Source organism: Metarhizium acridum (genome assembly GCF_019434415.1).
Source record: "Metarhizium acridum strain ARSEF 324 chromosome Unknown scaffold_141, whole genome shotgun sequence".
Taxonomy (NCBI): domain Eukaryota; kingdom Fungi; phylum Ascomycota; class Sordariomycetes; order Hypocreales; family Clavicipitaceae; genus Metarhizium; species Metarhizium acridum.
In genome coordinates this window covers 160,916-218,689 of record NW_027094020.1, presented here as the reverse complement: position 1 = coordinate 218,689, position 57,774 = coordinate 160,916, and the positions used below count along the sequence as shown (strand labels likewise).

Below are 57,774 nucleotides of genomic sequence, written 5' to 3'. Positions count from 1 at the left end.
AAAAAGCTTTATACTATAAACTAAGAAAACTTACTTACGCGAAATCTTAGTATAATAAGTAATAAAGAAAGCTTTACGTTAATAAATAATATTAGTTTAAATAAAGATTAAAAATTTAAAATCTAATTAATACTTAATAACTTTTAAGAATATTAAATACCCTTACTAAAAAGTAAACCTTTACTAGAATAAATCTAAGAAAAAGAGAATTATTTAACTAAAAAAGATAAACTTAAAATTAAATATAAACTTCTTAATTAAACCTTTTATTATAATAATAATTATTATACGTACCTTAATAATAAGTAAGGTAATAAATAGTTTCTACGAGAATAAAAGAGAAGAAGAATAACCCTTATAATACAATTAAAATTATAATAAATTAATTTAAAGATATTAAATAAGAAGTTATATTATACTAAGAATAATATATATATTATTTAAGTTATAATCTTATAATATAAGAAGAAAGGGAATTATATAACTATAAGTAACTCGCTTAGCTTAAGTTTAATTAATATAAATAATAAATTAAGCAATTACTAAGAAAGCTCTAATAATACGTTAAAGAATAATTACTAATAATAACGCTTAAAGATATACGTTAAATAATAAGAGAAGAGAAATAATAAATTAGGAAATAATAGCTATTATTATAATTAAAACTAATTCCTTAATAAAAATCTAATAGATCTTTATATACTATAAATATTAATAGTATAAAATACCTTATAATTAATATAATTATAATAAAATAAAAGATTTAGGTAATAATTAATAGTAAAGTATAAGAAAATTTTATCTTATTAAATCTTATTAATAAATTATAATTACCTTAAACACTTAAAGATAAGCTTTATTAACTTATAATTATAAAAGAAATTATAATAAAGTATAGCTAAAAAGTAATTAATATAAAAGTAATATAACTTCTTATTAATATATAAGATATAAAATATTAAGTTACATTAAATATTATAATAATCTTAAAATATAATATTATATTAAGAATACTTTAATTATAAGTAAGTAATTTATAAGTTAATTAAAGAACTAGTTAACTTTAATAGAATTTACTAGAATATAATTATAAAGCTAAAAGTAGCCTATAAAGGGTATCTTATTTAAACTATAATAAGCCTTTAGAAATATATATAATTATTAAAGAGTTAAAAGCTAAGATAATAGAGATTTTTAAGAAATACTTAAAGTATAGTAAGCTATTTAATAAAGAGTTAAAAATAAAACTATTAAAGTATTTACGCTAAAACTATAAGATTAAACTTTAGCTTAATATTAAATTAACGTTTAATAAGATTTATTCTTAAAACCTTAAGTAAAATAAGGCGCTTAAAAAGTATTTAAAGGATATATTATAAAAGGGATATATAAGACTATTAAAGTCTTTAATAAGATACTTAATCTTATAAGTATTAAAGAAGAATAGGAAACTATAATTATATATTAATTACTAACACTTAAATAAAATTATAATTAAGAATTAATATTTATTACTACTTATAATAAAAATTAAAGATAAAGTTAAAAAAGCTAAATAGTTTATTATACTTAACTTAAAAGAAGCTTATAACCTTATATAAATAAAAGAAAGCTATAAGTAAATAATAGTATTTTAAACTAGTAAAGAATACTATAAATATCTAGTAATACCTTTTAGGCTTACTAATATACTAGTAACCTTTTAAAGAATAATTAATATAATCTTACGAAAATAACTAAGAGTATTTATAGTTATATATCTTAATAATATTTTTATTTATTTAAATACCCTTAAGAAATATAAATAACATATATATAAGGTACTATAAACTTTATAAGATAATAAACTTTTAATTAAAGCCTTAAAATACTAGTTTTATTAGAATACTATATACTTTTTAAGGTATATACTTATATATAAAGAAATATAAATAAGCTTAAATAAAATTAAAACTATTAAGAAATAGCTTATATTAAAGAATTTAAAAGAAGTTAAAGAATTTATAATATTTATAAACTTTTATTATAAGTTCTTAAGTAAATATAAAGATATTTTATAATCTCTTATAAACCTAATAAAGAAAGAAGTTAGCTTTTAATAGAATAAATTAAAAGCTATAGCATTTTAAAAGATAAAAAATTTAATTACGTTAAAACTTATATTAAAAGCATTTAATTAAAATAAACCTTATAAGCTTAAAATAAACGCCTTAAACTTTATATTAAATAAATAGCTTAAATAATAAGATAATTAAGGAAGATTATACTTAATTATATTCTTCTTAAAGAAACTTTATAAATTTAAACTTAATTATAGAATTTATAATAAAGAACTTATAGCTATTATTAAGTGCTTTAGAGAATAAAGATATTATCTTATAAAAGTAAAGTATTAAATTAAGGTTTATATCAATTATAAGAATCTTATATTATTCTTAACTATAAAGAATTTAAATAAATAATAAATTAAATAATATAAAACCCTTATAAATTATAACTTTAAAATTATATACTATAAAGAATTTAAAAATAAAAGAGTAAATACACTTAATTAAAGAGAAAATTTAAAATTAAATAAGTAAGTAAGTAATATACCCTTATTACATGCTATTAAGAATAAGAACCTTATATTAGGCACCTAAGAAATTAATATAATATAATAAGTTAAGCTAAATAAAATATAAATATATTAGATTATATTATATATTAAGAATAATAGCTATTTAAATAATTAGGAAATAAAAACGCATTTATTTAAGAAAAGTAAGACCTTCTTATATAATAAATAATAGTATATTTTTAATACACTTTAAGAATAGCTTATTAAGGAAATATATAAGTATTTATTACACGAATATTAGAGTATAAGAAAAACGATTAATAGGTTAAAAAGATTATATAACTTTTTAGAAAGTAAAAAAATAATATAAGAAGTTATTAAGAAATATAATACGTGTAATAAAGTAAAATTAATATAATACGTATTATATAAAGAATTATAACTAATATTACTACTTAAAAGAGTATAATAAACTATTATAATAGACTTTATTATTAAACTATTAAAGTTAAAAGAACCTATAATAAAAGTAACTTATAATAGTATTTTAATTATTATAAATAAACTTATAAAATACGCCTATTATATTTTATATAAGAAATTAAGTAATACTAAGAACTTAGCGTATATATTCTTTAAAATAGTTATTATATAATACGAATTATTAATAAAGCTTATATTAAATTATAATAAATTATTTACCTTAAACTTTTAGAAATACCTTATAAAAACTATAAAGATTAAATAAAGCTTATTAATAGTATTTTACTTATAATTAAATAAATAAATAAAAATCTTAAACTAAATACTTAAATAATATTTATAAAGCTATATTAACTATTAATAGAATAATTAAGTAAAATAGCTATTATTAGTATAATAGGCTTATAATAGCTTTAAGATTAATAATATAAAAATGTTATTATTTAAGGTAAATTATAAATTTAGCCCTATTATTAAAATATATATAATATAAAATATAAACGCGCTAATAGCTATAATGTATATAGTAATTATAATAAAAATATAAAAACACTTATAATAAAAATAAATATTTTTATAGAATTAAATAAAATACTACGCGAATAAAAAGAGATTACTAGTATTAATTTTAAAGAAGAGATATAAAGTATACCTTATTTATAAAACATTAAAATTAAGTAATCTAATAATAAACTTAATTAAAAGAAGATTAAATTATTTCTTATTAAACGAAAAATCTTAAATATTAACTATAAACTATTATTATTAAATAAAATAAGAATTCACTTTATATTTTATATATTATTATTAAAAAAAGCATTAAATAAATCTATAATTACTATAAATATTATAATAAAAGATACTAATAAATATAAAGTTAAACGAATACTTAAAGTATAAGAAAATATAAAAAATTATTATTACTTTATTAAATAAAAAGAATATTTAAACTTTAAAAACACTTAAAAATTAGCTAAAAATCTTATAAATTACTTAACGTTACTTAAATAGTTTTATTCTTAAAAAACGTATTTTAATTAATCTCTTAAGTATTATTTAATAACTTAATATTAAATTTAATATTTAAGAAATAAATTAAAATAAAATTTAAATTCTTAAAAGAAGTAAAAAGAACTCTTATAATCTTTTAAAGCTATTTTACTTTCTTACGTTTTATATGTTTTAACTCTTTAATATTATTAATATTACGTGTAATTACACGTATTATTTTCTTAAACTATAATTTCTTTTATTTTTATAAATATAAGACCTTTTAATTTTTAGTTAAGATACGCTTTTTAGCTTCTTTAAGCTCTCTCTTAAGCTTATAATATTAATTTATAATACTATAAAGCTATTAAAGAGTTACTCTTATAATATTATAATTTCTTTACTTATTTACTATACACTTTATATAATAACTTAAATTAAAAATAAAGGCTTTATATTAAGAAAGTTTTATATAAGTATAATAAGTATAAGCCTTTATAAAAAATTAAGATAAATTATTAATTATTATAAAAAGAAGATTATTTTAATAAAGAGAAGAAGTAAATAAAGCTTTAAACCGCTATTTTAAGATATAATTAATTAATATAATAATATATAATAATAAAAGAAAGAAAATATATAATACTTAAGCTAGCTTATTTTAATAGCCTTAAGAATAAAACTAATAAAGAAGAGATATAATATTATAAATAATATTATATAAGATATAAGATAAAACTATATTAGCTAAGATAAGTATAACCTATAGGTATAAGAAGAAGGTAAAGATATGTAACTAACTACGTAACCTAAGAGGTAATTAAAGAGATTAATATTTAAATATATTAATTAAGAAGAATTAAACTAATTAAACCTTAAGTTAATTAATTAAGGTTTAAAGAAATTAATAGTTAAGCTAATTAATCTAGAATTATAATAGAGAGATAAACGAGTACTTAAGGAAAAGGTATTCCTATAATTAAATAATTTAAATCTCTATTAATTAATTTAAGTAATAGTCTTACTATTAAGAGTTATACTTTTAATAGCTTTATTATAATACTACTTAAAAGCTACTTTATAGTATTTAACCTAACTTACTTTCTAAGAAATAAACCTATTATGCCTTAGAACCTAAGCTACGATTATATTAATATTATAAATAACACTATATAAGATACGAGATAAGACCGCACTAGCTAGGATAGGTATAACTCGTAGATATAAGAAGAAGGTAAGAGCACGTAACTAGCTACGTAACTTAAGAGGCGATTAAAGAGGTTAATATTTAAATATATTAATTAAAGAGAATTAAATTAATTAAACCTTAAGTTAATTAATTAAGGTTTAAAGAGATTAATAGTTAAGCTAATTAATTTAAGACTATAATAAAAAGATAAATAAGTACTTAAAGAGAAGGTATTTCTATAGCTAAATAATTTAAATCTTTATTAATTAATTTAAGTAATAGTTTTACTATTAAGAGTTATACTTTTAATAGCTTTATTATAATACTACTTAAAAGTTACTTTATAGTATTTAACTTAACTTACTTTTTAAGAAATAAACCTATTATACCTTAAAACCTAAGCTACTATTATATTTTAATTAATTTTATTTAATAAGTTACCTTAAAACTTTAAGTAATAATAACTTTTAAGATATTTACTTTAAGCGAAAAAACTATTAACCTTAAAGAGATAATAAAGTACCTTTATAATAAAATTATTAAGCTTAAAAAGTAAAATTAATAGCTTTTTAATTAATAAAATAATCTCTATAAAAAACTTAAGGTATAAGAAGAGAAACTTATAATAGTTTAAAATCTTATACCTATATTCTTTATTAATAATAATAATATATTAAAATTTCTTAAGCTTAAATTATATAATAATTATAAGAGTAATATAAGAAACTTTCTTATATAAGCTTAAGCTTACTTATAAGTTAATAAAAAAATTTATATAATACTTAAGTTATAAATTCTTTATATTAATAACCTTTTAACTAAGAAAGTAATAAAATAATAAAAGCTAACCCTTTACATATAATTTAAGTATAACGTTAAAGTTAAAGTAAAAGTTATTTATATTTTCTTTAATTATAAAACCTTTAAAGAATAACTTCTTATTATATTTAAAAATCCTAATAAGTATAAGAAAGTTATATAATAACTTACTTAACTTAAGTAAATTAAATTTATAGCTTATTATATTAAGAAGTTTAAACGTATTATAATAAAACTTAATTAAAATATTAAACCTAAAATAAAAGTCTTTTATTAAGAACTTAAAGAAAAAGTAAAGAATAATATTTATTAAGAAGATTATTTTAAGTTATTTAATAACTTTATTAAAATAATTATTAAGGTAAATAATTATTTATATAAGTAATATTACGAAAAAAGTTATAAAAAATTTAGATTATATATTAGATTTAATAAATCTAATAATAGTAAGCTATATTAAATATTAATAGTATACGGGTATTATACTAGACTTATAGAACTTAACGCTATAAATAAGAAAAGGGGGAAGACTTATTATAATTATAGTAAGATTAAATACTTTATAAATAAATATAAAGCTTTAAAGAAGCTATAAAAGCTAATTCTTAAAGGTAAAAAGCTTTATACTATAAATTAAAAAGACTTACTTACGTGAAATCTTAGTATAATAAGTAATAAAGAAAGCCTTACATTAATAAATAATATTAGTTTAAATAAAGATTAAAAATTTAAAATCTAACTAGTATTTAATAACTTTTAAGAATACTAAATACCTTTACTAAAAAGTAAACCTTTATTAGAATAAATTTAAAAAGAAGAGAATTATTTAATTAAGAAAGATAAACCTAAAATTAAATATAAACTCCTTAATTAAATCTTTTATTATAATAATAATTATTACACGCACTTTAATAGTAAGTAAGGTAGTAAATAGTTTTTATAAGAATAAAAGGGAAGAAGAATAACCCTTATAATATAACTAAAATTATAATAAACTAATTTAAAGATATTAAATAAGAAGTTATATTATACTAAGAATAACGTATATATTACTTAAGCTATAACCTTATAATATAAGAAGAAAGAGAACTATATAACTATAAGTAACTCGTTTAACTTAAGTTTAATTAATATAAATAATAGATTAAGTAATTACTAAAAAAGCTTTAATAATACGTTAAAGGATAATTACTAATAATAACGCTTAAAGATACGCGTTAAATAATAAGAGAAGAGAAATAATAAATTTAGAAATAATAGCTATTATTATAATTAAAACCGATTTCTTAATAAAGATTTAATAAGTCTTTATATACTATAAATATTAATAGTATAATATATCTTATAATTAATATAATTATAATAGAATAAAAGATTTAAGTAATAATTAATAGTAGAGTGTAACGGTGGCTTAGGTTCTAAGGCATAGTAGGTCTGTTTCTTAGAAAGTAAGTTAGGTTAAATGCTATAAAGTAGCTTTTTAAGTAGTATTATAATAAGGCTGTTAAGAGTATAACTTTTAATAGTAAGACTATTACTTAAATTAATTAATAAAGATTTAAATTATTTAACTATAGGAATACCTTCTTTTTAAGTACTTGTTTATCTTTTTATTATAGTCCTAGATTAATTAGCTTAATTATTAATCTCTTTAAACCTTAATTAACTAGCTTAAGGTTTAATTAGTTTAATTCTTCTTAATTAATATATTTAAATATTAACCTCTTTAATTACCTCTTAGGTTACGTAGCTAATTATGTACTTTTACCTTCTTCTTATACCTATAGGTTATACTTATTCTAGCTAGTATAATTCTATCTTATATCTTATATAGTGTTATTTATAATATTATACCTCTTCTTTATTAGTCTTATTCTTAAGGCTATTAAAATAAGCTAGTTTAAGTGTTATACGTTTTCTTTCTTTTATTATTATATGCTATTATATTAATTAACCGTGTCTTAAAATAGCGGTTTAAAGCTTTATTTACTTCTTTTCTTTATTAGAATAATCTTCTTTTTATAATAATTAATAATTTATTTTTATCTCTTATAAAGGCTTATACTTATTACGCTTATATAGGATTTTTTTAATGTAAAGCCTTTATTTCTAATTTAAGTTATTATATAAAGTATATAGTAGATAAGTAAGGGAATTATAATATTATAAGGGTAATCTCTTAATAGCTTTATAGTATTATAAATTAATATTATAAGCTTAAAAGGGAGCTTAAAGAAGCTAAGAAGTATGCCTTAACTAAGAATTAAAAGGTCTTATATTTATGAAAATAAAAGAAATTATAGTTTAAGAAAATAATATATACGATTACGTGTAGTATTAATAACGTTAAAGAGTTAAAACGTGTAAAACGTAAGAAAGTAAAATAGCTTTAAAAGACTATAAGAGTTCTTTTTACTTCTTTTAAGAATTTAAATCCTATTTTAGTTTATTTCTTAAATATTAAATTTAATATTAAGTTATTAAGTGGTACTTAAAAGATTAATTAAAATGCGTTTCTTAGAAATAAAACTATTTAAGTAATATTAAGTAATTCATAAGATTTTTAATTAATTTCTAAGTGTTTTTAGAGTTTAAATATCCCTTTTATTTAATAAAATAATAATAATTCTTTATATCTTCTTATACTTTAAGTATTCGTTTAACTTTATATTTATTAATATCTTTTATTATAATATTTATAATAATTATAAATTTATTTAATGCTTTCTTTAATAATAATATATAAAATATAAAATAGATTCTTATTTTATTTAATAATAATAATTTATAATTAATATTTAAGATTTTTCGTTTAATAAGAAATAATTTAATCTTCTTTTAATTAAGTTTATTATTAAATTACTTAGTTTTAATATTTTTATAAATAAGGTATACTTTATATCTCTCCTTTAAGATTAGCGCTAGTAATCTCTTTTTATTCGCGTAATATTTTATTTAGTTCTATAAAAATATCTATTTCTATTATAAGTATTTTTATATTTTTATTATAGTTACTATATGCGTTATAACTATTAGCGCGTTTATATTTTATATTATATATATTTTAATAATAGGGTTAAATTCGTAATTTACCCTAAATAGTAATATCTTTATATTATTAATCTTAGAGCTATTATAAGCCTATTATACTAGTAGTAGCTATTTTACTTAACTATTCTATTAGTAGTTAATATAGCTTTACAGATATTATTTAAGTATTTAATTTAAGATTTCTATTTATTTATTTAATTATAAGTAGAATGCTATTAATAAGCTTTATTTAATCTTTATAGTTTTTATAAGGCATTTTTAAAAGTTTAAGGTAAATAATTTATTATAATTTAATATAAGCTTTATTAATAATTCGTATTATATAATAATTATTTTAAAGAATATATACGCTAAGTTCTTAGTATTACTTAATTCCTTATATAGAATATAATAAGCGTATTTTATAAGTTTATTTATAATAACTAGAATACTATTATAAGTTACTCCTATTATAGGTTCTTTTAACTTTAATAGTTTAATAATAAAGTTTATTATAATAGTTTATTATACTCTTTTAAGTAGTAATATTAGTTATAATTCTTTATATAATACGTGTTACGTTAGTTTTACTTTATTATACGTGTTATATTTCTTAATAACTTCTTATATTATTTTTTTACTTTTTAAAAAGTTATATAATCTTTTTAGCCTATTAATTATTTTCCTTATACCCTAATATTCGTGTAATAGGTACTCGTATATTTTCTTAATAAGCTATTCTTAAAGTGTACTAGAAATATACTATTATTTATTATATAAGAAGATTTTACCTTTCTTAAATAAATACGTTTTTATTTCTTAATTATTTAAATAGCTATTATTATTAATATATAATATAATTTAATATATTTATATTTTATTTAGCTTAACTTACTATATTATATTAATTTCTTAGGTGTTTAATATAAGGTTTTTATTTTTAATAGCGTGTAATAGGGGTGTATTACTTACTTACTTATTTGATTTTAAGTTCTCTCTTTAATTAAGCGCGTTTACTCTTTTATTTTTAAATTCTTTATAGTATATAATCTTAAAGTTATAATTTATAAGGGTTTTATATTATTTAATCTATTGTTTATTTAAATTCTTTATAGTTAAGAATAATATAAGATTCTTATAGTTAGTATAAACCTTAATTTAATGCTTTACTTTTATAAGATAGTATCTTTATTCTTTAAAGCACTTAATAATAGCTATAAGTTCTTTATTATAGATTCTATAATTAAGTTTAAATTCGTAGAGTTTCTTTAAGAAGAATATAATTAGGTATAATCTTTCTTAATTATCTTATTATTTAAGCTATTCGCCTAATATAAAGTTTAAGGCGTTTATTTTAAGCTTATAAGGTTTATTTTAATTAAGTGCTTTTAATATAGGTTTTAACGTAATTAAATCTTTTATCTTTTAAAATGCTATAGCTTTTAGTTTATTTTATTAAAAGTTAACTTCTTTTTTTATTAGGTTTATAAGAGATTATAAAATATCTTTATATTCGCTTAAAAACTTATAATAAAAGTTTATAAATATTATAAATTCTTTAACTTCTTTTAGATTCTTTAATATAAGCTATTTCTTAATAGTTTTAATCTTATTTAAGCTTATTTATATTTCTTTATATATAAGTATATACCCTAAAAAGTATATAGTATTTTAATAGAATTAATATTTTAAGGCTTTAATTAAGAGTTTATTATTTTATAAAGTTTATAGTACCTTATATATATGTTATTTATATTTCTTAAGGGTATTTAAGTAAATAAGAATATTATTAAGGTATATAATTATAAATACTTTTAGTTGTTTTTATAAGATTATATTAATTATTCTTTAAAAGGTTATTAATGCGTTAATAAGCCTAAAAGGTATTATTAGATATTTATAGTATTCTTTATTAGTTTAAAATGCTATTATTTACTTATAGCCTTCTTTTATTTATACAAGGTTATAAGCTTCTTTTAAGTTAAGTGTAGTAAACTGTTTAGCTTTTCTAACTTTATCTCTAATTTCTATTATAAGCGGTAATAGGTATTAATTCTTAATTATAATCTTATTTAAGTATTAGTAATTAATATATAATTATAGTTTTTTATTCTTCTTTAATACTTATAGGATTAAGTATTCTATTAAGAACTTTAATAGTCTTATATATCTCTTTTATAGTATATTCTTTAAATACTCCTTAAGTGCTTTATTTTACTTAAGGTTTTAAGAAAAAATTTTATTAAACGTTAATTTAATACTAAGCTAGAGTTTAATCTTATAGTTTTAGCGTAAATACTTTAATAGTTTTATTTTTAGCTCTTTACTAAATAGCTTACTATACTTTAAGTATTTCTTAGAAATCTCTATTATTTTTGCTTTTAGCTCTCTAGTAATTACATATATTTCTAAAGGCTTATTATAGTTTAAATAAGGTACTCTTTATAGGCTACTCTTAGCTTTATAATTGTATTTTAGTAAATTCTATTAAAGTTAACTAGTTCTTTAATTAACTTATAAATTACTTACTTATAACTAGGGTATTCTTAATATAATATTATATTTTAAGATTATTATAATATTTAATATAACCTAGTATTTTATACCTTATATATTAATAAGAAGTTACGCTACTTTTATATTAACTACTTCTTAGCTATACTTTATTATAGTTTCTTTTATAATTATAAGTTAGTAAGGCTTATCTTTAAGTGTTTAAGGTAATTATAATCTATTAATAAGATTTAATAAGATAAAATTTCCTTATACTCTACTATTAATTATTACTTAGATCTTTTATTCTATTATAATTATATTAATTATAAGGTATATTATACTATTAATATTTATAGTATATAAAGACCTATTAGATCTCTATTAAGGAATTAGTTTTAATTATAATAATAGCTATTATTTTTTAATTTATTAATCCTATTCTTATATTATTCTTTAGCGCGTTATTTTAAGCGTTATTATTAGCGGTTATCTTTTAACGTATTATTAAAGCTTTCTTAGTAATTACTTAACCTATTATTTATATTAATTAAACTTAAGTTAAGCGAGTTACTTATAGTTATATAATTCCCTTTCTTCTTATATTATAGGGTTATAGCTTAGGTAATATTACGTTATTCTTAGTATAGTATAACTTTTTATTTAATATTTTTAAATTAGTTTATTATAGTTTTAGTTATATTATAAGGGTTATTCTTCTTCTCTTTTATTCTTATAAAAACTATTTACTACCTTACTTATTATTAAGGTATATATAGTAATTATTATTATAATAAAAGGTTTAATTAAGAAGTTTATATTTAATTTTAGGTTCGTTTTTCTTAATTAAATAATTCTCTTTTTCTTAGATTTATTCTAGTATAGGTTTACTTTTTAATAAGGGTATTTAGTATTTTTAAAAGTTATTAGGTATTAATTAGGTTTTAAATTTCTAATCTTTATTTAAACTAATATTATTTATTAATGTAAAGCTTTCTTTATTACTTATTATATTAAGATTTCGCGTAAATAAGTCTTTTTAGTTTATAGTATAAAGCTTCTTACCTTTAAGAATTAGCTTTTATAGCTTTTTTAAGGCTTTACATTTATTTATAAAGTATTTAGTCTTATTATAATTATAATAAGTCTTTCCCCTTTTCTTATTTATAGCGTTAAGTTTTATAGGTCTAGTATAATACCTATATACTATTAATATTTAATATAGCTTATTACTATTAGGTTTATTAAATCTAGTATATAATTTAAATTTCCTATAACTTTTTTTATAACGTTACTTATATAAACGGTTATTTACCTTAATAATTATTTTAATAAAGTTATTAAATAACTTAGAATAATCTTCTTAATAAATATTATTCTTTACTTCTTCTTTAAGTTCTTAATAGAAAACTTTTATTTTAAGTTTAATATTTTAATTAAGTTTTACTATAATACGTTTAAACTTTCTAGTATAATAAGCTATAAATTTAATTTACTTAAGTTAAGTAAGTTATTATATAGCTTTCTTATACTTATTAGAATTTCTAAATGTAATAAAAAGTTATTCTTTAAAGGTTTTATAATTAAAGAAGATATAAATAACTTTTACTTTAACTTTAGCGTTATACTTAAGATATATATAAAGGGTTAGCTTTTATTATTCTATTACTTTTTTAATTAAGAGATTATTAATATAAAGAATTTATAACTTAAGTATTATATAGATTTTTTCGTTAACTTATAGGTAAGCTTAAGCTTATATAAGAAAGTTTCTTATATTATCTTTATAATTATTATATAATTTAAGCTTAAGGAATTTTAATATATTATTATTATTAATAAAGAATATAGGTATAAGGTTTTAAATTACTATAAGTTTCTCTTCTTATACCTTAAGTTTTTTATAGAGATTATTCTATTAGTTAAAAAGCTATTAATTTTACTTCTTAAGCTTAATAATCTTATTATAAAGATACTTTATTATCTCCTTAAAGTTAATAGTCTTTTGGCTTAAAATAAATATCTTAAAAGTTATTACTACTTAAAGTTTTAAGGTAACTTATTAAATAAAATTAATTAAAATATAATAATAACTTAAGTTTTAAGGTATAATAGGTTTATTTCTTAAAAAGTAAGTTAAGTTAAATGCTATAAAGTAGCTTTTTAAGTAATATTATAATAAGGCTATTAAGAGTATAACTCTTAATAATAAGACTATTACTTAAATTAATTAATAGAGATTTAAATTATTTAATTATAAGAATACCTTCTTTTTAAGTACTTATTTATCTCTGTATTATAATTTTAAATTAATTAGCTTAACTATTAATCTCTTTAAACCTTAATTAATTAGCTTAAGGTTTAATTAGTTTAATTCTTCTTAATTAATATATTTAAATATTAACCTCTTTAATCGCCTCTTAAGTTACGTAGCTAGTTATATGCCTTTACCTTCTTCTTATACCTACGAGTTATACCTATCCTAGCCGGTACGGTCCCGTCCCGTGTCTTGTGTAGTGTTATTCGTAACATAGAGTATAAGAAAATTTTATCTTACTAAATCTTATTAATAAATTATAATTACCTTAAACACCTAAAAATAAGCCTTATTAACTTATAACTATAAAAGAAATTACAGTAAAGTATAGCTAAGAAGTAATTAATATAAAAGTAATATAACTTCTTATTAATATATAAGGTATAAAATATTAAGTTATATTAAATATTATAATAATCTTGAAATATAATATTATATTAAGAATACCTTAATTATAAGCGAGTAATTTATAAGTTAATTAAAGAACTAATTAACTTTAATAAAATTTACTAGAATATAATTATAAAGCTAAAAGTAACTTATAAAGAGTACCTTATTTAAACTATAATAAGCCTTTAAAAATATATGTAATTACTAAAAAGTTAAAAGCTAAGATAATAAAGATTTTTAAGAAATACTTAAAGTATAGTAAGCTATTTAATAAAGAGCTAAAAATAAAACTATTAAAGTATTTACGTTAAGATTATAAGATTAAACTTTAGCCTAGTATTAAATTAACATTTAATAAGATTTATTCTTAAAACCTTAAGTAAGATAAGACACTTAAGAAGTATTTAAAGAATATATTATAAAAGAGATATATAAGACTATTAAAGTTCTTAATAAAATACTTAATTCTATAAGTATTAAAGAAGAATAAGAAATTATAATTATATATTAATTACTAACACTTAAATAAGATTATAATTAAGAATTAATACCTATTATTACTTATAATAGAAATTAAAGATAAAGTTAAAAAAGCTAAATAATTTACTATACTTAACTTAAAAGGAGCCTATAACCTTATATAAATAAAAGAAGGCTACAAGTAAATAATAGTATTTTAAACTAATAAAGAATACTATAAATATCTAGTAATGCCTTTTAAGCTTATTAACGTATTAATAACCTTTTAAAGAATAATTAATATAATCTTATAGAAATAATTAAAAGTATTTATAATTATATACCTTAATAATATTCTTATTTATTTAAATACCCTTAAGAAATATAAATAATATATATATAAGGTATTATAAACTTTATAGAATAATAAACTCTTAATTAAAGCCTTAAAATACTAGTTCTATTAGAATATTATACACTTTTTAAGGTATATACTTATATATAAAGAAATATAAATAAGCTTAAATAAAATTAAAACTATTAAGAAATAGCTTATATTAAAGAATCTAAAAGAAGTTAAAGAATTTATAATATTTATAAACTTTTACTATAAGTTCTTAAGCGAATATAAAGATATTTTATAACCTTTTATAAACCTAATAAAGAAAGAAGTTAGCTTTTAATAGAATAAACTAAAAGTTATAATATTTTAAAAGATAAAAGATTTAATTACGTTAAAACTTATATTAAAAGTACTTAATTAAAATAAACCTTATAAGCTTAAAATAAACGCCTTAAACTTTATATTAAGTAAATAGCTTAAATAATAAGATAATTAAGAAAGATTACATTTAATTATATTCTTCTTAAAGAAACTTTATAAACCTAAACTTAATTATAAAATTTATAATAAAGAACTTATAACTATTATTAAGTGCTTTAAAGAATAAAGATATTATCTTATAAAAGTAAAGTATTAAATTAAGGTTTATATTAATTATAAGAATCTTATATTATTTTTAATTATAAAGGATTTAAATAAATAATAGATTAAATAATATAAAACCCTTATAAATTATAACTTTAAAATTATATATTATAAAGAATTTAAAAATAAAAGAATAAACGCACTTAATTAAAGAGAGAATTTAAAATTAAATAAGTAAGTAAGTAATATACTCTTATTACGCGCTATTAAGAATAAAAACCTTATATTAGGTACCTAAGAAATTAATATAATATAATAAGTTAAGCTAAATAAAATATAAATATATTAAATTATATTATATATTAAGAATAATAGTTATTTAAATAATTAAAAAACGAAAACGCATTTATTAAAGAAAGGTAAAACCTTCTTATATAATAAACGGTAATATATTTTTAATATACTTTAAGAATAGCTTATTAAGGAAATATATAAGTACCTATTATATAAATATTAAGGTGTAAAGAAAATAATTAATAGGCTAAGAAGATTATATAACTTCTTAAAAAGTAAAAAAATAATATAAGAAGTTATTAAGAAATGTAATACGTGTAATAAAGTAAAATTAACGTAATACGTATTATATAAAGAATTATAATTAATATTATTACCTAAAAGAGTATAATAAACTATTATAATAAACTTTATTATTAAACTATTAAAGTTAAAAGAACCTATAATAAGAGTAGCTTATAATAGTATTTTAATTATTATAAATAAACTTACGAAATACGCCTATTACATTCTATATAAGAAATTAAGTAATACTAAGAACTTAGCGTATATATTCTTTGAAATAGTTATTATATAGTATAAATTACTAATAAAGCTTATATTAAATTATAATAAATTATTTACCTTAAACTTTTAAAAATACCTTATAAAAACTATAAAGATTAAATAAAGCTTATTAATAGTATTTTACTTATAATTAAATAAATAAATAAAAATCTTAAATTAAATACTTGAATAATATTTATAAAGCTATATTAACTATTAATAAAATAATTAAATAGAATAGCTACTATTAGTATAATAAGCTTATAATAGCTTTAAGATTAATAATATAAAGATATTATTATTTAAAGTAAATTACAGATTTAACTCTATTATTAAGATATATATAATATAAAATATGAACGCGCTAATAGCTATAACGTATATAGTAATTATAATAGAAATATAAAAACACTTATAATAAGAATAAATATTTTTATAAAATCAAATAAAATACTATACGAATAAGAAGAGATTATTAGTATTAATTTTAAAGAAAAGATATAAAGTATACCTTATTCGTAAAAACATTAAAATTAAGTAATCTAATAATAAACTTAATTAAAAGAAGATTAAATTATTTCTTATTAAATGAAAAATCTTAAATATTAACTATAAACTATTATTATTAAATAAAATAAGAATTTACCTTATATTTTATATATTATTACTAGAGAAAGTATTAAATAAATTTATAATTATTATAAATATTATAATAAAAGATACTAATAAATATAAAGTTAAATAAATACTTAAAGTATAAGAAAATATAAAAAATTATTATTACCTTATTAAATAAAAAGAATATTTAAACTTTAAAAACACTTAAAAACTAGCTAAAAATCTTATAAATTACTTAATATTACTTAAATAGTTTTATTTTTAAGAAACGTATTTTAATTAATCTCTTAAGTATTATTTAATAACTTAATATTAAATTTAATATTTAAGAAATAAACTAAAATAGAATTTAAATTCTTAAAAGAAGTAAAAAGAACTCTTATAATCTTTTAAAGCTATTTTACTTTCTTATATTTTATACGTTTTAACTCTTTAACGTTATTAATATTACGTGTAATTACACGTATTATTTTCTTAAATTATAATTTCTTTTATTTTTATAAACGTAAAACCTTTTAATTCTTAGTTAAAGTATACTTTTTAGCTTCTTTAAGCTCTCTCTTAAGCTTATAATATTAATTTATAATACTATAAAGCTATTAAGAGGTTACCCTTATAATATTATAATTCCCTTACTTATTTACTATACACTTTATATAATAACTTAAATTAAAAATAAAGGCTTTATATTAAGAAAGTTCTATATAAGTATAATAAGTATAAGCCTTTATAAAGAATAAAGATAAATTATTAATTATTATAAAAAAAAAGGTTATTTTAATAAAGAGAAGAAGTAAATAAAGCTTTTAACCGCTATTTTAAGATATAATTAATTAATATAATAGTATATAATAATAAAAGAAAGAAAACGTATAATACTTAAGCTAGCTTATTTTAATAGCCTTAAGAATAAAACTAATAAAGAAGAGGTATAATATTATAAATAATATTATATAAGATATAAGATAAAACTATACTAGCTAAGATAGGTATAACTTATAAGTATAAGAAGAAGGTAAGAGCATGTAATTAGCTACGTAATTTAAGAGGCAATTAAAGAGGTTAATATTTAAATATATTAACTAGAGAGAATTAAATTAATTAAACCTTAAGCTAATTAATTAAGGTTTAAAGAAATTAATAGTTAAGTTTATTAATTTAAAACTATAATAAAGAGATAAATAAGTACTTAAGAAGAAGGTATTCTTATAATTAAATAATTTAAATCTCTATTAATTAATTTAAGTAATAGTCTTACTATTAAGAGTTATACTCTTAACAGCCTTATTATAATACTACTTAAAAGCTACTTTATAGCATTTAACCTAACTTACTTTCTAAGAAACAGACCTACTATGCCTTAGAACCTAAGCTACCGTTACATTATAATTATGCAACTAGTATTAAATTAAAGGGCTTTTTAAGGGCTATCAATTAGTTATAAGCTTATAAATTTTAGTTAAGTATTCGTAGAGATATTAGGAAATAGAAATTATAGCGTTTTTTATTAAAGTAGGGTAAAACGCTATAGCGTTTCACCCTAGTTAACTTACCCTACTAAATACCGCAGCTATTATCTTTATAATTAATAGGTGGAATTAAGTGGGGTTAATATTTTCAGATAGCTAAAGTTATAAGCTTTAAAATGATACTACTCTTATTTTTAAACTCCTTTTTTTCATAAAGTTATAATAGTTTTAATATATAGAATAAAAAAAACTTAAGAATAAAGTTTTTAATATTTATATTAATCTTTATATATATAGAATTAATTATATTAAATATATATTTAAGCTTATAAAATACTTTATAATATATAAATTAATAATATATATAATTTTACTTTAATATAAATAATATATATTAATTAAATTAAAAAATATATATAATTATATATAAAATAATTTATATAAATTTTATTAAATATATATTAGATAAAGTTATACGTTTTATATTAATAAGCTATTAAGATAACTTATATAAAATATAAAAATACTTATTACTTATTTTTATAGATTTATTTTAATTAAATAAAATATAAATAAAAACTAAAAATATTTTAAAATATTATTTACATATAATTAAGGTAAAAAAAAAATATTTTAAATTTTTATGTTAATTACATATATTATATATATATAAATAACATTTAAAAAGCATTTATTTCTTATTAAATACTTAAAATAAACCAAGTTAATATCTTTATTTTTAGAATTCTTTAAACTTTAATATCTTACTTATTAATTAACTTATAAAGGATATTTTTATAGCATTATAATAAGCTAAAATTATAGTATTTTTTGGTTATTTTTATAAGCTTATAGGTCTACTTTTAAAGCCCTTATAATTACATATTACACTACAAATGTAGTTGTAGTGTAGTTAAACTACACTAAAACTACAAAAACTACACTACACTAAAAACTACACTAAAAAACTACATGTAGTGTAGTTTTTTTGTCAATACTCTGCCTATAGCTATACGCGACTAAATGTGTAATATTAGGCTTATTTAAATAACCTATATTACGATTATTTAATTAAAGCTACTATTAAAGCTATTAAAAGAGCGTCTTTTAGTTTATACCTTATTATAGCGATAAATTATAAAGGTAGGTAATAGCTTTCTAGATTTTAAGCTATAATTTAATAGAAAGGTTAGCTATTAGCTATATTATATAAGCTTTTAACCCTAAAACACTTTTAGACCTTTTAATAGGGCCGTTTTAAGCGGGTATATACGGTAATATAAGCTTATTAATAATACCTTTATAATTAATTTAGGCCTTATAGGCTATTTAAAGGCTTTTATCGTTATCTTAATAGATTTAATAGATGCCTAGTTAATACTACCTTTAAATTTAAGCCTTAAATAATTAAAGGGCTAATAATAGGGTATCTTAAGTGGTATTTTTAAGCTTAAAAACCATTAAAAGGCCTAAGAATTTATCTTTAACTATTAAAGCTATTAACTTATTATTATAGTTAAGCTTAAATTAAAAGATATTAATATAAATCCTTTAAAAGGGTCTTAGGCTTATTATTTAAGGGCTTTTATAAGAGATAACCCTTTTAATCTTAGCCTTAAAATAGGCTTTACATTTAATTTATATAAGGCCTTAAATCTTTAACCTAATAATCTATTAGACTAAATATTTAAGGCTATTTACGTTTAAGTAGCCTAGCTATTAGTGTTAAAGGTTAGTAGAGGCTGTTTTTTAGGGTTAAGATAGCGTTAAATTAAATTAAAAGCTTTTAATTTAATAAATTTCATTAAATTTAATAATAGGCTACTTAAAGCGACGCCTTATATAAAAGATAACCTTATTATCCTTTAATATAGCTTTTATAACTAGGTTTTAATTATAGCTCTTTTTTAAAAAGCTATTTAATAAGGCTATATTTATGTAAAAGGTTAAAATAAAGGCTACTTACTTTAGCTAAAAGAGCTTTATTTATATTTATAAAGAGACCTTTTTATAGCCTTTAATTTAAAGCTTTATATCGCTTATAAAGGCTTCTTTAAGCTATTAAAGGACTTAATAGTTAGTAAATTAATTAAAGTTATTATAAATATATGTGTTTAACCTAGAATCTAGGATAAAAGAGTCCCTTAAAGGGTAAATATTCTTATAGATTAATTAAATAAATAACGCGACTACTTACTTCACGTAATTTAACCTATACTCTCGTTAATTATAGCCTTTTTTATTAATTTAAGCGTTTTTAGTGTTTTTAGCGTTTTTAAGCCCTTTAAGCTACCCTTATTTTTTAACCTTTTAAACCCTCTAATATCTAGATCTTTATAAGCTTTATTATTCATTAATTTCCTAGGCTTTTATGTTACGAACGTTACTGCACGAGACGCGGGAAGCTAGGCCGCACTGGTAAGGGTAGGCACAGCTGTTAACTAACAAGGACATTAAGTCACGTGATAGCTTATTGGATTATATAGATGATTTAACGAGACGGGATTATTAGGATTATTAGGTGATCTAAATAATCCGGGTCTATAATAGAGAGATAAACGGATACTTAAGGAGGAGGTATTCCTATAGTTAAATAGTTTAGATCTTTATTAATTAATTTAAGTAATAGTCTTACTATTAAGAGTTATACTCTTAATAGCCTTATTATAATATTACTTAAAAAGCTACTTTATAGTATTTAACCTAACTTACTTTCTAAGAAATAAACCTATTATACCTTAAAACCTAAGCTACTATTATATTTTAATTAATTCTATTTAATAAGTTACCTTAAAACTTTAAGTAGTAATAACTTCTAAGATATTTACTTTAAGCGGAAAGACTATTAACCCTAAGAAGATAATAAAGTACCTTTATAATAAGATTACTAAGCTTAAGAAGTAGAATTAATAGCTTCTTAACCGGTAGAATAATCTCTATAAGAAACTTAAGGCACGAGAAAAGAAACTTATAGCAGTTTAAAATCTTACACCTATATCCTCTATTAATAATAATAATATACTAAAATTCCCTAAGCTTAAATCATATAATAGTTATAAGGGTAATATAAGAAACTTTCTTATATAAGCCTAAGCTTACCTATAAGTTAACGAAAAAATCTATATAACACTTAAGTTATAGATTCTTTATATTAATAACCTCTTAACTAGAAAAGTAATAGAATAGTAAGAGCTAACCCTTTACGCATATCTTAAGTATAGCGCTAAAGCTAGAGTAAAAGTTATTTATATCTTCTTTAATTATAAAACCTTTAAGAAATAACTTCTCGTTACATTTAAAAATCCTAATAAGTATAAGAAAGCTACACGATAACTTACTTAACTTAAGTAGACCGGATTTACAGCTTATTACGCTAGGGAATTTAAACGTATTATAATAAAACTTAACTAGAATACTAAACCTAAAATAAAAGTCTTTTATTAAGGACTTAAAGAAGAAGTGAAGAATAATATTTATTAAGAAGATTATCCTAAGTTATTTAATAACTTTATTAAAATAGTTATTAAGGCAAATAACCGTTTATACAAGTAACGTTACGAAAAAAGTCACAGGAAATTTAAATTATATACTAGGTTTAATAAACCTAATAATAGTAAGCCACGCTAAACATTAATAGTATACGAGTACCACGCTAGACCTATGGAACTTAATACCGCAAATAAGGAAAAGAGAAAGACTTATTATAATTATAGTAAGGCTAGATACTTTATAAATAAATGTAAAGCCTTAAAGAAGCTATAAAAGCTAATTCCTAAAGGCAGAAAGCTTTATACTATAAACTAAGAAAACTTACTCACGCGAAATCTTAGTGTAGTAAGTAATAAAGGAAGCCTTACGTTAATAAATAACATTAATTTAAATGAAAATTAGAAATTTAAAACCTAACTAATATCTAATAACTTTTAGGAATACTAAACACCCTTACTAAAAAGTGAACCTTTACTAGAACGAATCTAGGAAGAAGAGAATTATTTAACTAAGAAAAATAAACCTAAAATTAAATATAAACTCCTTAATTAAACCTTCTATTATAATAATAATTACTACACGCACCTTAATAGTAAGTAAGGTAGCGGATAGTTTTTATAAGAATGAAAGGGAAGGAGAATAACCCTTATAATATAACTGAAATTATAATAAACTAATTTAAAGATATTAAACGGGAAGTTCTACTATACTAAGAATAACGTATACACTACCTAAGCTATAACCCTATAATGTAAGGAGAAAGGGAACTATATAACTATAAGTAACTCGCTTAGCTTAAGTTTAATTAATATAAATAATAGATTAAGCGATTACTAAGAAAGCTCTAATAATGTATTAAAAGACAACTACTAATAATAGTGCCTAGAATAACGCGTTAGAGAATAATATAAGAATAGGATTAATAAATTAAGAAACGATAGCTATTATTACAATTAAAACTAATTCCTTAACGGAGATCTAATAGGTCTTTATATACTATAAATATTAATAGTATAATACACCTTATAATTAATATAAGTATAATAGGATAAAAGATCTAGGTAATAATTAATAGCAAAGTATAAGGAAATTTTATCTTACTAAATCTTATTAATAGATTATAATTACCTTAAACACCTAAAGATAAGCCTTACTAACTTATAATTATAGAAGGAACTACGGTAAAGTATAGCTAAAAAGTAGTTAATATAAAAGTAGCGTAACTTCTCGTTAATATATAAGGTATAAAACACTAGGTTATATTAGATATTATAATAATCTTAAAACACGATATTATATTAGGGATACCCTAGTTATAAGCGAGTAATCTACGAGTTAATTAAAGAACCAGCTAACTTTAATAGGATTTACTAGGATACGGTTATAAAGTAAAGAGCGGCCTATAAAGAGCACCTTATTTAGACTATAATAGGCCTCTAGAAATATATGTAATTACTAGAGAGCTAAAAGCTAAAATAATAAAGATTCCTAAGAAATACTTATAGTATAGTAAGCTATTTAGCGGAGAGCTAAAAATAGGACTACTAAAGCATTTACGCTAGGACTATAAGATTAGACTCTAGCCTAGTATTAAATTAACGTTTAATAAAATTTATTCTTAAAACCCTAAGTAGGATGAGGCACTTAAGGAGTATTTAGAGAATATACTATAAAAGGGATATATATAACTATTAGAGTCCCTAGTAGAATACCTAATTCTATAGGTATTAAAGAAGAACGGGAAACTATAATTATACATTAATTACTAACACTTAAATAAGATTATAATTAAGAATTAATACCCGTTACCGCTTATAACGGAAATTAAAGATAAAGTTAAAAAAGCTAAATAGTTTACTATACTTAACTTAAAAGGAGCCTATAACCTTATACGAATAAAAGAAGGCTACAAGTAAATAATAGCATTTTAAACTAGTAGAGGACACTATAAATATCTAGTAATACCTTTTAGGCTTACTAACGTACTAGTAACCTTTTAAAGAATAATTAATATAATCTTACGAAAATAACTAAGAGTATTTATAGTTATATACCTTAATAATATTCTTATTTACTTAAATACCCTTAAGGAATATAAGCGACATGTATATAAGGTACTATAAACTCTATAAGATAATAAACTCTTAATTAAAGCCTTAAAATACTAATTCCACTAGAATACTATACACTTTCTAAGGTATATACTTACATATAAAGAAATACAAATAAGCCTAAATAAGATTAAAACTATTAAGAAATAGCTTACATTAAAGAATCTAAAAGAAGTTAAAGGATTTATAGTATTTATAAACTTTTACTGTAAGTTCTTAAGCGGATATAAAGACATTTTATAACCTCTTATAAACCTAATAAAGAAAGAAGTTAACTTTTAATAGAATAAATTAAAAGCTATAGTATTCTAGAAAATAAAAAATTTAGTTACGTTAAAACCTATATTAAAAGCACTTAATTAAGATAAACCTTATAAGCTTAAAACGAACGCCTTAAACTTTATATTAGGCGAATAGCTTAAATAATAAGATAATTAAGGAAGATTATACCTAGTTATATTCTTCTTAAAGAAACTCTACGAACCTAAACTTAATTATAGGATCCACGATAAAGAACTTATAGCTATTATTAAGTGCTTTAAAGAATAAAGACACTATCTTATAAGAGTAAAGTACTAAATTAAAGTCTATATTAACTATGAGAATCTTATATCGTTCTTAACTATAAAGGATTTAAATAAATAATAGATTAAATAGTATAAAACCCTTATAAATTATAACTTTAAAATTATATACTATAAAGGATTTAAAAACGAAAGAGTAAACGCGCTTAGCTAAAGAGAGAACTTAAAATCGAATAAGTAAGTGAGTAATACACCCTTACTACGCGCTATTAAGAATAAGAACCTTATACTAGGTACCTAAGAAATTAATATAACCTGGTAAGTTAAGCTAAATAAAATATAAATGTAATGGATCGTATTATATATTAAGAATAATAGCTACCTAAATAATTAGAATAATAGCTACCTAAATAATTAGGAAATAAAAACGCATTTATTTAAGAAAGGTAAAACCTTCTTATATAATAAACGGTAATATATTCCTAGTATACTTTAAGAATAGCTTATTAAGGAAATACACGAGCACCTATTACACGGATATTAGGGTGTAAGGAAAACGATTAGTAGGCTAAGAAGATTATATAACTTCTTAGAAAGTAGAAAAATAGTATAAGAAGTTATTAAGAAATATAACACGTGTAATAAAGTAAAATTAGCGCGACACGTACTATATAAAGAATTACAACTAATACTACTACCTAAAAGAGTATAGTAAACTATTATAATAGACTTTATCGTTAAACTATTAAAGTTAAAAGAACCTATAATAGGAGTAGCTTATAATAGCATTCTAGTTATTATAGGTAAACTTATAAAATACACCTATTATATTTCATATAAGAAATTAAGTAATACTAAGGACTTAGCGTATATATTCTTTAAAATAGTTATTATATAATATGAATTACTAATAAAGCTTATATTAAATCGCGATAAATTATTCACCTTAAACTTTTAAAAATACCTTATAAAAACTATAAAGATTAAATAAAGTTTATTAATAGTATTCCACTTACAATTAAATGGATAGATAGAAATCTTAAACCAAATACTTAAATAATATTTGTAAAGCTATATTAACTACTAATAGAATAATTAGGTAAAATAGCTACTACTAGTATAATAGGCTTATAATAGCTCTAAGATTAATAATATAAAGATATTATCGTTTAGGGTAAACTATAGATTTAACCCTATTATTAAGACACACGTAGTATAAAATGTAAACGTATTAGCAGCTATAGCGTATATAGTAATAATAATAGAAATATAAAAATACTTGTAATAGAAATAAATATTTTTATAAAACTAAATGAAATACTACGCGAATAAAAAGAGATTACTAGCGCTAATCCTAGAGGAGGGATATAAAGTATATCTTATTCGTAAAAACATTAAAACTAAACGACCTAATAATAAACTTAACTAAAAGAAGATTAAACCATTTCTTATTAAACGGAAAATCTTAAATACTAATTATAAACTATTATTACTAGATAAAATAAGAATCTATTCTATATTTCATATATTACTATTAAAGAAAGCATTAAATAAATCTATAATCGCTATAAATATTATAACAGAAGATACTAATAAATATAAAGTTAAACGAATACTTAAAGCATAAAAAGATATAAAGAATTATTATTATCTCGTTAAATAAAAGGGATATTTAAACTCTAAAAACACCTAAAAACCAGCTAAAAATCTTATGAATTACTTAACGTTACTTAAATAGTTTTATTCCTAAGAAATACATTCTAATTAATCTCCTAAGTACCGTTTAACGACTTAATACTAAATTTAGCATTTAAGGAATAAACTAAAGTAAGATCTAGATTCTTAAAAGGAGTAAGAAGGACTCTTATAGCCTTTTAAAGCTATTTCGCTTCCTTACGTTCCACACGTTCTAACTCTTTAACGTTATTAATACTACGCGTAACTACACGTATTATTTTCTTAAACTATAATTTCTTTTATTTTCATAAGTAATATACCTTAACGCTCGCCTTTTTAAGTTCTTTCTTAGTAGCTTTTAACTTAAACTTAGCTTTCTAGTATTAGGTACTAATATAACGTAACTACTATAAGGTAAGAGGATTTATATTATAGTAAGATCTATTTAAACGAATACACTTATAATAATAGGACGAGTCTACGTTAAACGCCTTATAATTCTAGAGGCCTTAATCTTAGTAAAAGAAATAAGCGGGTATATTAATTAGATTCCTAATTATTAACTTAAGAAGGGCGTTTCGCTCGTTTATCTTACGAGAAGGTTTATAGGATTAAACGAAAGGTCTTAAGACACGATTAGCTAATATAATAATACACGAGGAGAATAAAGAAGGGAAAATTACCTAAGCCCTTAACCGGCCTATTTTAATAGCCTTAAGAATAAGACTAATAAAGGAGAGGTATTATATTATAAACGTTACTATACGAGACGCGGGAAGCTAGGCCGCATTAGTAAGGGTAAGTATAGCTGCTAACTAATAAGGACATTAAGTCACGTGATAGCTTATTAGATTATATAGATAATCTAATAAGATAAGATTATTAGGATTATTAAGCAATTCAAATAATCTAGGTCTATAATAGAGAGATAAACGAATACTTAAGGAGAAGGTATTCCTATAGTTAAATAGTTTAAATCTCTATTAATTAATCTAAGTAATAGTCTTACTATTAAGAGTTATACTCTTAATGGCCTTATTATAATACTACTTAAAAAGCTACTTTATAGCATTCAACCTAACTTACTTCCTAAGAAATAGACCTACTATGCCTTAGAACCTAAGCCACCGTTACATTTTAATACTTATAAAAAGCGTTTATAAGCTTCTTTAATTAATGCTCGTAAAAAGCATTTATTAGCTTCTTTAATTTAGTGCTATTAAGGCCTAGATTACCCTAGCGCTTATAAAAGGCCTTTATCTTATAGAGAATCTTATTAATAAGGGCCTTTATTTTAAAGAATACCTTATTATTATTATTAAAGTTAGCCTAAAAACGCGATACCTTTTATTTCTAGGTTTTTTTACTTCTTTTAATTAATTTAATTAAAAGCCTATTAATAAGCTTAATTAACTTTCACCTTAATAAATAGGTCTAATAGCTTCTATTAAATTTAAGCTTTAATTTTAGCGTTAAGCTTTTATATTAGATCTCTAAGAGGCTTATTTAGGTATAAACACTTATAATAGTAGTGTTTTTATTTATAAAGGCACTTTAAAGCTATCTTTAACCTTTTATTTCTAGGTTAGCTAAGTGCTTATAATGCATTTAAAGTCTCTAATAATAATAGGCTTTCTTAGAAGGTTAAGAATAAAAAACCGCTCTTACCTTTTATAGCCTTTTAATACTAGTAATACTATTTATATAGATTACTAATTTAAAAGCTATTTAAGATCTTATTTATTTAACCTTTCTTATTAAGATTTAAGAGATTTAAAATATAATTATTCTAGTAGCTTAAAAATATAAAGCTAATTAAGGCTATTATAGCTATAAAATCTAGGGTTAATTAAAGCTCTTTTATATTAAGTAGGTTAATTTAACGAGCTTTTACTAGTACCTTCTATTAGCTTATAATTTAAGCCTTAATTTTCGTACGATTAATACCCTTTAATACTAATTTATATTTCAATAAAATCTCTCTTTTATATTCCTATAATATAAGTTATAGCCGAGCTTATAGTAGCTTTAATTACCTTAAAACGCTATCTTTAATAGCTATTATATTGTAATAACTATTAATAGTCTTTATAATAAATTACTAAGTAACTAAAAGGGCCTTTTAATACCTTTAATAAGCTTAAATATTAACCTAATAGTTATTTATAAGGAATTTAAGTCTCTTAAATTAAACCTTATTAAGGTTTATAATTATTATAGCCTTAAGGTTAATATTATTAGGTTAGGGTTTTTTTAAAGGGATAATAGCTACTTTATTAGGCTATTAAGGGTTAATTAAATGCTAAATACCTTAATTAATAGCGTACTTTTTAATAATAAAAATCTATTAAAACTAGCTTTTTAAACCTATTAGGGTTACTAATAAAGAACCTTTAATATTTATAGTTAAGTTAGTTAAGTCTTTTATTAAAGACCTTAAATGTATTATAATTTAACGTTAAAATATCTTAAATTTAGTGGTAAACCGAGCTTATAATTATCACGTTAACAGCTATAAAAGTAAATTAAATAGTGGAATTATCCTTAATTAAAGCTATTTAAGTACGAAAAATAAGCCCTTATTTATAGATATTAAGGTTATTTAATAGGTTACCTAAAAAGTAATTAATTTAAGGGGTTTTATAGTATCCAGCTATTAAAGGTTCGGCTTTAATAGGGTGGTAGCGTGAGCCTTCTTTTAAGGCTTTTCGTACAATCGGAAAGCAGCTATTTAAGGCGTTTTGGGGCTTATCGGGGTCCCCGATGAATAGCAGCCATTTTCCATTGAAAGGGGCCTTTGGCGTTGACATTATGACTGGACCATTTATTACGACCAACACCTGGACTGTGGCATGTGACTGTACAGACGGTGGGCAGCAGGAGGCTCTGGTTTTTGACTCAGTAACTCAATAATTTATTAACTAGCCCTCTCATGAACCAAGTGATGACCGGTGTGTCTAACAGGTTGCCGAAATAGTGTATAAGCGACAATCGTTGTATGCAATCGACAGGCATCAACTGAGCCTTCTGGAGTAGAGCCTTCGATATTTCAAGACTCGAGTACTCAAGTGCTGCGATTCCCCCGCTTGGGGCATGTCTACCCACTCCTACACAACCTTGAAAAGGCCTGGCTGGTTTCGTTCCCCCGTTCCCTCCAACTCGGCAGCAAATTGGCACGGCATCGTCCGAAACCGACGCGCGGCATATCAAATTGTCCACTCCGTTGCTTTCCCAATATGCAGATAATCAACTCATTCGAAGCGGGCAAAAGGATCAATGGCAAAATCCACATTTACGTCAAAGTCATTGTCCAGCAAGACGGGAGTTACTACATGGGCAAATGGGACCATCGAAAGCATCTACCAGCTGAGTTTTCTCAGCTACAAGACGTCAAACTAATACCGACAAAAGACAGAGGCCCGGTCCCAAAGCCTACCTGGACGATTGCCCACCCTCAAAGCGACACTTTCTCGAAAACGCCCGCATTGGAAGATTACTTGGATCCAGAGCTCAAAGCAAGGACGGAGCACGAGATTGAAGTGTGCGAGCGTCTAAGGCAGCATCCGCACCCCAACTTGGCTCTTTACCACGGCTGCCTTATCACGCAGGGAAGAGTTTCAGGGCTCATCTTTAACAAGTACGAATGCAATTTACTTGAAAAGGTTAATCCCTAACGTCTATTAAAACGAGACTTTATCTCCAGTGGTTGACCTCTTGTCCGGGATTATATGAAAGGCTGGGTTACGTCCCTGCGCAGCGCACTTGGACATTTGCACTCATTCGGTCTCGTGCACAATGATGTGACGCCCGCAAATATCATAATGAACGCTGGCGGCTCACCGGTAATCATTGATTTCGGTAGCGCATGTTGTCGAGGAGAGCTAATGAAAACTACCAAACGTACCAGAGGGTGGCATAATGAGAGTGTAACTCATGCAGTCATACAAGACGATCTTGATGCCCTTGCCGAGTTGGAAACTTGGCTGTTTGGGTCTTCGGTCGATTTCAGGTTCGATGGATGATACTTGCGAGAGTAGTCATAGTTCAATATTGTTTAGACATGTGCTTGTGATAGTTTATGGCGTCGCATGTTAGGCTAATGACTCATGAGTTCTTGCGAGGGCACATTGCTGAGATGCTCTGCAAAATCAGTACATTATCATACCAACGGACACTTCAGCCGTCCAGTGCTACTAGGCGAGCTCAAACTAAATATGACAGAAATGTTATTTTGCGAATACTTTCATCGGCGACATAGGCCTGTCTCGTCATGGGTTCCTGCTCTCTGCTTTCATGGATAATCCATCGCCTATGCTACGATTGCCCCAGGTCCCTGAGCAATACCTGTCCCCCTTCATTCAAATTGGGATAATTTTCAAGCGTGAAGAAATCGCTAAAGAAGCGGAGCGCCTCTGTGCATTCCGGCGAATATTTCCGTAGCAATGTCTTCCATTCCCTGTCCTCCTCTCCCGAGCTAATTCCTGTGCGGGCGAATTCCCACCAAACCCTCAAGCTGCACTCAGCGTCTCGCCCGGAATGCGCTTCGTGATGATTAAATGACGTCCATCGTCATCGTTCCAGTCCTCGACAACCGCGGGCAGGGGGGCGGTGGTTTGTTCTTTTGGAAAATGAATGTTTGCAGCCTCGAAACTGGGAGGACTGTCAGACTGTTGTTTGAGGACCAGTTTCGATCCTAGTGACCGTGCTCCGCGATCACTGGCTCCGTAAAAGAGCTTCACATGGCTTTTATAGCTGCAAGATTTTTGTAATTTAGAAGTCTAGCTGCACGCTACACAAGGCAGTTTGGCAGCCATGCTGATAAAATAATTACAAAACTTTATTACTTGTAATATAATTGATAATATTATATGAAATAAACGTTTCTTAATTACATCTCTTAGGCTTTATATAATCAAGGAAAGAGTTAAGCTTTAATTATTATATCATAATTGCCTTTACGTCAACTACCCAACTTCGTGTTTCGTCTTACACTCTGTGACACGTAAAGCATAATACTCTGTCAGGTAGCAGATAGCAGTAACATCCCCCACTTGGTTTGTTGCGACGAGCAAAATAATGTGTGGTGGTATAAAGCGAACTCGTATCGCTAACGGCTATGATGGCAGAATAAAGTTTGCGGTGCCTCGCATCGCCACTGCTACGTACGACCGTGAGGGCAAATAAACGCCATCAGGATGGGGATGTTGTCCGCAAGAAGTGTCCTGACCATGGGTAGTCCGCGACTACTGGACGGGATATTTAGGATGTCTCGCCGAAGATGGCAAAATCTGTGTCGCTGTTGGCATTGTAGAACAGTGGACTGTATTGAACTCTAGGGGCTGCACCCCATGAGTGACAATCCACGAGGAGAGGTATAAGGCTGGAACTCTACATCAAGGCGGCTGGAAGAGGGTCAACGAAATAAAATTGCCTTCTATGGATCGCTGATAGCCTTATCATATGCTGTTATGATGGCACGGGGTCTATAAAGTTGGTCTGGGTCTCCTGCAGGGGTTTCAAAGCTCATCCTCTCATCTTCGTCAAGTGGGAATAGGATCTTTCTAATCCTCGGACACAGTCGCTTGACGACATTCAAAGTTTCTGGGAATTCGCCTATTATCCCTTTAAATTTAGTATTTAAAATATAACATTATTAAATAATTTTTATTTAGCTTATTTTTTGTTAAATAAATGAATAAGTTAAGTAATATAATATTATAATTTATTCTTACTTTAAAGAGATATAAATAATATGACCTATTATTCAGGGGATATTATTGCTTAAATAAGTAATTTCTTTGAATTTCGGGTTTCCTTAAACCCGACACCACGTATACTCCGTGGAAGTCCAACGGATTGCGCTGGCAAAGCATGGCTGACTCAGCGATGACGCGGCATTCGCAGCAAGAGGCATCTCAATTCCGGCCTACAAGTCCCAAACCACACGTCTCAGATGCTCTGCATATCCAATTCCGACCCAACTTCATGTCTTGAATAACGGTTATGTCCATACCCCATTTGACAGGCTTGTTCAACACGATACAAGACCGGAATTTAATCGCTGTGGCGCTCAAATCCACCAACGGCGCCCAGTCGGGGTTTGGCTGTCAATCACAGCAACAGCTTCACACCAATGGCATCTACAATCATTGGAAAAGCTTCCGCCGACGGTATTTCTGCCGGATACGGCCGTTCATGTACTAACTGTTCTCGGGCAAAATGCAGATGCATCCTGCGGTCCAGGGGTGGTAGCTGTGAAAGATGCCATCGGCTTGGGAAAGATTGCCACCAGATTGAAACGACGAGGAAGCGGGTAGCCAAGAAAACGGCATCTTCACGTACTGCGCAACTCGAAGAGAAGATTGAAGACCTGGTTTCAATGCTGAGAGCTACCCATGATTCTCGGACACACACTAACCACTCGTATACCCCATTGTCCAACACACCGTCACAACCTTTTGCCAGTCGATTGGACTCGTTGGCGGCTGCCGCTACAGCGGATCCAACTCGGTCACAAGCACAGGGAAAGGCCAGTTTGTGCGCGGCTCACGAGTGCATCGCATCGGACCTGTCGCCTAGCCGGAATACATCAACCCTCAATGACGCAGATAGGCGGCCAGAACCAACCCCAGAGGAAGCCGAGGCTTATTTCGCCAAGTTTAGACAGTGGCTGGAGGCGTCGCCATTCATGCACATACCTATGGAGATGACGGCAGCAGCACTGCGAAGAGAAAGGCCATTTCTGTGGATGTGTATTATGAACTTGACATCCATGTCGATACCACAGCAGCGTATACTAAGGGAAAAGATTCGGCGAGAAGTTGCCGATAGATTAGTCTTTGAAGGCGATCGAAGCATGGACATTCTACAAGGCCTGGTTGCCTTTTTAACGTGGTAAGTCCAACTCGATTCAGTTCTAGGCTGTTGATTGTAGCTGTAGGCGGCTCCGTCTAACTGAGCCGGTAACAGGGCAACGATGAATGCGGGGCCGGGAATGAAGCCATTTTTAATATTGTATGCGACTTTGGCACAGTCAATTGTATTTGACATGGGACTTACCAGATCCCCTGCCGAAGAGCAACAGTCCACCATGTACTTCAAGACATGGAGTGCCCGTCCCCCGCCACCGCCCAGAGTGCGGACCATGGAGGAGCGCAGAGTCGTTCTCGGCCTCTGGCTGGCAATATCAATGTAAGTTGAGGGACCTCTTTGCAGTGACTGAGTTTCGTGCTCATGACGGCATAGCACCACGTCATTTATCGGGAAAATGGAGACGCTTGCTTGGACAGCTCATATGGACGATTCTCTAGCAGTCCTGGAACACGAGAATGAGTATCCATCAGATGCCGTTCTCGCCACCATGGTCAAGATCCAACTTGTTGGAGAAGAAGCCCAAAGGTTGATGCGCAGCAAAATAAACGAGTGCAGCCAAAATCCAACGTACATTTTGAAACCGGGCTTGGTATCACGGTTAAACGATATCCGCAGCCAGCTACCAGATGGCCTGGCCAACAATCGTACGTTCACCTCTCAGCACCCCTTTCCTGTCAATCTCGCAGCCCATTACACAGCAGTAGTTAATGCAAGGAAAACTTTCAATAGGCCATATTCTTCTGCTTCTTCACTGCACAGAAAGCCTCGTCCACTCTATTGGCTTGTTCACCGAGCAAGGCATCCCCGAGCCAGTTCGCATTAACAGCATGTACTCCTGTACCAAACACGCAAAGGCATTCTACGACATTTTTTTTGCCATCCCAGCCGCCGAGGTTGCTGGACTACCGTTTGCTGCGTATGTGGAAATGTCCCATATGCAGGCTAATCTCTACAGGCTGACTACTGTTGAGGACAAGGCTTGGGACAAGGACATTCTGAAAGTTACAGCCGACTTACTGTCTCTCCTGGACAAGACAATTGAGCTATTTTACAGGGTGGATGAGGTGTACCCGATCAGAACAGATGACCATGATGGCACACTCTTTACCAAGGGAGCCAAGACTCTGCGAAACTTGCGAGCCTCGTGGGAACCAATCTTGGCACCGTACCTCCGGGACGTGGCGTTGCCTACGCCCAAGAGCCAAGGTCAGGCGGTCAGCACGGCGATCAACGCCATGGACGAAGCAGGTACGCATGAGGGCTTGATTGTTGACGGCGTAGCTGACCCAAGCACCGTGCTGGACTTGAGCGATATGACCTGGATGTCAGATATATTTGGGCCATGGGACTACTAAAGTTATGAACGATTTCTAGACTATATGATACCACGAATAAGAACGAAAGAGACATGTCATGATTTACTTGATACGGTTCCTTGAATAATTCGTCATTTTGCAATGTCCGCCATGGTCCGGAACGTGATCTTTTGTGTCCGTATGACAGTGGGGGCCAGCTTGTCGCCGTGGGCAAAGCTACGATCCATCTCACTTGCATGCAGCCTTCCATGGAAACATGAAATAGTTGCTACATCCCCATAGAGGAAACCATACACTTCAATTTGGGTCTCGGAAGGATTCCGTCGCGAAGCGTTCGACTCGGCGTGGTATATCCCACCTATATCCACAACCACCTCGTCTCGATCCCGGCCCAAGGCCCTTGCCGACTCTTTCAAAAAGAAATAACCAAGGGCCGCTGGCCTCACAATAACTAATCTGAATGGCAACTCATGCCCTACAGGAACTCGTTCCTTCTCATTTGTCCATTGCGGAATACCTGGACGAAAAATTCCGACTATCCGCCTTGCCGCCGCTGGAGTTTGACCTCGGGCACGATGAAAAGCCCAGGAGCAGTGCCCGACGGACGTGGACATGTTCGGAGTAGAGAAGGAAGACTTGGAGGTGGAGTACGTCTATGGATGGAAGTTATTCAGTCTGATGATGGCGGTAACGCTGGCGACATGACTGGTGTTGCTGGACATGTCCATCATCGTCACAGTGTGCGGGTTCCGGGGGAGGGTTGCACAATGGAAGCCGCGGGTAAACTTTGACAGGCCATCCCGCGAATCACTACGTATTTTCGTTCGCTAGCCGACGTCGGGTGGTACGGCGCTGCGTGCCAGTCTTACACCGGAGGCGACGTGACAAGTGCGTCGCTTCAACCGCTTTCGGGCAAATTTTACACCTACTTCAAGACAAAGGTAACAGATATCGTCAAGACGATTTCGTAAATCGCGGGGGGACAAACTAACAGTTTTTGCAAGTGGACATTTCTCGCTTTCCTGCTGTTTTGTTCCAACTAGGGTCCCTGATATGCGGCATCGCCAGCTTCTCAACCATGTTCATCCTCGGCGGAGCGGTTGCCGGCCTGGGGAGCGCCGGTCTCGAAAACGGCGCAACTACAATCATTACAGCCGCTGCGCCGCTCGAGAAGCGGCCGGCGCTCATGGGCATGGTCATGGGCGGATGTCAAATCGGGCTTGTGGCCGGGCCGCTCGCGGCGGTGCCTTGACCGAGTACAAGAGCTGGCGATGGTGCAAGTTCCCATATCCCACACCAACACACCCTTCTCAACTTCAAAGGGATTGGCAAGACAACGCCAAGGCTTCTACATCAACTTCCCCGTCGGCGGTCTTGCCGCACTCGTCATCAGCCTCGTCGCCATTCCGGACCGTCGCATCCGCATCCCCGGGGGCGCATGGGCAATTGTCAGGCACAAGTTTGACCTCCCGGGCTTTGCGCTCTTCGCCCCCCTGCGCAATCATGGTCTTGCTCGCTCTCGAATACGGCGGCAATGCATACCCACGCAGCTCGGCCACGGTCATCGGCCTGCTGATGGGCGGCGTGGCCACCCTTGGTGTGTTCTCGTGCTGGGAGAGGCGGGCGGGCGACGATGCCATGATGCCGCTGACCATTATCCGCAGGCGGGAGATCTGGACGGCGTGCCTGATCATGGTTTTCCTGTCTGCTGCCTTGTTCGGAGCGAGCTATTGCCTGCCGATTTACTTCCAGAGCATAAAGGCCGCGAGTCCGTTCCAGAGCGGGCTGTACATCCTGCCGAGTATTTTGACGCAGCTCGTGTTTGCCGTGGCTTCTGGTTTTCTGGGTCCGTTTTCCCAATCGACTCTGCTTTCCTACGAGCTGCTTGACTTTTTCCATCAGACACGAGCGGCTAATGAGGGCGCGCCCAAGGCAGAAAATAGGATACTACCTCCCCTTTGCCGTCGCTTCGGCCGTCATTGTCAGCATTGGCAGCGGCCTGCTCGCCACGCTCGACCTCTTCACCCCGACTGCGACGTGGGTAGGATACCAGATCTTTGTAGGTGCCGGACGCGGACTGGGCATGCAAATTGCACTTGTGGCGATTCAGGCCAACACGCCTCCGCCGTTGGTTGCCATGGCCACTGCCACCATGGTGTTTTGCCAAACGTTTAGCGGAGCCATGTTTATCGCCGTCGCCAATACCATCTTTAACGGCACGCTGAAAAAGCAGATGACGAGCACGATCCCTTCCATGAGTGCGGAGGAGAGTGTCAAGGCTAGCGCGACAGGTGTGCGCAATGTTGTCGGGCCAGAGTTCTTGCCTGCTGCGCACAGGTCGTATGCCATGGCCTTCCAGTCGGTGTTTTATCTTGCTGTCGGATGGCCGTTTGCATGTTTGTCGTGGCGTGGGGGATTGGGTGGAGGGATATAAGAAGGAAGAAGGATTTGGTTGAGGGTCGTGCGAGATGTATTTGGGGCAGGGTTTTGTGTAAGTGTTAGGGTTAGGGTTACGGAGAAGGCATTCCGGCCGAGTGGCAGAGAATATCTCTCATGGCCTCGGCCGTCTTTCATTTTCTAGACTGCAGTGATGTTGGGTGCTATTTTTGTACAAACTAAATATTCGTGTATAAAAGTATAGAGGGCGTGCTCTTTGTGAACTAGCGCGCGTGTAGTAAAAATAAAATAAAGTCGAACCATGGAGGCCCGGTGCCTGCTCCAGCTAGCCAAAACTCAGTCGGGACAACTTCAAATGTCAACGCCCTCGACTCACCAAACTTCACACCCCAACCAACATTGTTACATCTTCACCACCACGTGCTTTCCCCTGACTAATCGTCCGGACAGCCGTCTCCTGTGGTCCGCTATGAACAGGCCCAGAAACCGCCAACCGCGTCCGCCGCGCCAGGACAAACAAAATGCAACCCGTCCTGGTCCTACATCGCGAGGCTCCCCCGCCACGCCCCAACAGGCGGCGGGCACCGTCCCTACCGTCCAGCAAGTCATCCCAGGAGCTTCCGTCTTCATCATACTGAAAGAAGACCAGCCCACTGGCAAAGAAACCGCCGGCGTCGTCAGCCAGCTCCTCACTCGAGGCAACCACCCACGCGGCATTAAAGTGCGCCTGAGAAACGGCCAAGTCGGACGAGTTCAGCGCATGGACACCGCGTCAGCGGCAACGCCTGTGGTTCCTGAGTACTCCTCCAGACCGCATGCGCCGTCGCGCTTCACTCACCGATATACAGATGTCCGAAACGACGTCGACTTTCCCTCTGAACCTCCGCCCAGGAGCCTCGCAGATTTCCTCCCACCTCTACCGTCCGCCAGTCAGGCTGCTCCAGATATGAGCCATGGTTCAGATGCCGTGGTGAGCTACGTGGCCGTCAACTGCCCGTTTTGCGATTTATTTACGGGAGACGAAGCAGCCGTCACTCATCACATTGACCGCGAGCACTTGAGCTGAGCGAGAGCCGGCGCCTGTTTTCCTCGCCAGCCCTGCTCCTTTAGCGTTGGGTATCCCGGCTCCTGCTGGAGCGTTTAAAAATCTCTTGGCAGCTTGATAAGCACAAGCACCGGGGGGAGGAACCAACATGGCACAGATCTACGAAAAATCACGGGGGTGGACACCCGCAAACCTAACAATCAACTCATGCCTCCCAATGTAGGAGGTGGCAGCAATCTCGCCCATTGGTTGACAGGTGTCAACGTTACCGTATAACCTTGAATTGCCAAGTGCCGGGATGATTTTGCTTGGTTTGGTTTGTATCCCCGGCGCCGGGCTAGCAGGATACTATATACAAAACCAAGACTTGTTGACTTTCCCCTTCGTGAAGGTCGACGTTTTGGCATAGGATGTTGCTATTCCCACAATTGGCAGTTGATCCTTGGCGCTCTAGAGCCGAATGCTCAAGTATAGTGGGAGGCAAAAGGTATCTAGCCAGTCGAGGTACCTTGCTATCACGCTCTATGATACATTATGCTACAGTATCCTAGCGTATACTTGTTGCTAGGGCAAATACACCCTGCCATAGACTGTATTATCAAACATCTATAATTTTAGGCTGTGAGGGAACCCGTTGGTCTGTTGCAATCGGCATGGAGCTCTCGAGGGAGCTACCAGTTGACAATGTCTTGGATCTTCCTACTATGTCAATTCATCCAGAAGATGTGGACATCAGGTCGAGTTTCCTTTCATGGCAAGTCATTATCCCGGCTGCTTCATCAATAAGATAAAAGGGCGAGATATGCCACATTTCAAGAAAGGAGCAGCCTCCAACTCAGCGGTCCGACACTTTCGCTTCAAAGCTGCTGGCTTGTTACATCTGCTAGGATACCGTCGCCCCTTATCAAAAGCCATCTTTCACCGATGCGGCCATCACGGGTAGCCCTACTGCTCAACATGCTTCACAGTCTTGCAATCTCAAGCCTTGTTGCGCTGGCCACGGCGCTCGCAGTCGACAAACCCCTTGACGTGTGCGGTACACCGCCCCCAAGCGAGGGGTTCGTCGACGCCGTCAAGGAGTTCCGTCTCCAGGAGCAGAAGCTTGCTACACAGGGTCTCGTCGCCAAAGCCAAAGTTGTCGTAGACACCTACGTCCACATTGTATCCTCAGATGGGACGCCGCAAGGCGGGAATGTGCCTGTAAGTAGCGCCAACTACGAACTGACCAAACATGAAACTAACAGGCCGTGTTCTTTACACACGTAGGACGACACCATTCGAAGGCAGATGGACGTGCTTACCCAGGGCCTGTCCGGCACCGGCTTCTCCGTCACCCTCAAGGGCGTTGACAGGAGCGTCAACGCCGCCTAGGCCAACGACAGAAGCGAGGTGGCCATGAAGAAGGGCTCCTACAAGGACCTGAGCCTTTACCATCTCAAGGCGCCCCAGGGTAGCGCCAACAATGGAGGCTACTGCTGCTTCCCTGTGCAGGGCGCCACCCCCGGATCCGACAGCTTCATCAGAGACGGCCGCGTCATGCAGTTCGGCAGCATGCCTGGAGGCAGCCTTGGAGCCAACAACCAAGGAAAGCTCACGGTCCACGAGGTCGGCCATTGGTTCGGCTTGTTTCACACGTTCCAGGGCGAATGCGAGACTTATTCTGGCGGCGACCTGGTTAACGACACGCCTGCTCACGTCGCGCCTCGCTCTCAGTCCGATTATCAGTGTCCCGCTGGCTCCGACATTGATACATGCCCGTCGTTGCCTGGTTTGGATCCCCTGCACAACTTTATGAGCTACAGACAGGGGTAAGTCGTTCCTTACCCCCCAATTTGACTGTTCCTTCACATCGAGAGTTGTGCTGATATATGAGTAGCCGCTGCTGGACCGAGACGCTTGGCCAGATTAACCGTATGGTTAGTCTCTGGAGGTACCGTGACCCAAGCGCTAGGTGGTCAATCGCGTCAATTCATTGAAAGCGTATACGCTGATAGACCATGGTATTGTTATAGTATATCGTAGCGTGGCGCGCGATCGCCAGGTACCTGGTTGGGTTGGATAATTTTTTTGGCTTCCTCTGTATATAATCCCTAGTCGCCTGGCTGATGGCGTAATTGGAGTTGAGGCGTGAGTGGAAGCGAACGGTGCATTGCAGTGGCGTGGAGTTGCATTAGGGCAGTGAAGACGGGTGAAATGGGCATGGCGTAGCGTAAACAAGGTGTTTGATGTTGAATCGCAGAGTCTGACGAGATGTTTAAGCTACCTATCCAGTCTATTGATGCTGCCTGGGGACGTGTATGGGATGTAAGGTTAAGCTCGTGGTACGCAGGTAGCGAGCACCGGAGACTGCCGACAATCTTTGATCTACACCCTGTGGCTTTTACGGAGCTTGCATAAATCATTTCCTTCTTTCTCGAGCCAGTTACTTTAGCTGTAGCAGAGTCGTCCGTATTGACGTCGAGGGGTCAGGACGTAGAGTTGCTATCGGGAACATACGCCAGGTCACGGTGCAGCCTTCACCGGTTGCTTCGAAGGACCATCCCGGCTCTACAGATATATCGTGGCATTTGATAAGTCACCATCCGTTCAAAACGGATGATACTAACAGCCGGATTTACCAGATGGGCCACTTTCCCCAGAAACACGGCCCTGACCAAAGCACCGAGTTAAAGACCAGACACAATCACAGACGTTTCTCCACTCGTCATCTAGAGTCAATCTCGGTACAAGGAAGGTATCATGCACGGTGGCCTGTGAGAAGCCAGCAACGCCCTTTATTCTAGAAAGGTGGCGGAGAATAAGTGCGTCGACCGCGTTGGCCACGTTGGTCGCTCGTCAACTTTCGAGACCCAATACCGGACATTATTACCCCCAATTATCCTGTAGCCCCAATCAAACAACTTCTTGTATCGTTTGTAGAGCTGTGTCCAGAGCAAACTGACTTGTCGTGGACAACCTCCTTTGCTCGACGTCAACTGGCAACTCTTGAAGATGGCACGGAAATTGCTTGTGGAGTTGCACGAATCATGTTCCGATGGATTATACTTGACTCCGGCCCGTGTAGAACCTGGAGAAACGGGCATCCGACTCTCCACGCGGGAAATTTGCAGGCTCTGTGACCTGTCGCTCTCCAACCGTGTCTCTGGACGAGTTGGGTGGCAAGGCTGTGCCAACACGGAGCGTCCCAAATACTTGGAAGCTGGAGCTTGGAAATACTCGGCCAGGGCCGCTGTTGCTGCATCCTCTTGCCCCACGATTCGCTGATCAAATCCAACAGCTGTAGTGACACCTGGTTCTCCGTCCCGGTCACCAAACTAACAGGAATAGGGGGGTCAAGCATGGACTTCAAACAGATGCGTTCACACCACCGCCTGGTTGTGCTTGTGAGCTGGTCTTGAAGGTTTGCGTTCAACTAGGAAGGTAGTGCCAAGATTGAAGATGAAAGCCCGGTCCGGTGGCGGACTAGCCTCCTTCTTCGGAGCCCGTACGATAAATTGAAGGAGACTGGGAATAGGTTGTGAGTCTCGTTTCCGGTGCTCGACATGATTGTCAGGGAGCACGGCGCAACATGGTGACTGTGAGCGCCTAGCATCGACTTTCTAAAGAGCCTTGGCTTCTAATTGGGGCAAGATGGCTGTGTTGCTAAAGACAAGCCGCTGGTTACAATGAGTCCCTGCATGTATACGGAGTATCCCGAAGAAAATTCTGTGTGTTGGCGTGTGTAAAAAGATGCATATTCGAGATGTGTCTACCACAGACAATCTATTCTTCGTCGAGTAGCATCTAGTACACTTTACTCTACACTCTTCTGCCTCCTGTATACTGACCAACGACAGTCAGAGACAGTATCCAACCAGGCCAGGTAAGCTACCACCTATTCCATAATATACCAACTAGAGGATGTCAGTGTATACTTGGCAAACAAAGATATCCCGCTACTAACTTGTAAACTCGCAGTAAATCACTGTGCAGCGCCTTGGTAGCAATCTTGCCGACCTCTGCTCAAGTCGACCATGCTCAAATCCGCCGTCCTGGCCAGCTTGGCCGCGCTCGCTCTCGCGACTCCTCCCAGCAGCGAGCCCGTCGAGTTCGGATGTCAACTGGTGGCAACGCCCTGCCCAAGGAGTTCCTAGACACGTCCAGCAAGCTGCGCGACGCAAAACACTCCCTCACCTCGCAAGGAGAGCTTCGGCGGAAATCGTAGTCGACACCTACGTCCACATTGTTGCGGCAAACAACACCGCGGACGGCGGCTACGCCTCAGTAAGTGCCTCTGCACGACAAAAGACGAGCACACCTTTCGCCGTCTCGTTAATCATCCAACTACAAGAAGCTAACGGTTCCCTCACCACCTGTAGCCAAAGGCCATCCACGACCAGATGGACGCCCTGAACGAGGGCTTCGCCAGCACCGGCGTCAGGTTCGTGCTCGAATCCCTTGACCACACCATCAACGCCGCCTGGTCCAGCGGCGTCGAGGAAGAGGCGATGAAGAAGAAGCTCCGCGGGGGCCGCTACAGGGACCTCAACCTGTACTTCTCCAAGCAGCCCATGGGCCGCTTCGGCGTCGTGGGTTACTGCACGTTTTCCCAACGGGCCCCCGGGGGTTCCCGCCCTTTCAACAACGACGGGTGCGTCGTCAGCGTTGACACGTTGCCCGGCGGCGCCTTCCGGGAGTATGACACCGGCAAGACCACCATCCACGAGGTCGGCCATTGGTTCGGGCTGCTTCACACCTTCCAGGACGGCTGCTACGGCGCAGGCGACTACGTGGACGACGCTCCTGCCCAGGGCTATCCGACTTGGGGATGTCCCGTCGGCAAGCGCCTGGATACCTGTCCTGAGCAGCCTGGCCTGGACCCGATCCATAACTACATGGACTACAGAGTTGAGTGAGTTTTGGTTCTTGAGCCGTCGCGATTTGATAGATGTGGGGCTGACGGGGTGTAGTGTTTGTAAACTTTGTATGCTGGAGTTTACTGTCGGTCAAGTCGACCGCATGAAGAGCTTCTGGGGGCTGTACCGTAGGGGTAGCTAGCTGGATCCGTGGTTCGGCTTGGCGCAATGGGGAGGAAGATGGTTCGCCGTGGGATTTGGAAGATGGAGATGCAAGACTGACAAATATGGGGACCTGGCTTGTCATTATAGAGTAGATGTACGTTTAAACTTTAGTATATAGTCGGGCAGAATTTGCCCAAGTATACATTGATATACTGTAATAAGTTACAATATAGAGCGCGATAGCTAGGTACCTAGGTATATGATTGAGTTCGGTACTTGCTTTTGGTTACAGTCGAGACTCATTGGACCATAGGCAAATACGAGCATACTACAATATATCATGATATAGTGTGGCAGCCGAGTACCCCTTTTAGTTAAATGCTTTTGTGTTACCTACCATACATCTTGCAATATGAAATCAACGACCATCATAAGACTCGTCAAGCCAGGGTCAGTGCCCAGAACAATAAAAATACAGTCTAGCAATAAACCTGACCCGATTCGTATATACCCAGCCATCAACACTTCCTTTAAAGCAAAATCAGTGTCTCCGCGACGTTGTGCTGGTAAAGTCTGTCTGCACCCGGATCCCCTTTAAGGGGATGTCGTCATCGTGGCTTCCGGTGCCCTTTCCCGTGTAACTTTTCACAGAATGCCCATAGCCCTTGGTGTCTGGGCGGAGGCTCGGCTCCAACGTCGCTGCCTCTGGGGTTTCGCTTCTCGAGTCCGTGGGGTGCGAGATGACGCTTTCCGACTCCGCATTTCTCGGCAGGCCGTAGAAGGGGTTGTCCTCGCCTTTGTGGCCATCGTCATCTCCGTCTCGGGTGCTAAAGTTGGTCAGTGTATTCGGTCCGCTCTTCAACTTGGACCTGTTGCCGCGGGAACCACCGAATGTCGGCTGAGCGTTGATGTCCCTGCTGAGCACACTCGCCGTTCGTGTCAGGCCGAACGCTCGCGCGCAGCAAAGCACAATTGGGAGAAGGGTAGGCAGGCATGCCGACACGATGCCCGCCGACATTTCGATGGCCGTCCATCCGACGGTGGGGGTGAGAGTGTATGTCGGGTCCTTGGCCGTGTACGTGAAGAGGACGCTTGTGCGGTAGGCCGACGCAAATACGACACTGCGAAATGAAACAAATCACGTCAGAATGCTAACAGCCCTCTCGACAGAGCGCGGCGGAGCGGTGATGAGGTCCGGGGCGGAGCTTACAAGAACCCAAGGCTGAACGCGAGTGTGAGACCAATTTTCTCGGTTCTCCGCAGCTGGAGTTTCCATATCTGGGGAATGGGCATCATTAGGATGACGAGGTCGGTGAAGATGGTGGAGGCGGCGTTGGATATCCAGGTGCCGACTTGGCTTATGCATCTTCCGGGAATCTGCGGATACCACAGCTTCTGAACCGGTGTGCAGATGAAGATGAATAAGAAGGTGATGCAAACGACCCAGGCCCATACAAAAGCCCCGACGACCCAGGCCATCTTCTTGAAGTATGGCAGGCGGAAGATGCGATAGTACATCAGCAGCACGCTCATCTTGGTCCATCCTAGATTCCACGCATAGAGCACCTCGGCCACGACCAACCACTTGGCCACCATGACGATGTCGGCCGGGTCGACTTGGTCTGCATGGAGGCCCATCCCGGACGAATACATGGCAAAGATGAAGCCTACGACAACCAGGTTCCAGCCCTAAAGGGGGGGTTATACCAAAGTCAGCCGTACACGTTGGGCAATGAAATGTCTCGGCCAGAACGTTGTTTGAGGGCTCACCATGGAGAACATGATCATCTTGTCATCCAGCCATAGTTGCTGGTGTTTGATGCGACGACTGAGAAGACGCAGCCCGACGGTCACCAGCGCCAGGGCCGTCACAGAAACAACGACTTGCACAGCCCATGGCTGCAGATTTTGTGCATCGTAGCCTGGGAGTCCAGGTAGCTTGGACTCGGAGTCGTCAGATGCCATCAGTTGCCACCCAAGGGTACCCAACACCAGAATGTGATGTTATCTTGAGAATGCAACCATGGTACTAGAACAAATGAAACTGTAATATAGCCCCAGCTTTAGCTTAAGAACCACATGGCCTTTTTCTGTCCCTTCCCCTTCACAAGGTACGGGAGACTCCCCGTTGTAGGGATAATATTTTTGCCTGTCAAACGGCACTTGGATCCGTTCCGGTCCTCCCCTGAACGACACACTAGAGCACTTTTAGCCCACTGGTGGCTATGGGATCGTCACCTATCAATACCATGGAAACTCGGTAGACCCATATTACGCGGCTTGACTCATCATTTTTGTCTGGCCAAGTTGAGATAGCGGGCCAAGCATGATGGACAGCTTGTTCGTGGCATGTTGAAAGTTGTATCCGCTTTTGGTGATATATAGTTACCAGGGTTCGGCTCAGCCAACTCGAGTCCATGCTAATATCTTGTCTGCCTATCCAGTTGTCCAAGGTGGTACAAGACCCGTATGGCGGTAATATAATCCCCAACCGTGACACACTTTGGTTGCCAAGATGCAGCACACTGCGCCGGAAGTTAGCTGCCAACTTGAAACGGCCAACTCAATTTCTTCTCCAGTGCCGCTAGCGGTGCGTGCCGTCCGCTCCCGTTCTTGGGATGAGGGAAAAAAATTACAGTATGTGCGCAACAAGTGGAGTTGTGGCAACACCACTAGTCATGGCTTGCCTCCAGAGGCTGTTTCGAGTTACGAGGCAATAGGCTAAAACAAACCCCCTTGATCTGGTGGCAACCACGTAGAACAAAGAACGCACTTGGCACTGTGCCAGGGTTGATGACTTGCCCGTCTATCACACTACAATATGTACAAGACAGGAAGTGTGGTCCGAAGCCTGCCTTGGTTCAGACCCTGCAAGAGACCCGGTAACGGCCACGGGCTTCAACAACTCTTATTGAACAGATAGTCGATCGGCCAACAAAACCACATTGGCGCGGGGTGCCACGAGATGCTTATTACCGCCGCTGGATAAAATCACCAGGCCTAGCCACGTTTTCTGTCATGTACATTTAGCGTCACCGGATTTGGTAAAGAGGTGCTGGTTTCATATTAAGAACGAAGCCCTGCCCCTTGGGTGCGTTCCTGTCCCCAACGAAACCTCCCGTCTTTTCTCTTTCTCTTTTGTCGCATTCTCCTGCATCCGCCATGGCGGCAACTACAACCATCAAGGTCCCACATCTCGGGGGCATCGACGCTGGATATCGACTCTCCAACGGAGCCCTCGATGCCACCAAGCCGACCGTTGTGCTCATCAACTCCATGTGCACAACGTGCTCTCTTTACAATGTCCAGTTTGAAAACGAGACGCTGACGGATGCCGTCAACCTGCTTGCCATTGAGCCCCTCGGCCATGGCGCCACACGATCTGCCTCGGAGCAATTCACATACTGGGACACGGCCACCATGGCCCTGCAGGTCATGGACGCCCTCAAAGTCGACAAAGCATTCGCCGTCGGAACAAGCCAGGGCGGATGGGTGGTCGTTCGCATGGCCCTCCTAGCGCCAGACAGGGTATGTTTTCGTCTCCCCACGCCCAAGGTCCGCTTTATTCGTTTGCCAGCGTTTCATTGCTTGTCCCCAGAACCAAAGAAAGACACAGCATGCAGCCAAGATGTGACAGTCAAGTTATTAAACTCTTCCTAGATCCTCGGGTTGCTTCCCCTCGGCACTTCGATGGGCTCCGAATCAGCTGCTTCCCGAGAGAAGGGCTGCTGGGACCCCCAGACCCAGCTTCTTCCCTTCTATGATAGCTGGTGCAGTGCCACGCCTACTCCTGACTTTGTCGTGGATGAAGTGTGGCGTGGCATGGTTGCCCAGCTGGGCTTCTCCGGAACTGTTCCGCCAGAGACGTTATCGTTCTGGGACGAAACTCTGAAGAAGGTCTACTCTGGGGATGAGGGTCGCAGGAAGTTGCGCATGGCCTTGGCGTGTCTGATGGAGAGAGATGGCTTGCTCTTCCGACTGCGGGATGTCAAGTGTCCGGTCCACTGGCTCCAGGTATGTTTTAATGATTCATCTCGAATCTTTGGACGTTTATGCTTGTCCGCTGACGCCGAGTGACGCGTAGGGTGCCCAGGATCCGGTGTTTGGTACTGTCGTGCCCAAGGAGCATATTAAGCTGTTTACGAGTGCGCCAGAGGCGACGTTGACTTTTGTTGAGGGCGGTGGTCATTACTTGAATGCCACCAGTCCCAAGGAAGTTGATGAAGCCTTGCTGAAGATGGTCAAGACATATTCTTAGATAACATACTCCGTAGATACGAGTCTGTTTAATCTACGATTGGCCCGAGAACTTTCTTTGATATATGTATATCCACGTAGACTCCAAAACAATCTTGCCATTGTTATGCTCTGAGCTGTTCGCAACTCCAGGCTGCCTCTACCTGCGAGGGTTAGCAAATGCAGTGGCAGATGCTGGACACTTCCTGTCATCGAGGCAACCTCTGACTGTTAGACTGAACCTGCAATAACAGACACCAACATTTTTCCACGGAGTAGCTTGCGAATACATGTATAACGGAAGCTGGACTCCTGCCACGTTCAACGATATCTAAACTTCTCCTGGGCCAGACGACAACAGGCCGAGTCAACTCGTTGATTTCTGACGGTGCCCACAACTTTGAAAGCGAGGATCATCAAGTGTTCATGACGTCTCCACTCCGAGCAGAGCTGAGGGAAGCAATCAGATCTGTTAGGCAGCAGTGACAGCGCCCGATAGCTCTTGGGTGCGGGCAAAAGAGGGGAAGACAGATTCATTGAAGATGAAGCCGGTGCGACAGCAATATTTGGTGTGCAATTGGTGAGTGAGAGCATCGCACGACAACATGCCCAGGCACACATAGAAAGCTTTGTAACCTCCGAAATTGAAGCTTGCACGTGCCTGATGGGACATTTGGAGCATTTAGCAGTGCATTTGCTAGAAGCTATTGGCTTCCAGTGCGCTTCTGGATCGGAATTTCTTTGTTCCTGCGACCCCCAATTGGCTGGGCCCAAACCTACGCCCCCACATGCCTGCTGTTTTGACCTGTTTGACCTGCCCCATGTTCGTGAAGAACAGATGGCCCAAACCGGGGACTGACATTTGCCTCCTTTACCATCTCTAAACGACGAAATCATCACCGCTTTATCTCCCTCTACGAGTCCATCTGCTTGCCACCAGCAGTTCACGGACGCGACTACCACCCGCTCTCTTTCCTGCTTCTACCGATCCTTTACTCGTTGAATTCTTTTTGCTTGCCTTGTCTCGTCCTGCAACTGCTTTTCTGCTCTTGCCATTTGGCGCATGGAAGCTTCCGTCAACTTCTCCTGAGGTCGTTGTTGAGCCCACATTGACAGCATTATCGGGACATCGGCCACGAAACAGTGGATTTGCGACAGAGATTACTCGCATCCATAGCTTGAGGCTCCGAATTTCATATCCGGCTTGGTTCAACGTGACGTAAAAGCTGAACTAAGGCGCAATGGCGCCTCTGCCCATCAAGTTTCAGGAGTTGGTCCAACTCGCCAACGTTGGAGTGGACACGCAATCAATCGGCTTCAACTCCTGCGTAAGTACCACCGACCTGCATCTGTCTACACTGGCCAGCAGCAAAACACCGAGAGCAAACATGGCATCAGCGGCTAACAAAACCTCGGCCTTGGTCTTAGACACTCGAATCCGATTCATATGTGTGTATCCGTGAGAAGAAGACCGAGTCCGCTCAGTCAGAGGTCGTTATTGTTGAGCTCAAAAATGGCAACAACGTGACGCGAAGGCCGATCAAGGCCGACAGTGCCATCATGCACTGGAATAGACAGATCATCGCCTTGAGGGCCCAATCACGGACGTTGCAGATTTTTGACTTGGAGCAAAAGAAAAAATTAAAGTCATGCACCATGAACGAGGATGTGCAGTTTTGGAAGTGGATCAGCGAGTCTACTCTGGGTCTCGTCACGACCACCAGTGTTTACCATTGGGACGTCTACGACGCCGCACAAGATGCGCCTTCCAAGGTCTTTGAGCGAAACGCCAACCTTAATGTTCGTTGCACGAAGCGATTTCCTGACTAGACAGTACAAATTGAACTAATACTTGCGCAATAGGGCTGCCAAATCATCAATTACCGTGCTAACGAGGACGGCAAATGGATGGTGGTGGTCGGTATTTCATCCCAGCAGGGCCGTGTTGTCGGTGCCATGCAGCTGTACTCCAAGGATCGTGGCATCAGCCAGGCCATTGAGGGTCATGCCGCATCATTCGGGTCACTACGCCTTGAAGGCGCTCCTCAAGACACAAAGCTCTTCAGTTTCGCCGTTCGGACCGCCACCGGTGCCAAGTTGCACGTTGTCGAGGTCGATCATGCCGAATCCAACCCAGTCTTTCAGAAGAAGGCTGTTGAGATCTTCTTCCCTCCCGAGGCAACCAATGACTTCCCTGTGGCCCTGCAGATTTCTCAGAAATACGGTGTCATCTTCATGGTCACCAAGTATGGCTTCATACATTTGTACGACCTTGAGACCGGTACTTTGATCTTCATGAACCGAATTTCCAGCGACACAATCTTCACTAGCTGCGCCGACGACGAGTCATCCGGTCTTGTGGGCATCAATCGTAAGGGCCAGGTCCTTTTCGTCACTGTTGATGAAACCACAGTCATCCCTTACCTTCTCGAGAACCCCGCCAATACTGAGATTGCCATCAAACTGGCCTCACGGGCTGGACTGCCTGGCGCGGACAACCTTTATGCCAGGCAGTTCGACCAGCTGTTCAACTCTGGAAGTTACCTGGAGGCTGCCAAGATTGCCGCCAACTCCCCACGTGGCTTCCTCCGCACCCCCGAGACGATTGAGAAGTTCAAGCGGCTCCCCGCCCAGCCTGGCCAGATGGCATTCACTCTCCAGTACTTTGGTATGCTTCTCGACAAGGGTGGCCTGAACAGACATGAAACCCTTGAGCTCGCCCAGCCTGTTCTGCAACAGAACCGAAAACACTTACTCGAAAAGTGGCTCAAGGAAGGCAAGCTGGACTGCTCCGAACAACTCGGCGATATGGTTCGACCTTACGATGTCAATATGGCATTGACTGTCTACCTCAAGGCGAACGTGCCTCACAAAGTGGTCGCCGGCTTTGCAGAAACCGGCCAGTTCGACAAGATTCTGCCTTATACCGCTCAAACTGGCTACCAGCCCGACTACATCCAGCTCTTGCAGCACATCATCCGCAGCAATCCTGAGAAGGGCGCTGAATTTGCTACCGCTCTGGCAAACAATGAGCAAGGCTCGTTGGTTGACTTGGAGCGTGTTTGCGACATCTTCCAGGGCCAGGGCATGATCCAACAGGCCACGGCCTTCCTTCTGGATGCTTTGAAGGACAACAAGCCTGAGCATGCTCGCCTCCAGACCAGACTCTTGGAGATGAACTTGATGAATGCCCCCCAAGTTGCCGAGGCTATCCTGGGCAACGATATGTTCACTCATTTTGACAAGGGCCGCATCGCCAACCTCTGCGAGCAGGCCGGTCTCCCTCAAAAGGCACTCGAGCTGTATGAGGACCCCGAGGCTATCAAGCGCGTCATTGTCAACATTCCCGGCACCACCAACTTTAATCCCGAATGGTTTAGCAACTTCTTTAGCAAGCTTTCTGTTGAGCAATCGCTTGACTGTCTCGATGCTATGATGAAACACAACATTCGCCAGAATCTTCAGTCTGTTGTCAACATTGCAACCAAGTACTCTGAGCTTCTTGGTCCTGTTCGCCTGATTGACTTGTTCGAGAAGTACAAGACTGCAGAGGGTCTCTTCTACTACCTTGGCAGCATTGTCAATCTCTCCGAGGACCCCGATGTCCACTTCAAGTACATCGAGGCCGCAACAAAGTCCAACCAGTTGAATGAGGTTGAGCGAATTTGTCGTGACAGCAATTACTACAACCCTGAAAAGGTCAAAAACTTTTTGAAGGAAGCCAGACTGCCAGAACAGCTTCCCCTCATCATTGTTTGCGACCGTTTCAACTTCGTCCACGATCTAATTCTATATCTGTATCAGAACCAGCAGTTCCAGGCCATTGAATCCTATGTCCAGCGTGTTAACCCCAGCAGAACTCCCGCCGTAGTTGGTGGTCTGCTCGACGTCGATTGTGATGAGAATATTATTAAGCAGCTACTCGGCACCGTCAATGCTCAGCAGATCAATATTGATGAGCTAGTGTCTGAAGTAGAGTCGCGCAACCGATTGAAGCTCCTTTTGCCCTTCCTTGAGGCTACCCTCCAGACTGGTAACCAGCAGCAGGCTGTCTATAATGCCCTGGCTAAGATTTATATTGACTCGAACAACAACCCCGAGAAGTTCCTCAAGGAGAACGACCAATACGATACACTCACAGTTGGTAAATACTGCGAGAAGCGCGACCCCAACTTGGCATACATTGCCTACTCCAAGGGTCAAAATGATCTAGAATTGGTCAACATCACCAACGAGAACTCCATGTACCGTGCCCAAGCCCGCTACCCTCTTGGAACGATCAGATAGCGAGCTGTGGAACTTTGTCCTCAGCGAGAACAACATCCACCGTCGGTCTGTCGTTGATCAGGTCACTGCCACTGCTGTTCCCGAGTCGACAGATCCCGCCAAGGTCTCTGTTGCTGTCGCCTCCTTCCTTGAGAACGACCTTCCGCTTGAGCTCATTGAGCTTCTTGAGAAGATTGTGCTTGAACCATCTCCCTTCAGCGACAACCAGAACCTGCAGAACCTCCTTCTGTTCACCGCTGCCAAAGCTGACAAAGGTCGTGTTATGGACTACATTCACAAACTTGACAGTTACAATGCCGACGACATTGCCGCGTCGTGTATCGATGTCGGTCTGTTCGAAGAAGCCTTTGAGATTTACAAAAAGGCCGACAACAAGTCTGCTGCTGTCGATGTTCTCGTTGAACATGTTGTCAGCATCGACCGATCCCAGGCTTACGCTGAGGAAGTTGACATTCCCGAGGTCTGGAGCAAGGTTGCCAAGGCTCAGCTTGATGGACTCCGTGTACCCGATGCTATCGAGTCTTACATCAAGGCTGACGACCCCAGAAACCATGCTGAAGTCATTGAAATCGCCACCCACGCTGGCAAAAACGAGGAACTTGTCAAGTATCTCCGCATGGCGCGCAAGACTCTTCGAGAACCTGCCATTGACACCGCTCTTGCTTTCTGCTATGCTCGTCTTGATCAGCTCTCCGAGCTTGAAGACTTCCTCCGGGCCACCAATGTTGCCAACATCGAGGAGTCTGGTGATAAGGCATACGAGGAGGGTTTGTTTGAGGCCTCCAAGATCTTTTACAGCAGTATCTCCAACTGGGCCAAGCTTGCGACCACTCTCGTCCACCTTGGAGACTATCAGGCCGCTGTGGACTGCGCTCGTAAGGCTAACAACATCAAGGTCTGGAAGCAGGTGCATGAGGCATGCGTTCAGAAGAAGGAATTCCGCCTCGCCCAAATTTGTGGTCTCAACTTGATTGTGGATGCTGAACAGTTACAGACTCTCGTGAAGGAGTATGAGCGCAATGGCTACTTCGATGAACTCATCAGCCTTCTTGAGCAAGGTCTTGGCCTTGAGCGTGCTCACATGGGCATGTTTACAGAACTTGGCATTGCTCTGTCCAAGTACCACCCGGAACGTCTGATGGAGCACATCAAGATCTTCTGGTCAAGAATGAACATGCCCAAGATGATCCGAGCGTGTGAGGAAGCCAACTTGTGGCCTGAGCTGGTTTTCTGCTACTATCACTACGACGAGTTCGACAACGCCGCCTTGGCTGTTATTGAGCGACCCGAGAACTCTTGGGACCACCAGCAGTTCAAGGAGATCGTAGTCAAGGTGAACAATCTCGAAATCTACTACCGGGCTATCAAGTTTTACGTAGAGCAACATCCTTCATTGCTGACCGACCTCCTGGCTGCCTTGACTGCTCGTATCGACGTCAACCGCGTCGTCAAGATATTCCAGAAGAACGACAGTCTGCCTCTGATCAAGCCATTTTTGCTCAACGTCCAGTCGCAGAACAAACGCACCGTCAATGAGGCTGTGAACGACCTACTCATCGAGGAAGAGGACTACAAGACTCTGAGAGACTCGGTCCAGAACTACGACAACTACGATGCTGTCGAGCTGGCTGGCCGTCTTGAGAAGCACGACCTCATCTTCTTCCGTCAGATCGCCGCCAATATTTACCGCAAGAACAAGCGCTGGGAGAAGTCTATTGCCTTGTCTAAGCAGGACAAGCTTTTCAAGGATGCTATCGAGACTGCTGCTATTTCTGGCAAGGAGGATATTGTTAACGATCTTTTGCGATACGTAAGTTCTAGGCGCCCCCATACCTTCTAATTTGCAGAATTATTCACTAATTCACCCCTAGTTTGTCGACATTGGTCACCGCGAGTGCTACACAGGCATGCTCTATGCTTGTAATGAACTCATTCGACCTGATCTTGTATTGGAGCTGTCATGGCGCCACGGCCTTCATGACTTCACCATGCCATATATGATCAACTTGTTGGCTCAACAGACTAAAGAGATTGCGTTATTAAAGGCTGACAATGAGGCTCGCAAGGCCAAGGAGAAGGAACAAGAGAAGACTGAAGATAACACGCCCATTCTTGGCGCTGGCCGCCTCATGATCACCGCTGGACCTGGCGGCAACATGGGCAGCCCTTCCCCCGCACCATACCAGCAGCCAAACGGCTTTGCGCCGCAACCCACCGGCTACGGATACTAGATGCAAGTGCCGGTCTGGGCCTGGTTTCCTGCGTCCACCTTGCCACGCATGTCAAGTTTCTAATATGTGCGCATATCATAGCATGAAGAAGGATGCTACGCAGGTTCCAGTGGAACACCCTCGGTAGAGGAGGGTGATTCAGGGATGTTATTGAATTCGCGAAACCGTAATCGTTCATATACAACGCAGTGCCTAGAGGGGAAAAAAGAAAAGTGACAGGGCCAGATACATCAGGAGGGTACCCTGGCTGGTCTTTTATTTTGGCTTTTAATATTTCTTTTAAAGAGGCACAAGGCGGCAAAAGGGCGAGCTTCAAATCTGGCATGATTAGTAATTAGTTTTGCTACAGCTAGACTGGAGCCAGACATTTGGAGTTAGATGAAGGCTTGGGAGTAAATCCGAAGCTACTGTATGTTGTATGATAGTAATCAATTTGCATTTCTGTTGTCAAAGTTGCACTCATATAGTTGCATTATCTATGAACTCAGTTGCTCATCTGTACTATCCACATGGAAGGACATATATACATCAGATATATCCGCATGTTGTCATTGTAACTACCTTGTAGGCAATCGCGCTTCTACACCAAGTACTTCATAACCCAACGCCGGCTAGCGGTAAACATACACTTGAATTCACGCCTACTTGGCTTGCGCGCTCTAAACATCCCAATGTCAGTGGAAAATTATGATACATGCCGCCTCTTCTTGGTGTCAATGGGCTTTGGGTCCGCTATCTTGAGCCACTCGCCATTGAATGCATTGACGAGCCAATTGTTTAGTCCTGACAAGGTTAGCATGGGGCTCAATATCCAACTGAATAACACGGAGAATTCGGACTTACTATCGTACACCATCCTGTTGGCGCCGTGGAATGCAATGCCGTGATCGCTGTCTGGGAACACGTGCACGTCGTAGTTCTCGATGCGTGCTAGATCCAAGTAATCCAGTAGTTTGAGGGAGTTCTGGAAGTGGACATTGTCGTCTGCGGAGCCGTGCATGATGAGGAAGCGCTTGCTCATGCCGAGAGCAGTGGCGTTGTGGACGGCTGACGCGTCGTAGCCGGCGGCGTTGTCCTGCGGGAGACGCATGTACCGCTCCGTGTAGATGCTATCGTAGAAGCGCCAGTCGGTGACGGGGGCCACGGCCATTCCGTAGGAGAACGTGTCTCCGGCGTCGACTTCGAGCGTCTTGAGGGTCTGGAAGCCGCCGTAGGACCATCCCCATATTGCGAGGCGGGAAGGGTCGACGTAGGGGAGGGACGAGTAATGCTTCGCGGCGGCGATGTGGTCTTGGGCCTCAAGGACGCCGAGCTGCGAGCGGACAACGACACGGTGCTGGCGGCCGAGAAAGCCGGTGCCGCGGGGGTCGATGGTCACGACGAGGTAGCCTAGGGACGAGGCGACGTAGGACTGGAAGTTGACGGCGAACTTCTTGGTGACGGTCTGGGACTTCGGACCCGAGTATTGCTGAAAGAGAATAGGGTACTTCTTCTTGGGGTTGAAATGTGGCGGCCGGCGCTCGAGGTAGTTTACGGATATGCCGTTGGGCAACTGGAGGGTGCCGTATTTGAGGATGGGGAGTTCGTGTTTTTTCGCCTTGTCTGCGAGACCCGCGTTGTCCTCGATGGTGCGGGAGAATTCAATGGGAATGGAAGGTGTGGAAATGACCTTTTGGTATGGGATTTTGGGGCCTTGGTACGAGAGGAGGGCGAAGCCGGAGCGTGAGGAGAAGGACACAGCGTAGTAGCCTTCGGAGGAAGTATTGGTGAGGGGTGTCAAGTCGGAGCCGTCGAGTTTGACTGAGTAGACGTGGCGCTGGATGGAGGATTCCTTGGTGGCGACAAAATAGACGAGGTTGTTGTCCAGGTCAACTGCCGACGGGGCATCTTCGACCTCCCACGAGCCGGACGTGAGCATGATTGGCTTGGGGTTGTCGATGGGCGTGAAGTAGCCGATGTGCTCGTAGCCCTCGTGAATGACTGCATCTACGTAACCGTCCTGTTGGCGGCCCTTGCTGGGATCGGCAGGGATATATGTCATTGTGTGCGAGATTTCGAACCATCCGCCATCGATTTCGGCAATGTTGATGCTATTGACAATTTTGGCTTTGCGTTCCGAAGGGTCGACGAGGATGACTTTGAGGAAGTCACCAACGCGATTGGACTGCTTGAGCAGGACTTTGTTGCCGGCCCAGAGGACATTGGAGATGATGCGGTCTTTGTCGGGAAATTCGTCGGGGGCGGAGATGGAGAAAACATCGCCTTTTGAAACATCATAGTACTGGACGTCGACAACGGGATTATGCGCTCCTGGCTTAGGGTACTTGATCTTGCGAATCTCGGGGTATGCCTCCTCGCCCACGGCGGGTTTCTTGCCCGACGGACGCTGGATATAGTACTCAATCGCATATTCGGGCACAGCCGTCTCGTTGGTTCGCAAAAATGCAAGGTAGTTGCCATCGTCGGACCACCAGGTTGCTGAGCGGCCGGCGAGGACTTCTTCTTCGTAGACCCAGTCGGGGATACCATAGAAGTACTCTGGCCCTCCGTCCTTGGTAATTTGCACCACGTCATTGGCCTGGTTCAGTCGACGGATGTAGATGTTGTTGTCCATAGTGAATGATATGGCATCACTCTTGGGACTCCAATTAGCCAGCTGAACCTTGGCGTTGACATTGTCCGGCACAAGAGGCTGAATTTGGGCAGTTTCGACGTCGAGAATGAAATAGGTTGCCTGGAAGGAGTGGCGCCAATTCTTTTCGCGGTTGACAGCCAACAGAACCTTTTTCAAGTCCGGGCTTGGCTCGTTCCACTCAGGCCGCTTGATTTCTCCATTATACATGAAATAAGGGTCCTTCATCAATACTCGCGGCTTGGCAGGCTGAGTGTCGGCGGTTTGACGGGAGGTGGTATCAGTGCCTTGCTTGTCAGCACGCACATCCTCTACAACCAAGTAACCATTTGCGGTACCAACTTCGAGCAAGAGGCCATCGCCGCCATCAGGATCCGCTATCCAGCTGATGCTACGGGATTTGGCAGACCAGAACCCCCCAAACACTTGGTCCATGGTGACGGCTTTGCCGGATCCTCTTGAGATGGCATCGGGGTCATGTTCTGAGTCGCTCTCGTGTCTATAGGAGCCGGACAGTACAAAGACTCCCAGTCCGGCAAGCCAAGCTCCAACAAAGACAGCACCAATTATGATTAATATTCGCCGAAAACCTCTATCCATGGGCTGGCGTTGCAATGGGACGCCTGGTTGCCCGAGGAAAGCACCCGTCTCGGAGGTGTCCTCGTAGTCGCCTTCATCTTTCGTTGCCGACAACAAGTCCCGTCTAGCAGATCGGCTAGAAGGAGGGTCCCTGTCCATCTCTTCTTGGATTCGATCGAAGACGAGGCTCGTGGTTGATACGGAGGAGAGTGATTCTTGGGACAAGCGCGACGTCGACGGCCGTTGACTCTCTGCGTCGTCTGTGAAGGGCGGCGCCATGACTGATTGCCGACTACAGTGACGGCAGCAATGGCAATAGCACGCCGTTTCGTGCCCGGTAGCTTCTAGCCTGCTGCAGCTCGCTGCGAGGGCCGTCTATGGAGCGAGAACTGGGGTTCGCGGGATGGATGGAGGCGTAAATTGGCCGTTGCTTTTGGGACGTTGTTCACAATGGCAATGGCACCATGGTGTTCCCCACGTAGCAGCACAACAGCACAACTATGGCAATAGCGCAAGCTAGATGTGGACTTTGGTTTGGGATGTAAATGTTTGTTTGGATCTTATTCGATTGAGGCCAGCACTGGTAGCACGAGACCGAGGCTGGCGGTTGCGCGTCCTGTTCGGGGTCTCAATAGGTGATGTGGCGTTATTGGCTTTCCCGATGCGACAGAGGTACCTGGCTACGGACCACGGAGTGCGGAGTACAAGGGGCAGGACCCATAAAAGCTAATGCGCGCTCCCTCGTCGTGAGAGGACTGAGGATGAGGACGAGCAGTCGCAACCAACAGACAC

General features: G+C 35.6%; 13 protein-coding genes across 14 annotated transcripts; 11 read left to right on the top strand and 2 right to left on the bottom strand.

The window, feature by feature from the left end:
* Window positions 1-32,363: 32,363 nt before the first annotated feature.
* Window positions 32,364-34,760, top strand: J3458_008723 (uncharacterized protein). Its single transcript, XM_066119363.1, has 4 exons — window positions 32,364-33,280; window positions 33,356-33,577; window positions 33,632-33,903; window positions 33,989-34,760. The coding sequence occupies exons 1-4, from the start codon at window positions 32,520-32,522 to the stop codon at window positions 34,612-34,614; spliced, it is 1,881 nt and encodes a 626-aa protein (XP_065975155.1). The 5' UTR covers window positions 32,364-32,519; the 3' UTR covers window positions 34,615-34,760.
* An 893-nt stretch (window positions 34,761-35,653) lies between these two features.
* On the top strand, window positions 35,654-35,827 carry J3458_008722 (uncharacterized protein; the record flags this gene model as incomplete). The annotated part of the gene is made up of 1 exon (XM_066119362.1): window positions 35,654-35,827. One exon carries the CDS (start codon window positions 35,654-35,656, stop codon window positions 35,825-35,827), a length of 174 nt encoding a protein of 57 aa, XP_065975154.1.
* Window positions 35,828-35,846: 19 nt separating this feature from the next.
* J3458_008721 (uncharacterized protein) lies at window positions 35,847-36,464 on the top strand (the record flags this gene model as incomplete). The annotated part of the gene is made up of 1 exon (XM_066119361.1): window positions 35,847-36,464. The coding sequence occupies one exon, from the start codon at window positions 35,847-35,849 to the stop codon at window positions 36,462-36,464; it is 618 nt and encodes a 205-aa protein (XP_065975153.1).
* Window positions 36,465-37,273: 809 nt separating this feature from the next.
* On the top strand, window positions 37,274-38,038 carry J3458_008720 (uncharacterized protein; the record flags this gene model as incomplete). Its single annotated transcript, XM_066119360.1, has 1 exon — window positions 37,274-38,038. One exon carries the CDS (start codon window positions 37,274-37,276, stop codon window positions 38,036-38,038), a length of 765 nt encoding a protein of 254 aa, XP_065975152.1.
* A 903-nt stretch (window positions 38,039-38,941) lies between these two features.
* J3458_008719 (uncharacterized protein) lies at window positions 38,942-39,388 on the top strand (the record flags this gene model as incomplete). Its single annotated transcript, XM_066119359.1, has 2 exons — window positions 38,942-39,217; window positions 39,284-39,388. The coding sequence occupies 2 exons, from the start codon at window positions 38,942-38,944 to the stop codon at window positions 39,386-39,388; spliced, it is 381 nt and encodes a 126-aa protein (XP_065975151.1).
* A 24-nt stretch (window positions 39,389-39,412) lies between these two features.
* On the top strand, window positions 39,413-39,829 carry J3458_008718 (uncharacterized protein; the record flags this gene model as incomplete). The annotated part of the gene is made up of 1 exon (XM_066119358.1): window positions 39,413-39,829. The coding sequence occupies one exon, from the start codon at window positions 39,413-39,415 to the stop codon at window positions 39,827-39,829; it is 417 nt and encodes a 138-aa protein (XP_065975150.1).
* A 2,201-nt stretch (window positions 39,830-42,030) lies between these two features.
* On the top strand, window positions 42,031-42,912 carry J3458_008717 (uncharacterized protein; the record flags this gene model as incomplete). Its single annotated transcript, XM_066119357.1, has 3 exons — window positions 42,031-42,104; window positions 42,199-42,280; window positions 42,376-42,912. The coding sequence occupies 3 exons, from the start codon at window positions 42,031-42,033 to the stop codon at window positions 42,910-42,912; spliced, it is 693 nt and encodes a 230-aa protein (XP_065975149.1).
* Window positions 42,913-43,251: 339 nt separating this feature from the next.
* Window positions 43,252-45,312, bottom strand: J3458_008716 (uncharacterized protein). Of its 2 annotated transcripts, XM_007815972.2 has the most exons (3): window positions 44,788-45,250; window positions 44,228-44,706; window positions 43,252-44,138 (listed from the first exon to the last, which is right to left on the bottom strand). In XM_007815972.2, exons 1-3 carry the CDS (start codon window positions 44,980-44,982, stop codon window positions 43,559-43,561), a joined length of 1,254 nt encoding a protein of 417 aa, XP_007814163.1. In that variant the 5' UTR covers window positions 44,983-45,250; the 3' UTR covers window positions 43,252-43,558. The 2 variants fall into 2 exon arrangements, with proteins under 2 accessions (XP_007814163.1, XP_065975148.1); XM_066119356.1 differs by having other exon boundaries at window positions 44,228-45,312.
* A 585-nt stretch (window positions 45,313-45,897) lies between these two features.
* Window positions 45,898-47,880, top strand: J3458_008715 (uncharacterized protein). The gene is made up of 3 exons (XM_007815971.2): window positions 45,898-46,545; window positions 46,678-47,031; window positions 47,102-47,880. Exons 1-3 carry the CDS (start codon window positions 46,180-46,182, stop codon window positions 47,273-47,275), a joined length of 894 nt encoding a protein of 297 aa, XP_007814162.1. The 5' UTR covers window positions 45,898-46,179; the 3' UTR covers window positions 47,276-47,880.
* A 614-nt stretch (window positions 47,881-48,494) lies between these two features.
* On the top strand, window positions 48,495-49,083 carry CHC1_3 (Clathrin heavy chain; the record flags this gene model as incomplete). The annotated part of the gene is made up of 2 exons (XM_007815970.2): window positions 48,495-48,581; window positions 48,682-49,083. 2 exons carry the CDS (start codon window positions 48,495-48,497, stop codon window positions 49,081-49,083), a joined length of 489 nt encoding a protein of 162 aa, XP_007814161.2.
* A 126-nt stretch (window positions 49,084-49,209) lies between these two features.
* Window positions 49,210-51,540, top strand: CHC1_2 (Clathrin heavy chain; the record flags this gene model as incomplete). The annotated part of the gene is made up of 1 exon (XM_066119355.1): window positions 49,210-51,540. The coding sequence occupies one exon, from the start codon at window positions 49,210-49,212 to the stop codon at window positions 51,538-51,540; it is 2,331 nt and encodes a 776-aa protein (XP_065975147.1).
* On the top strand, window positions 51,527-54,228 carry CHC1_1 (Clathrin heavy chain). Its single transcript, XM_066119354.1, has 2 exons — window positions 51,527-53,350; window positions 53,412-54,228. The coding sequence occupies exons 1-2, from the start codon at window positions 51,803-51,805 to the stop codon at window positions 53,769-53,771; spliced, it is 1,908 nt and encodes a 635-aa protein (XP_065975146.1). The 5' UTR covers window positions 51,527-51,802; the 3' UTR covers window positions 53,772-54,228.
* A 32-nt stretch (window positions 54,229-54,260) lies between these two features.
* J3458_008711 (uncharacterized protein) lies at window positions 54,261-57,082 on the bottom strand. Its single transcript, XM_066119353.1, has 2 exons — window positions 54,615-57,082; window positions 54,261-54,554 (listed from the first exon to the last, which is right to left on the bottom strand). The coding sequence occupies exons 1-2, from the start codon at window positions 57,001-57,003 to the stop codon at window positions 54,457-54,459; spliced, it is 2,487 nt and encodes an 828-aa protein (XP_065975145.1). The 5' UTR covers window positions 57,004-57,082; the 3' UTR covers window positions 54,261-54,456.
* Window positions 57,083-57,774: the final 692 nt, after the last annotated feature.

Coding starts and splice junctions, on each gene's coding strand:
- CHC1_1 (XM_066119354.1), top strand. CDS start 51,803: ATGGACTACATTCACAAACTTGACAGTTACAATGCCGACGACATTGCC. Junction 53,351..53,411: donor TTAACGATCTTTTGCGATAC/GTAAGTTCTAGG, acceptor ATTCACCCCTAG/TTTGTCGACATTGGTCACCG.
- J3458_008716 (XM_007815972.2), bottom strand. CDS start 44,982: ATGGCATCTGACGACTCCGAGTCCAAGCTACCTGGACTCCCAGGCTAC. Junction 44,707..44,787: donor AGATGATCATGTTCTCCATG/GTGAGCCCTCAA, acceptor CCCCCCCTTTAG/GGCTGGAACCTGGTTGTCGT. Junction 44,139..44,227: donor GCGTTCAGCCTTGGGTTCTT/GTAAGCTCCGCC, acceptor TTCATTTCGCAG/TGTCGTATTTGCGTCGGCCT.
- J3458_008715 (XM_007815971.2), top strand. CDS start 46,180: ATGGCGGCAACTACAACCATCAAGGTCCCACATCTCGGGGGCATCGAC. Junction 46,546..46,677: donor CCCTCCTAGCGCCAGACAGG/GTATGTTTTCGT, acceptor AACTCTTCCTAG/ATCCTCGGGTTGCTTCCCCT. Junction 47,032..47,101: donor GTCCGGTCCACTGGCTCCAG/GTATGTTTTAAT, acceptor AGTGACGCGTAG/GGTGCCCAGGATCCGGTGTT.
- J3458_008723 (XM_066119363.1), top strand. CDS start 32,520: ATGGCATCTACAATCATTGGAAAAGCTTCCGCCGACGGTATTTCTGCC. Junction 33,578..33,631: donor CTCTGGCTGGCAATATCAAT/GTAAGTTGAGGG, acceptor ATGACGGCATAG/CACCACGTCATTTATCGGGA. Junction 33,904..33,988: donor AGATGGCCTGGCCAACAATC/GTACGTTCACCT, acceptor AACTTTCAATAG/GCCATATTCTTCTGCTTCTT.
- J3458_008711 (XM_066119353.1), bottom strand. CDS start 57,003: ATGGATAGAGGTTTTCGGCGAATATTAATCATAATTGGTGCTGTCTTT. Junction 54,555..54,614: donor CAACAGGATGGTGTACGATA/GTAAGTCCGAAT, acceptor TAACCTTGTCAG/GACTAAACAATTGGCTCGTC.